This window comes from Hevea brasiliensis, chromosome 3 (assembly GCF_030052815.1).
Source record: "Hevea brasiliensis isolate MT/VB/25A 57/8 chromosome 3, ASM3005281v1, whole genome shotgun sequence".
NCBI lineage: Eukaryota > Viridiplantae > Streptophyta > Magnoliopsida > Malpighiales > Euphorbiaceae > Hevea > Hevea brasiliensis.
The window spans coordinates 100,317,038-100,389,126 of NC_079495.1; the positions used below are offsets into that span (position 1 = coordinate 100,317,038).

The 72,089-nt window shown below is 32.5% G+C and overlaps 7 protein-coding genes and 1 pseudogene across 13 annotated transcripts in view; 2 read left to right on the plus strand and 6 right to left on the minus strand.

Annotated features, from left to right (window-relative positions):
- Positions 1–5,043: 5,043 nt before the first annotated feature.
- Positions 5,044–7,009, minus strand: LOC110633712 (uncharacterized). Its single transcript, XM_021782434.2, has one exon. It carries the CDS (start codon positions 6,628–6,630, stop codon positions 5,254–5,256), a length of 1,377 nt encoding a protein of 458 aa, XP_021638126.1. The 5' UTR covers positions 6,631–7,009; the 3' UTR covers positions 5,044–5,253.
- Positions 7,010–8,670: 1,661 nt separating this feature from the next.
- LOC110633734 (uncharacterized) lies at positions 8,671–12,259 on the minus strand. Its single transcript, XM_058144182.1, has 3 exons — positions 11,151–12,259; positions 10,611–10,702; positions 8,671–8,923 (listed from the first exon to the last, which is right to left on the minus strand). Exons 1-2 carry the CDS (start codon positions 12,036–12,038, stop codon positions 10,649–10,651), a joined length of 942 nt encoding a protein of 313 aa, XP_058000165.1. The 5' UTR covers positions 12,039–12,259; the 3' UTR covers positions 8,671–8,923; positions 10,611–10,648.
- A 916-nt stretch (positions 12,260–13,175) lies between these two features.
- LOC110633715 (probably inactive leucine-rich repeat receptor-like protein kinase IMK2) lies at positions 13,176–15,172 on the minus strand (annotated as a pseudogene).
- A 125-nt stretch (positions 15,173–15,297) lies between these two features.
- LOC110633740 (uncharacterized) lies at positions 15,298–17,785 on the minus strand. The gene is made up of 2 exons (XM_058144184.1): positions 17,543–17,785; positions 15,298–16,113 (listed from the first exon to the last, which is right to left on the minus strand). Exons 1-2 carry the CDS (start codon positions 17,651–17,653, stop codon positions 15,892–15,894), a joined length of 333 nt encoding a protein of 110 aa, XP_058000167.1. The 5' UTR covers positions 17,654–17,785; the 3' UTR covers positions 15,298–15,891.
- Positions 17,786–32,872: 15,087 nt separating this feature from the next.
- On the minus strand, positions 32,873–34,350 carry LOC110633729 (uncharacterized). Its single transcript, XM_021782455.2, is given in 3 exon segments — positions 32,873–33,102; positions 33,105–33,279; positions 34,046–34,350. Coding segments are annotated over 3 exon segments (336 nt in total). The 5' UTR covers positions 34,157–34,350; the 3' UTR covers positions 32,873–33,052.
- An 18,091-nt stretch (positions 34,351–52,441) lies between these two features.
- On the plus strand, positions 52,442–53,686 carry LOC110633730 (uncharacterized). Its single transcript, XM_021782456.2, has 5 exons — positions 52,442–52,836; positions 52,907–52,971; positions 53,067–53,127; positions 53,194–53,340; positions 53,428–53,686. Exons 1-5 carry the CDS (start codon positions 52,575–52,577, stop codon positions 53,550–53,552), a joined length of 660 nt encoding a protein of 219 aa, XP_021638148.2. The 5' UTR covers positions 52,442–52,574; the 3' UTR covers positions 53,553–53,686.
- Positions 53,687–57,033: 3,347 nt separating this feature from the next.
- Positions 57,034–64,133, plus strand: LOC110633731 (protein SIEL). 3 transcript variants are annotated; one of them, XR_002490881.2, is made up of 9 exons: positions 57,034–57,796; positions 58,086–58,166; positions 58,823–59,056; positions 59,463–59,654; positions 60,388–60,528; positions 60,736–60,825; positions 61,986–62,524; positions 62,610–63,710; positions 63,811–64,133. XR_002490881.2 is itself a non-coding variant. In XM_021782457.2 (8 exons), the coding sequence occupies exons 1-8, from the start codon at positions 57,143–57,145 to the stop codon at positions 63,514–63,516; spliced, it is 2,838 nt and encodes a 945-aa protein (XP_021638149.2). In that variant the 5' UTR covers positions 57,034–57,142; the 3' UTR covers positions 63,517–64,133. The 3 variants fall into 3 exon arrangements, 2 of the variants coding, with proteins under 2 accessions (XP_021638149.2, XP_021638150.2); XM_021782457.2 differs by having other exon boundaries at positions 62,610–64,133; XM_021782458.2 differs by lacking the exon at positions 60,388–60,528 and having other exon boundaries at positions 62,610–64,133.
- Positions 64,134–66,876: 2,743 nt separating this feature from the next.
- LOC110633732 (uncharacterized) overlaps positions 66,877–72,089 on the minus strand; it is a 10,126-nt gene continuing 4,913 nt past the window's right edge. For all 5 annotated transcript variants that reach the window (XM_058144186.1, XM_021782459.2, XM_058144185.1 and 2 more), the window contains 4 exons: positions 71,500–71,576; positions 68,305–68,406; positions 67,424–67,610; positions 66,877–67,335 (listed from right to left, as the gene is read on the minus strand). In XM_058144186.1, the coding sequence (XP_058000169.1) occupies positions 67,246–67,335; positions 67,424–67,610; positions 68,305–68,406; positions 71,500–71,576 (456 nt within the window). In that variant the 3' untranslated portion in view covers positions 66,877–67,245. The remainder of the gene's footprint in view (positions 67,336–67,423; positions 67,611–68,304; positions 68,407–71,499; positions 71,577–72,089) is intronic.

Consider the following 72,089-nt stretch of genomic DNA (forward strand, 5'->3'; position numbering starts at 1 on the left):
GTGGCCTTATGAGAAGGTAACGTTCATCATAGAAATATGGAAAAGAAGAAAAAGGAAAACAACAACCTTCCTGAATAAAATCAGCAACCGGGATGATGGCTATCCTGGAGCTCCCTAAATAAAGTGCTCCTCAACCCCCCACCCCTACGCCAACAAGCACCACCACGTGCATACACAACCTTTGGCCGACCACTATGTACTGAAAAGTCAACAATGGTAAGTTGCACGAATACAAAAATACTTGCACCTCATGGCACTTGATATTGGAAGTTCAATGTTTGTCGTGAATGCACATGCTTTTTTTTTTTTTTTTTGTCGAAGTGAATGCACATGCTTGAGGTTATGTTTCTCGTGCTTAATATTTAGTGTCTTAAGGTCAGTCATGGCATTGCCTTAAGATGCCTTATAAACTACTTTTTTATCCATGATTGAGATACTCTGTAGAATCTATAGGAACCTCAGGTCCGATAAAGAATGGGTTAGGACCCTCTTTAAAAACTTTGTAGTTATCACTTCGTAATCAGGCCAGAGATTGGGTTTAAAACACAAATGCTTGACATATCTCATTTGAATTCCAGGGGTTGCATGGTTTTCTCTTGGCTTGTGGAAGCTAAAAGTCTGCTTGCATTTAATTTGTAAATTTTAAAATCAGTATATGGGGCAGAGGACAAATGTGTAGCTTTAGTCCCAAAATTTTTTAAGGAATGGATAGCTTCTGAAACAGAGAAAAAGATAAAATAAGGGGCGGACTGGTGGGGAGGGATGGGAAGGGGGTTCAGTTCTCCTAACCCTTCGCAGGATCCTTTATTTGCAATTTCTTTTTAATGTATTTTATGCCTACGATGTACAGCTATGGCATTTGTTATTTTTGACACTAAGTTCGTTTTATTTTTTTATTTACTGCTTTTATCTGCATGATGGCAACTAATTGGCATTTGCGGTTGTCAATGGTGGTTTAAAGAATGCTGCAAGATCTTTAAATTTAAAGTGGTATTTGGGCTCAAGGAAATTTCAATAATCAACTGGATCTGCTGATAAAGTTTTAAAGCATTAATCATGCATAACACAGTGTTTGTTACTTTCATTTTACTTATGCTCTATCTGGGAGTCTGTTTCAGGCTAGGAAATTCCTAAGAATTTTTCCGAGTATTTTCATTGTCCAAATTTATGGCCTATTTCATGATTTCACCATTGTAATTGACCACTCTTGTTGCTTAGCTGAATGATGGCCTGTTCACTTATACTGAATTTGATTTAAGTTTTTGTATATTCCTCATGCACTCTAGATTGGCAAATGCTCCAGTATGAAAGGTTGAGCATATGAAAGTGGTAGGAAATAAGGAAGGGAGGAGCAAATTTAAGATGTTATGGAGGAAAGTAGTTTTTAATGACTTGGCAGCCCTATACCTTTTTGAATATGTTACACTAAACTGGCTGGAATGGAGGAAATAGGTAGCTGATACCAACTACTTTGGGATTAAGGTTCAGTCGAGTAGTTTTGGTACCTTTCCCTCCACATTGTTTTTCTTCCATTTAGTGTCATTAATTTGAGAAATCTTTTTGAGTTGAGGAAAGTGATACAATTAGAAGAATGCGTAACTTTGTCCCAATTGAGTTGATTTTCTATTATAGGTTCCGAGTTGGGATCAAGTAATTAATTTTTGGATTTTGTTTTTTTTTTTGGATGTGTCCTTTATGCCATCTTGCAAAATGTGATCTCAAAGCATAATGTTGCTATGTTCATTAAAAGTTGACACTATTTTTGCAGTTTGTTGCTTGGTCTCAAACAATAAATGCTCTTGTATTTTCTCAAGAAAATGGACAATCTAATCCCTTCCAAAAGTTAGTTCAGGGGGAGAGGACATAAGAGGCACATTACTCCTATCCCAAATCAACATGAGAACTTAACACCCCTCTCACACCCAAGACTGAACATTTGGAGAATTATGAGTTAGGCCTAACTTATCCTCAAAAGCTAGTGAGAAGTGAGAAGACTGTATAAAGAGTACATTATCCCTACCCCAAATCAATGTGAAATTTTAACACATTTGTTCTTGATGGGCTCTACTATGGCCTTTCAGACTTCAGATATGCTGCCTACTCGATGGTCTGCTTTTGGTTTTGTTATAGTAATTTTGATAATGTGATCCTATTTGATAATGGTATTAGTAGGACTTATCTCTTCTGTGTTCATACGTGCCGCCACTCCTGTATTTGGCCTTATTGGAGTCTGGACAGAGTTGTTTCTCTTCATGACCTTGATGGTGGTGGCTGGAATATGGAGTGGAGGTAATATATTATGGTTCTGTAGGATGATATCTATTAATAACTTCATTATTATTATCAATTAATTGCCATGAGCTAGGATCTGTCTACGGAGACTCGGTCCAATTCTTCACAAGTGCACATGAAATGAACTGACCAGTCACCACTATGAACAAATATATCCATTTTAACATGGCATGATAGGCACCGTTGAGTTTGACAAGCTGCTGTACCTCAAATGCAGCATGTTATCACCTACTATATTTTGTTTCTTCCCCCTTCATACATGACATTGATGATTTCTAAGCGAGAGACAGACGGGATGGGTTAAAGTGGTATGCGTGTGTTTTGAGATGGTGATTGCAGATCTCTTCTTATCTTTTAACCTTTCTTTTGGTTCCAAGATGGGCTTATTTGGGTATAATGGGAGGAAAGTGAAGGGCGTATCTAAAGTTTGAGAGTTGATTAGGTATCCAATAACATAATGATCTAACCTGAAGAATAACAAATGATGATGTTGCTAGTTACAAGCATGTGTAATGCAATAATTATTGATCATGCCTGCAAGATTTTAATTCTGCGAAATTGATTTGATACACTATAGCCGAGTCCATGTCATTCGAACTTGAGCCAATGCTGAAGTTCTATTCCTTTGCATCTCACAAAACTGACACACTATTGTAGCCATTGAACTTTACCTTTGTTCCGCACTCGCACAAGTTTCTGCTTAATGTTTAGCTTCTTCCGGGTTGGGCACAAAGATTGGCCCATGGAGACTGGTTTGGGCCGAAACGGAGCAGGAAAGAAATCTGAGTAAAAGGGTGTTTGGTTCACCTGTTGAGTGCAGCTGATAGTTGATAGACACCAAAATAGGTGAACTAGAGTGTTTGGTAAGTTTTAAAAAGTAAAGTAGATAGATAGCTGATAGGTAGCTGATATGGTACCCACCAGTTACAGTTTGTATCAGTTATATTTTTAGAACCGTTTCTCATTAGCTGATAGCTGAATTGATTTTATTTTTTATTTTGACTATATTATTATTTTTTTATTTAACTTAAAAATTAATATTATTAATACTTTTATATTTTTTATTTATAATTTTAACATTTTAATTAATATATTTTTTATTAATAACATAAAATGTAAAATATTTATTTATATTTAAAAACTTAAAATTAATTATAAATTTTTTCTTTATTAACAATAATAATTATTTTATTATTTTATCTATATTTTTAAAATTATTTAATTATTTTTTAAAAAATTTAATTATTTTAATAATAAAATAAATAATATAATATAATAAATTAATAATTATATTTTTATTTTAATAATATAATAAATGATATAATATATTAATTTCATAATTGTATATTTAATTTTAATAATAAAATAAATAATATAATATAATAAATTTATAATTTTATATTTATTTCAATAATAAAATAAATTATATAATATATACACGTGTCAACAACAATGGCTAAATATAGTTTTACCAAACACTTAACATAAATTAGCTATCATCAGCTATCAGCTAACAGTAACAGCTAACAGTTATCAGCAATATTCAACAGTTAAATCAAACAGGCCCTAAGTGATTTTCTTAAGAACTTTAATAATTTTAATTAATTGTGGAAAGTTTTCGAACATGTTATTGGCATATTGCTGCTTTAATCATTTGTATGCGCTACTTTCTTTGAAAATTTCTTAAAATAAAATAAAACTGATATTGTATCTCTAAAAAAAAAAAAAATTAGGTAGAGCCATATATATATATATATATATATATATTTGTTAAATAGTTTTTACTTTCTTCCTTTTATGTTTTAATGGTGACTGTAACGCCGATTGAAATTTACCTCTGGTTATCAGCTAGAGCTCTCATCCTAATCCTAATTACAAGAAATATGTACGTATGTGAAAAATAAAAATAAAAATTTAAAATGGGGTTACATTTTTTTGAAATTGAAATCTAATTTAATTAATTTTAAGAGGAATATAGGAGGTGGGCTATAGAGCCCAAGTCCAGACAAACAGAGACCAAAGTCTAGCTTAGAAGCCCAGCTCATTGGAAGGAAATCTCCAAAAACCTTCTCTGGAAAGGCTCTAGATCCCTCTGCCCAAGATCACCGCCGAGCACCACTGGCGAACGCGAAGGAAACGCCCAAAGCACAAACCGCTACCATGGCACTTTAAGACGGTAGAAACAAGGGACAAAACCACCATAGCCCCAGCTGCAAGCGCAACCAAAGCACAGAGGAGCAAGTGAAAAACAAATCGGAGGGAGGCACCCTAGTTGCCAAGTCGCCACCTCCTCTGCTACCTAAGAAGAAGATGAGCCAATCTCTAGATTGAGCACACTATGTTGCGATTTCACATAGGCCACCACCAGAAAGAGGATAGCAGAGTTGAACTTCAAATGGGGGCGTTGGACAACATTGAGACCTACCACTTTCAACATGATTAACCCTCGCCGAATGCCTTCCTTGGAAACAACAAAGCCCTCACCTCTTTGCTTCGGTCATTGCCAACCTCAAAGCACACAAACATTGATTCAATTTTTGGTTTGTTCATGTATACGTGTGTGGATTGAACTATTTTCTACATGGTCACATAGCTTTTTTCTGTGATTTATATTTGTAGAAACAAACTATTGGATTTATTAATGTATCAATATAGATCATGTATATATACATGTAACTGTATTACATTAAAAATGGCTATTTAATGCATGTGTATATAATCATGTGACTTGTAATAATAAGAAGTGCATAATGAACAATACAAGAGGTTGTTTCTCAAAGATTAACGAAGAATCCACAAATAATATGACATTGACTAATTAAGCAGAGATATGAGCAAAATTACTTTGGAGAAAAGATGATAGTATGAGTAGCAGTTAGATATGACTAATATTTCTTCTGCTTCTGATCATGTTCCTCACTCCTCAACAAAATGAACACCAATGTCAAGCCTCTAGAATTACTACAATCCAAAATCCCATAGTTCAATCAATCCAGGCTCTTCCATTGAACCCCAGTTAAAGTCAGGCTCCAACAAATTGAAATTGCAATCCAAGTGTCTGTTTGCTTCTTCTGTATGATTGGAGCTTTCTTGTAGATTGGTTCTTGGGTTCTGCAAGTGAGAAGAAAGATTAGATGGCCAAGTGCTCTGCTGGCAATTCGTAGAGCCTAATTCAAAGTGATCATGGTCCAAAATCTTCTCTCCTTTCAGTGCAGAGTTCTCAGTGCCATCCATGTGCTTAGACAGCTTAAGATCAATTCCTGTATAGCAGTTCATATCTATAAAATCATTGCTCATATTGTCATGTCTAACCTCAAAGCGATTACAGTAACCGGACTCCATTCCTGGAAATTCTCTCTCCATTACTTTCCTCATCATCAGCTTCTCAACATCATTTAAGGGCATATGCATACTATTGAACCCATCATATTGATTTGATTCAATACTTCTCCCAAGCTCTTCTTCTATTTCTTCAATTGTGGGCGTAAGGACATCGATTTCATTGGAACACTCATGATCAGTGCTTAATTCAGCTTTCACATTTTTGGACTTACTCTGCAAGAAGTCAAATTTATGATTGATGCTGTAATGTCCAGGGTATTCCATAACTTGTGCAAACTCTGCTTTCATTTCTTTCACCGGCATCATTGGTTTAGCTTTAACATCTTTAAAAGATCTGCAATCAGTTCTTGAAATACATTCCTCATCTTTCAACTCTATTGAATTACTCTCTGCCACTTGTGATTTATCAAGTTTCTCATTTGATTCGTCAACAACAAAAATCCCACAAGAACCTAATTTTTCATTTCGTTCTTTAAATCCATCAACTCCTGAGCAATGGGTTTTTGATTTCTCAACAGGGAAATCATCACAGCCATTCAATGTTGCTCTAGACTCAGTTTCCAAAGAGTAGCCAGGGAAATTAAGGATAGCATTAGAACCATACATAGCCTTTGCCGCATAGTCATAAGCTCTAGCTGCTTCAATGGCAGTAGCAAATGTACCCAACCAGTGCCTATGCCCTGGTGCAGCATTCAATAAGCTAGTCTTTCCAGCAGGTTCTCGAATTTCTGCAACCCATTTGCCCCAGATTCTTTGTCTAACACCTCTATATGAGCAAGTCTGGTTCTCTGGCCCACCTTTTCCTTGCATACAACCTTTTCGGGAGCCCTTGGATGGAGGCTTGCGAATTTCAACAAATTTATTTCGCTTCTTCCAGTTATCAAGTTTATCCGCCAGCGATTCACAGCCATTGCGTCCCCTCCGCAATTTCTTCTTGCTTTTGCTGCTATCCCCTGAACAAGAACTCTTCTTGTTTGCATCCCCCATATCACTCATTAAAGATGTTCAAGATTTTTCTATTTCAAGATTGTTCTGAAACCACCAAAATAATCAAATCAATGTTAAATAATCCTCAAGCCTCTGAAAACTGAAGAGAAACTCACTCTTCAAAGTTCAAACCTTCATATCTTCTCCCTCTCTCTCTCTCTCTCTCTCTCTCTCACTTTTGAACTTCTAGAACACCTTCCAGGATTTTGTATGCTATGGATTGGTTGCAACTTGCAAAGTGGGAATTTATGAAGAAGTTACTCAAATTCTTCGTAAGTTGTCAACTTTGTTTTTGTTTTTGGTAGTTCTTATCTTAGGGACGAAGGAAACCAGCCTACGTGACAAAGACCAACTGCTCTCTTTTAATTTTATTCCCCGTAAAGGATAGGGATGTATTAAATATAAGTTTGATATTACATAACAATCAATTTAATAATCTCTTCGTGTGCTCATCCCGATACACGTGGCAGAACCTATTACCTCCTTCACATCATTTTTCTTGGTGATGACTGATGAAGACGTAATATTTTTCTAGCAGAGAAAAGAAAATTTCAATCTCAGCCAAATTGCGGCTCCTGTATATATCCAAGGAAACGAAGCCAGTGATCTTTTTTCTCATTTGTTTATTTGAAAGAGTATAAAAGATTATAATTAAAAATTAAAAACCAGTTTACTGCATCAACAACAATTTAATTTAGTTTACATTCATAAATTTAAATTAGACTCTAAGCACTATCCTCATTGTAATTGGCTTAATCTCCATTGATGGTTCCACACTTCCTTTATATTTTTGGACTTCAGCCATCAAATTCTTATATTAGTCATCAGCAACCTCCAACTCACGTAGAGCCCAATTGGAGAAATGTCCACCCACAGATGTAGATATACATAGAGTGATAGAGGGAAGTTCATCATTGCATGTGGGTTGCTGCGATTGAGAGGTCGTACGTGTTTAGTTAAAGTATTGGTTTCTTGTTTAGTTAAAGTAAGTTGGCAAAAAAATAATTTATAAGTATTTTTTATTAAAATTATTAAAAAAAAATATTAAATAAAATATAATAAAATTTTAAAAATTAAATAAAAATATATAATAAATATTTAATTAAAATAAATGAAAAGATGATTCTTAATTCCAAGCCTGACGTTCTTCCCCACATTATTATTAACAAAGATAGAATTTATGACATATGTAATGCAAGAATGTTTTTATTATTTTTAATATGTGATTTTTTTTTTCATTTTAAATTTATAATATTTTTATTTAAAATTTTGTTATCTTTAATTTTTTTTACTTTATGATATAATTATGAAATAAAAATACTAGCTTTTTTAATAAAATTTATATTCTATATTACTCATTAATCTCATAAAAATAGAATTACATCTATTTTCACATAGTTTAAGAAAATATAATTAATATAGTTAAAATAATAAATTTTATTTAGTCTTTTTTAATATACTATCCATTTATATTATTTTATTAAAAATTAAAAAAACTCATATTATTACATATTAAATAATTACATCAATAAATAAATTATTAATTCAAGACATTTTTTTATAATATTATAAAAAAATAACATAATTTAAGATAAAAAAAGGAAAATAAACAACCTTTATGAATGCGTAAAAAAATTAAATTATATTAGAATGCTATTAAAAAAATAAATTTTTAAAATTATAAATAACAATACCAATAATAATAATAATAATAATAATAATAATAATAATAATAATAATACTACTAAAAATAAGAAAAAAAAATTATTAACTTTCAATGTAACTAACACATCTATTATGGTTAAGCAGCCAAATTGCTCTGGTCATTTTTAAATAAAACTAATTTTCTAGTTCTAATTAATTTGGACACTGAACCTGCTAGATGAGCCTACTCAAATTCAACTTGTTTATTTAACTAAACTAAAAATTAGGCTCACACTTGACTCATCTAGAAACAAGACAATTTATCGAACCAAACCTCTAGTAACTTGTAAGCAACTTGAATTATTTACAGCAATAATGATAGAATTATAATTTCACACACGCATATACATTATTGACAGAGAAATAGATATATGATATAATGAGAAATTTCAAGTGCAGAAGGAGCACAAAGCAAATGAATTAATACATAAGAGGTGTACAGGGTACCCCTTATAACCCACCTAAATGCCCAGAGTTCCAATACAATCAACCTATTTTACATCCAATGTAGTCATGAATATCCAACTACAAGAATCATCAACAAAAGCTCCTTGATTACTGGATCTTCGTCGCAGCAACTACAGGATGAGGCTCATCCCTGTTCTCCAAGATTCCGACACAAAACCAACAAGAGAAAAGTGAGACAGCTGTAATAAAATGGATCAAATTCCTCCAATTTCTACGTGTAAAATCCAACTTATATTTGAATGCAGGGTCAGGCGTTCCCAATAGGTATCATAAATGCATAAAGAACTATAGAAACATGTATATCAGTGACTACTTTGTTGTCAGCTTTCTTAATTTGTTCAAATATATTATAGAATGAGAAACACTAACATTCCACACCATGAATGACTATGTTGTGATAGCTTTCATTTTGGCTGTGATAAGCCATAAAATTTTTGCATTAAAATTACAACTTACAATAATGTGGCTTCGAATCGCACTTTTTCAAGGAATCTTCTTGCTTGACTTGTACAATTCAGTTACTGCTTTTAATGTTAAATATCTCCTCAATAATATTTAATGATGGGATGGCTTCTCTCTCTCTCTCTCTCTCTCTCTCTATTTGCTCTTCTTAACATTCCTAAATAAATTGGAGTACATATCCTGTGACGTTCTTTCAGCATAATGCACAAATTGTTTATCCTTTTCCTCTCATAAATCCTAGGTAATTTATTCTCATTATTTTGATAATGAATTATTATATAATTTATCTACTAGTAGTTTCACTTTTCACAGCTATTATAGTACAGTCATTCAGTTTCCAATTTGACCAACAGACCCATAAACCACTAAGTTCAAGGATAGTAACAGTTTCCAGTATTTTGCATCTTTGCATTGTCATCAACACTCACATACCATGCAATGCAAACGATAACTAGTTCCTTATTCAAACATGTAAAAACCATTTGAAGATCAACAAATTCAACCACTTTAACAACCTGAAACACCTATCTGATCAACTAATTGGCACTCTCATAATTTTTTACAGTAACCACACTTCTCCATGTTTAAGCAAAAATTTGCATTCATCTTAGCAGAACTTGCCTCTTTAAAGATATATGCATTACTTAAACCTTTCAACAGACTCATTGAATGGTGATAAGCGTTACACCTATTTTTTGTCTGAGGTGGTCCTACACTACCCTCTGGACATGTGTCTACCTTTATAATCTCTTCTGCTAAGCCTTTTTATGTCACCTGCAGAGTAATGTGTATAGCTACATTACACTGTTCAACCTTATGGCATCCTTAAGATTATACATGTCACTACTCTAGTTTGAACAATCACACAAACACCCCCAGAATAGATATTCTAGTGTGCAATTAATTTTTTTGCTCAACAGTGTTACTGTTTGTTTTGCCATTCTAGTATTAGCTGAGCATATTATGAATCCGAGCTTGCAAAATTTGGGAAGCTTTTATAGTCCCAAAAGTGCATATACTCAAATTGAGTATCTAACTCAGATACACAACCATGGTTAACCGTCATGAATGCTGACAGCACTAGTATTATTACAAAAAGCAAACCAATATTTTGCAAACTGAAGAGTTTATGCTCTTATTAAATTCAATGTCAAACTTGAACTCAAAAGTTATCAACTTGATGAATAAACAATTTATTTGTCATGAAATTTGTTCTCATTACATCAGGTTTTCTAGAAACATCTCATTCGTTTTCCTATTGCCTAACTTTCTGATAAAAGAGATACCTACATGAGAATTATCCCTTTATGAAACATCAAGAATGAGCTTCAGCAGGAGGAATGGAAAACATTTACCTGACACAACCTAAAAAATACAAGCAGGAATGAAACGTTTAGTCTGGTCCAGTCCGGGCAACTTTGTGCCTTAACTTCCTATTATGAGTTTCCTGCCAACAGTTCAAAAGGAGCATTAATTTCATATACTTATCCCACTTTTCCCCTGAATAAAGATAAAGCAGCATTAATTGAATTTTACAATGTTCTAGCATCCAAGGAAAGCACTAGCAAACCAAGAGAATGAGGAAAGAGAAACTTAAGCTACTTGAAAGTTCAAATCCAATGCTATACTGAGTTATTGATAAATAGCCATCGGAAATAACAACTAAAAGAACACATTTGAAGAATGTGATCATCATTTAAAACAAATCAACCAATGATGCCAAAAATCAACATAAGATTGTTCAAATTAGCAGCTGAATATGCCCCTAAAATGAAACCTGTCCAATTCACAAACATCCTGTCTAAATTCATTAAACTTAGCTTCTTCGTCTTTTCTTTCAAGCATTAAAAGCAGAGGCTGAATATGACCAGAATGCAATCATATTATATGCTCACCTGCTCAAGAACCTTAGCATTGCTCTTCTCCACCTGTCTGGCTAAGCTGTCAATTTTGGCCAACATCTTCTCATACAAATATTCCAAACCTGCAGTATAATTCGAAGCCTCCGATCCCATTAACTGGCTCAAATTCGAAACCGGAAAATCCTCTGCGCACATATCCAGCTCCCTCTGGTCCTTGGAAACCTGCTTATTTTCACTCAAATTCTCTTCATGTCTATCCTCATTCATAGCCGATAAGCAACTTAACTCACAATTCAACATCGGGAAGGGCGAATTAGGGCTAAACGATCCATAATGCCCCCGGAACGCCGGCCCTATATTCACAATATCAATCGACTTGGGATCAAACGAGTGCGTCGATACACGGAACTGGTAAGCGCGGTACTCGTGCGTATGAATTAATTGGTCTTGTAAAGGAGTAGCGAATAAGAGAAAAATGCAAGGAGCAAACTTTATTGGATTTTCGGAGTTTTTGATGGGGAAAGAGAACTGAGAGTTGGTGGAGAGAGAACGCGAGACGGAAAATTCGCGCATTGAAGGGCGAATAGGGGTTTTGCGGCGGGCGGAGAACCAGCCAATGAACTGGTGGTGAGTTTGAGAGGGCAGGAATCGATGGAGAGAAGAAGAGTCGACTCGGCCAAATGAATCGTAAAAGGAGAGAGGTGAGCTGGGGCAAAGGAAGGAAGTGACGTTGGCCACGAGTTGAGAGGGATCGGAGTCGGAGCGGGTTTGCGGTGAGTCGTCGGAGAGAGTGGAGGGCATGTGGGTGACGTGGCCGAATAGGATGCCGTCTACGTCACCGAGAGAGGAGGAGAAGCGCTGTATCATGGAGGTTAACGTGGGACCTGATATTGCCACCTTCTGTAAAGGAAGATCCTCCATGGCACCGGCGAGAGAGAGGGTAGAAAGCGAGCTCAGTTGGCTGATATGAGAAGAAATGGAAATCTGGATTCTGTTTGATTTTGTTGGTTCCTAGAAACGACAGCATCTCGACTTGGTTCTCTATTTTAGGTAGAAGAGCCAAAATCAAGGATTGGGCCTGCTTCAAAAAGAAGAGTGAAATTGTGAGAGCTGCGTAAAGCTGTCACCAATTTGTCGGAACTAGAAAGACACGTTTGGCATTATTGTATTTTTTTTAATTTTATTTTATTTTATTTTAATAAATCACAAGTGTTTTCTAATTCACATTGAAGAGATTTATTACGAGGTAAATCGCTCCTAATGGACAAAAGTTTTAAATTTTTATGATCCATTATTAAAGCTATTGTGTTAAAGTTCAAAGAACTAAATTGCTAAAATGTTTCTCAGCTGAAAGGTGAGGCATTTTAATCTCGCCAACTTGATGTCATGCATGAAATAACAAATAAACAACTTCTTAGTTCAATAGGCAATTGCACAAGGTTGAACCAGGATGATACAATCTACATATCATTTTTTTTTGTCCAATGTTTCGTTCACATCATCATTTTGATCTAAACATGAGCTTAATTGAATGCCTTCTTTTTGTGTTGGGAAATTTTATAGTTTAAATCTTAAATTTTATCGAGAAAATAGATCAAATTTAATTCATTTTAAAAAAATAATACAAGGAAAAATGATGATTAAAATTTTTATATTTAATTTGCTTGTGAAATTTATAAAATTGAATATTTATAGGTGAGGTAACATTAGACATTTTCACTAAACGTTAACTTTAGATGGGGTACAACAACATGTTCCCTCTTTTTTTTATTAAAAAAATATGGGTTGATGACATGCATCAACAAAAATCGCAACTTAATTTAAGTAGATGGGAAGCTGCTGAGAATGGTTATGTTGGGCCTATGGTTCTGTAGAAGTTTTGTAGCCATTTTTGATAATCTTGCTTTGCGTGTAGCAGGCAAGGAGCAAGCATAAATAAATGCAATTTTATAATTTACTTTTCTTTTTTACAGAACAATAAACGAAAGTACATAAAAACATACGAAATTTTATCTTATACTTAAATTTTTGTAACAATTCAATTTAATTAATTTATTTTTATGAATTTTTACTTTTAGAAACGTAATAATTAAAAGAATTAAATTCTTTAAACTTGAAAAAAAAATTTATATTTCTAGACAAAAAGAAGACTCTAAACGACCAACAGTAACTTATATTTCCATGCACTAACAAATAAAATGAATTAAAGAATAAGAAGCATGGTAAAAAAAAAAAAAAATTAAAGAATAAGAAGTCCCCCATAAAATTATGAAACTAATAATAGAACTTTATTCTGGCGATGGGACTTTGGCTCCATCATCAACAAAACTGGCTGTCGGCTTGATTTCCTCTAGTTGCTGAAGAATTTTTTGAACTGCAGGGACGAGCTGATGGTGAGGGATCGACGCAATGCAGAGCTAATTTCAATGTGTTTAAGCAACTCACCACCCATGGCGGGTGCATCCTCACAAGCTCCAAATCAAAGACTTCATTAGTCCACTCCTTCACTATGGATGCCACCCAATACCATTTGCTGGTTCACCAGGTGATTTTCCTGTCAAGAGCTCCAGAATGATCACCCCAAGGTTGTATGCGTCACTCTTTGTGCTGGCATTCTTGAGCTTTGAGAGTTCTGGTGCACTAAGTGATCCAGCAGTAGCAATTATATTGGTACTTGCAGCAGTAGTCATGAGCCTGGAGAGGCCAAAGACTGCAATATCAGCATTGGTTTGCTCATCAATTAGTATTTTGCTTGATGTCAGATTCCCATTGATTATTTTTTCCTGGGTCGAGACAGGAGAGGTAGCTCAGTTCCTCGTACAACACCAATGGATATGGTCATCCTTGTTGGCCAGCTGATAGTAGTCTCTGGCCCCCGAGCTGCATTAAAAAGATTACAAGTAACAAATAATTGATTTGGTGATTAGGCATTATTCCGAAATTAATATGGATTTGAGCAAAATAATGATTAGGCCCCCAAGTTGTATTAAAAAGATTTTGGATATGGGGTTATGTAAATCCGATCTTACTAGAAATCGATTTTTTATCACTTACCATCGAGGAAAGACGCAAGGCTTCCTTTAGGCATGTAGTAAAAACTAGAAGCTTCAAGTAATAGGTTCTTGGTGCTAAGAGATTTGCATGACGAGCAGCCTCGATTTCAAATCCCCGCTGCCCCTTCGTACCCTTCTCTCTCAACCTTGTCTCAACAACTTAATTGTCAATTTTCTTACTTCTTAACTAACAAATCATGTGACTCTATCATATTCAATAATCATCACAACAATAAAATTTAAATAACTTAAGTAAACAATTATATATAAAATATATAATATGATAAAACATATGATAACTTTTTAATTTCCCTTAAAAAAAGTTGCCAACCTGTAGAGCTTTTCTTTCACATCAAGTTTTGGAGAAAAAACAATATAGAAGTTATTGCTAAAACGGATATTTTAGCTTCTGGATCTTTTTAGTTTTCATTGAGATTCATTATATCAGGAATTTCTGAGCTTGAATTGAAAGTTTTTGCGACCAGACACGATAGAGATTGTTGTAAGAAACATTGAAATAAGTGAGGTTGGACAGGCAGCAAGCGAAGGTGGAATTTCTCCAGCAAAATTATTTTGTGATTAATCTAGTCGATTGATACTAGAGATACTTCCAATAGTTGATGGGGTACGGCCTCTGAATTGATTGATTTTCAGGTTGAGCACTGAGAGGTCCTTCAATCTGTCTACAACTTCTGGGAACTGGCTGTCGAGGCGATTGCCCTCTAAATTCTACGAGACTAGAGACGAGAGGTGGAAAAAGCTAGGTGGACCCTTTCAGAGCATTATTTGAAAAATCAAGCTTTTGTAGTCCTGACAGCCTCCACAGTTCATTAGGCGTGCTCCCCGAAATCTGATTATGACTGAGAAATCTCTTGAAGCAAAGCCAAATTGCTAAGGGTCACCGGAATCTTTCCAGACATAAGATTATGATCAAGGATCAAGAACTTAAGTTGGTAAGATTTGTTCCCAAGATAAAGAGGCAAGCAAAATTATTTTGGCATTGAAAATTTAAATGTTGGACTTCCCTCACAAACTGCTATGGGACCTGGAAAATGTCGAGGAATTCAACAAGAATCCTAGCCGGTTCACATCAGATGCATGCCAGTTCTCACAAAGCAACACAACAGTTATTCAAAATGCATAGCTAGAGAAGAGAGTGAGTTCACTCGTAAATATCCGAGTACCTAACAGCATTGGCTAATGCCAAGTGAAAATAAAGGTTTTTCTTTTTCCCAAAAGAAGCATACAGTTGAACCATCTAGTATTCCACATATCATGTGTCTAAGGAGAAACAGAAACAATGTAACATACTACAATAGCCAAGTTTTATTATACCAAATCACCATGGGGATATTGCTGTCTAAATGCATGATATTGAGCTTGTGGGCAACCAAGACAAGATGCAGGCCTTAGAAGGTGGTACCATTCCATCCAAAGTTGTAACCCTGTTAATAATACAAAAACAAAAGCATTATTACCTAATATGAGGAAGCAAGTAATATAAATTGCTGCTGTGAACATTATTGGACAATAAACAAAATTTGGATCCTAAAAAAATTAATAACTATACAATTTCAAAACAGTAAAGATTTATTTACATGATCTAGTGCTGGTGTAAAGCATGCAAACACTGTGCATATTCTTGACTTTGATGGGCCTAAACAAACAGGAAGAGTGCAGTGAGATGAAATGTGTGTGGCAATGACCCATCTTGTTGATAATTACAGGTTGAGATTGCTTGCCTTAGTGTCATAAAATTTGAGGAAGAATCGTGACTTGGACACTGACAACTTTGCTTCGAGGATTGCCGAAATTGCAGCACTCAGTTTCTTGTTCACATCAGGGCCAAGGCCTCCAATGGACACCAACTCACCATAAGCTGCTGGCTGCTCAGTTCCACCAAATGCTATGGGTACTGATCCCTTTAACACAATCATCACATACTGCATAAAAACAAATATAATATGTTTAAATGCCTATTTTGACAATTTAATCAATAAAATACAATATCAAGCAAATGCAACCTTCTTTTCACTTGTAAAGAGAAAAATTAAAACATCGCGTGAGAGAGAGAGAGAGAGAGAGAGAGAGAGAGAGAGAGAGAGAGAGAGAGAGAGAGTTACAATCATGAAACCAAGATCACCATCCTTTCATGTCAAATAGCAATTGTAAGTTTTAATGTTACAAGAGTCAAGTTGGGGGGTTTGTGGAGTGGGATCCACTGTAAAGGACAAAATTCTTCTATCATATAGAAATATGCCACTGAAGAACTTCTGCTTAACCATTATTCAGATTTCAATTTTCATGTAAAACAAGCCCCAAAAACAACATTTATCCAAGTTAATATTAACTTATTAACATAACTTACTTCAAGCCAAAGCATTCTACCAAGTGATTTTAACACCAGACATAAACTCAAAATTCTTAAACATCACCAAGAAATCACTACTGAGCTAGCCTAAATTTTAAGACACAATGTGTTACTGTTATCAAAAATCGTTTTTTTTTTTATATATATATATTTTTAAATGTGATAATTATTCCAATGAAATTTAGTGGGAAAAAAAGGCCTTTTTAGACAAGGAAGCATAAATTATACTCCTGGCATAGCTGCCATGAGACTACTACAGCATTTATCAAGATGATTCCAGGAAATACTTCATCCTTCCTACATAAACGTTTCTAGTTTTCCTGTGCCTGGAGCACTGATTAAACACAGTAAACCAATTTTGATAATCGCTGTAACACTCTTATTATGCAATCAGACAATTAATGAACATGGCCTAGAACATCTATAAAACAAAATATTAGCATGGTGCAAAACCTTTCATATGTCAAGTTATCTACAAAAATAAGCTAATAGACGAGAACATGTTGATAACGTACATTTCAAGCTACCCATCATTTCCAAGTTCAAACAGCATCTGTTACAAAATTAACAAGTAGATACCCTCTACCCAGGAAGAGAAGGAAAATCAGCAGGAGTTCACAGTAACAAAGTAGCATCGGCATTCCTAATCAATCATCACTCCAATAATTCAGCCACAAAAGGCCCAAAGGTATGATCAGAAGTTCAAATTATACATTTAAACAAACAAATTGATAAATGATAAATGATAAATAATCAATCTGCAATCTTACTAACCAAAAATCAAACAGCTCACAAAGAGGGGAAATAATCTCACCAACCTTTTTCGCATTAGTTTCCGAGCAAGGGATTTCAAATTAAGACTGCTAAAATGCTTTAAAAACTGAGAAAATTTCCCTCGAATTAGAGACAAAAAAAAGTGATTCCATCTTAATTCAACCATTTATCGCCGTCAAAATAAAACGAAAACCATAAGACGCATAAAGAGCGCAAGAGGATCTTACGGCCTCGGGCTTGCCGATGATCTTGGCGACGGTGGACGTGGCTTCAGAGAGGATGGCGGAAGTGTCAACGCCGTCAAGGCTAACGTTGGTCGAAAGGTTCAGGCAAGGCATCTTCTCGTTTTCACTTGAATTTCACTCTCTCAGACAGTAGCTTGAAAGTAATACCAATGAAAACCCTCACCTACGGACCTACCTATTCTGGCTATTGTCCATCCAGAATCTACCCTTCCCTACGTGGTAGGCCAAAAAGCTGACGGTGGAAATGCATTTTTGTGGCCTTTAATTTCTGAATATGGTTAGTTTCGGCCCATGGCCCATTTTCCAAAATTGAAAAAATTAATTGAACAAATAAGATATTTTCCTTTTATTGGAAATTAAAATTCGTTAATTTTTGTTTGAATGAACTTTTTACTGGGTTATCTGAAAGTTGTTCAGCTGCTGCAATATCATAAGAAAATAGAAATGCTTTATTTATAATTTATTATAATATTTATTTAGATAAATAATTATAGATAAAGATAATTCATAAATAAATAAGATGGTAATCTTTTAATTAATAAATTAAATTAAAAATTAATTTTATTTATAATTTATTTAATTTATAAATAAGTTTAATAATTTATTAATCAAACCAAAAGGAGAAATAAATCATGTGTCAACAAAAAAATACTCATATTGAAAAATGTGAAAAATTAATGTTTATTATAATATCATCTTTATAAATGAGTAATAACTTCTCATTAGTATAACTTTACTGTTAATTGTATTTAAAAATTATTTTCCAATAAATTTTCATATGTTAGAAATCTTTTCTTAATTATTTTTTAATATATTAATATTCCTTTTGTTCATTTTATTTATTATTTAAAGTTTTTATATGGAGCTTAATAAAATAAATAATTGTTTAAATTATAATAAAATATTTATTAATTTAATTAAATTATCTTATCTTGCTTAATTAAAAAGGATGTGATAAGATAGGTTTTAGGAAATTTATCTATCTATGTAAAGTGGACAATTTATTTTTTTATGGTATTGCTATGTAGACTTTTTTTTTTTTCGTGTTGCCACATGAGGGTTAATATATAAATATTGTTATTGTATTTATTATTTTTTATGCTAAATATTTAATTCTCATTTTATTTTTTTTAAATATCTTTATTTCAATTTTACGTTATTTAATTGATAAATTTTTATAAAATTTCTTTTCATGTCTCTTAGATTTTTATACATTTCATTTTATTATAAAAATTTTGTTATAACCCAAATTCTGAGCTGGATTGGCACTAGGATTTGAGTTAGTATAAAACTCCCAAAGTAATAGTGAGCTTAACTATTTCTTGCCCAACAATAAGGCCCATAACTGTAGTCCAATTTCAAGAAATCAAATGGACAGAGTCGGATAATAAATTGGACTACCAATGGAGAGTATTAACTCATTCGATCTGTAAACACAAAAATAACTTAATTTGGAAAGCTTAGCTCACTCTCATAATCCTCAAAACAATAAATAATCATATGGGAGGTTAGCTCCCTCATCCAAGTAAATACTCATCTTAAACATTTCAACATACCCATATAATATATTTACAACTTCAAAGAAATAAATTATTACAATCCCAATCAAGATTAGAACATTACTAACACATACGGAGTTCTTGATTATAAATTAAGGAAATGAAATATAACTAAGCTGCTGCTAGTAAACTTACAAGAAATGAAGCAGGTTATTCACAAAAAGAGTCCACCTGTCACCTGAGAAAAAAATGGTTGAACCAGGATGAGCGTTCGACTCATAAAGTAAGATATTCATTTTAAATATAATTTCTATAACTATCTAAGCCTAATACATTCCTATGTATGAAATGCAATATATTCACATAGTTTCAAATAATTCAAATAATATTCGCACTAAAGATAATTTGGAGTACTCACACACTCATGTATCACATCAATAAATATATATGGGAGCTAATCTCTCATACAGTTCTCTTAATTCTAATATTTACTAGTGAGGTCAACTGAAGTAAGACTTTTTCTTAATAATCCAAGTGCAAGGATCAGCGAGATCGACTCAAAGTCATACTTACCCAACTTATCAATATATAAGGATCATGTCTCAGTAAGTGAAGCTCCAGCCGAGATTACCTCTCCTACCTATATCCATAATCACACTACACACACGCCGACACGCACACAGCTCCAAATTACCCTAAGACGACATCCATAATAATTTCACTAAATAAAGATGCAGTACAAGGTGTGCCTAGTATTTAACTACATACATACATCTATAACTGAATGCATGGGCATGCCTTGAATATATAATAACATTGAAATTATAAATAAAATCAATATCTACTCACAGATTATCTAAATATCACTAGGGCGGCTGAAAATATGAGGAAGATTGACTTGAATCACCTAAACAATCATATTCAAGAAATTTATTAATATTAACTCAAAATAAAGAATTAAAGAGCCTAAGATACCTTAGGTTTATGCCAGAAATCTGACAGAGTTTTTCCTGTACCTAGGACCTATCCAATCTGCAAAATAACTCAAAACACTTCTCAATCAAAAAGGCCTCAGGCCCATAACACAACAACTATAAAATACCCCTCTTGGTCCTGCCAAACCAATCAATTTTCATATAAAATAATTATTTAAAAATTCAGGATGTTACATTCTTTCCTTCTTACAGAAAATTTGTCATCGAATTTTTATACGAGGCAGAACAAATACACTAAGTTACATACTAAACAAGTATGGATACTTGTTATGCATATCTCACTCTGACTCCTAGGTGCATTCCTCTATAGGTTGACTTCTCCATAGGACTTTGACCATAGAGATCTGTTTTGAACGAAGCTGCCTTATCTTATAATCCACTATGGCCACTAGTTGTTCCTCAAAAGTCAAGTTCTCATTTAATTCCACTGTGTCTAGTTACAGCACATGAGAAGGGTTGGGAATATATTTCCTAAATATGGAAATATGGAACAATGGGTGGACATAACAAAGGTTTGATGGTAACTCCAATCGATAAGCAACTATTTTCACTCTGTCCGTGATCTCAAAAGGTCCTTTGTAATGGGGAACCAACTTGCCTTTCTTTTCAAATCTCATAACTCTTTTCATAGGAGAGACCTTTAAGAACACATAATTACCCACTACGAATTCTATATCTTTCCTCTTTTTATCTGCATAACTCTTTTGCCTGTTGAAAATTGTCTTTAAACGTTCCCTAATTAAATGAACCATCTCTAAAGTGTACTATACTAGATCTAAATCATATACTCTCGCCTCTCCAATTTTTGTCTAACACAGAAAGGACCTACACTTTCTGCCATATAATGTAATGGCCCGGCCCACTAGTGATATTATCCGCTCTGGGCCGAAGCCCTCACGGTTTTAAAATGTGTCACTAAGGGTTACGAACTACCAACTTATAAATCCAACATCTCTCTCGTGTTTTGCTGATATGGGATTTGCCTAGGGTGTTACAATCCATCCCCCTTATGGGACTCAGCGTCCTTGCTGAGGTTGGCCCCACCATCGCCCAAGGTTGCACGCGGAGCGACTCTGATACCAAAAATGTAATGGCTCGGCCCACTAGTGATATTGTTCGCTTTGAGCCGAAGCCCTCACGGTTTTAAAACGCGTCACTAAGGGTTACGAACCACCAACTTATAAACCCAGCATCTCTCCCGTGTTTTGTCGATGTGGGATTTGCCCAGGGTGTTACATATAATGCCTCATAGGGTGTCATTCCAATACTTGAATGATAGCTATTATTATAGGCAAACACCACTAATGGTAGCTAATCATCCCATTGATCTCCAAAATCCATAATACACATGCGAAACATATCCTCTAATGTCTGAATTGTCCTTTCAGACTGTCCATCTATCTATGGGTGAAAAGCCATACTAAAATTCAGCTGTGTGCTATGCTTTCTGAAGTTTCCTTTAGAATCGAGATGTGAACTAGGGCTCTCTGTCAGATATTATGAAAGCAAGAAATCCCATGCAATCTAACTATCTCATGAATGTACAACCTTGCATATTGAGCAACAGAATAGGTGGTCTGTACACATAAAAAGCGAGCTGACTTGGTCAGACAATCCTCAATCACTCATATAGAATCATACTCTCGGGTAGTATAAGGCAACTTAGTCACGAAGTCCATGGTGATCATTTCTCACATTCACTATGGGATGGGGATCTCTTGCAACTTTCCCGATGGCCTTTGCACTCAAACTTTACTTTTTGATAAGCTAGGCACTTAGACACAATGTCTGCTATGTCTCCCTTTATACCATTCCACCAGTACCTATCCTTCACATTATTTTACATCTTTGTACATCCTGGGTGAACACTGTAAGGTATATAGTGTGCCTCTTGCATAACTTCATTTCTTAGGTTGTCCACATTTGGCACACATACCTTGGAGCTTTGCATAAAGGTACCATCTCCAGTAAACCCAAATTCACAATCTTTTCCTTACTGCACCCTTTCCACAATCCACATTAATTGTGGGTTCCTGTGATAGAAAACTTTAATTTTATCTTACAGATCTGACCATACTCTAAAATGTGCTAAAAGTGCACCCAAAGCAGTTCTATCCAACATCAAACCTTTATCCATTTGATGTGCCTACAAGGGGTTCAAGAATTTTCATCAATTTTAGAACTTTGATTCATGTTCATCATAAGCATGTAAGGTGGAAAGAACATGGGAAACTCTTTCATTATGATTGCACAAGCTTAATGAAAGCAAAAGAGTTAAGCCTATTTGGAGTTAAGAAAATGAGGCACAAACGGAGCACACTAATAAGGCATGTATTGGGCTGCCTTATAGTGGGCCTTTATTCTTTAAATTCGTGGGTCCATAATATGCTATTATTTATTCACTTTTGGAAGCCCATATTGAGGAGATTTTAGTGTTTCTGATGCCTTTTATGTTCCTATATAGGTTGGGAGTCAATTTAGCATATTTGACCACTAAATATTTTCCAAGATCTTCAAAGATTATGGCCAGCAACAATAGGAATGAATTTTAACTTGTCAACTCAGAATACAATCCTGGGAGATTATTACTATTTTGGAAGATCTTGGCTAACACTTTATTAATTAAGAACCTTTTACTATTTCTATTAGGATTTATTCCAGATCTATATTTCTTTATTTTCTAATTAGTTTCTTTATAATTTTCTTCTTTAGTTTCTTATCCTTGCCTATAATAGGCTCATATATGTAATGCTTAAACACAATTGAGAGATTTCAGACACTTCAGAGAATGAAGAGAAAAGCTTAGCATAAGTGCTACCAAATCTCAATTCTTATTAATCTAGTTTGATTGTGGTAAATTGCTTGACTTATCATAAGGTTTCTTGTGTGGCATCTACCTTTAAAGATTGGGTTCTTTATGGTGTTCTGAACTTATCAAAAAAAATTTTTCTTTTACTTATTCTTTTATCTTTCTTGTTTTATTCTTAGTTTCAATTCCTAAACATCAAAACTATAAAAAGATTTTCTTTTATCCTTTCTTTTTTACTTTGTTACAAGTTAAAACCAGAACATATGAAAAAGAGTTAAAATCTAATAGAATTCAATCCTTGTGTTTTGAGTGTTCTTGCTTGATTTTTACTTATTTCCTATTTGTTTCAGTTTAGTTTACTTGTTTTCTTTCTCTTAATTCGAATTTCCTTTTTGTTTAATTCAATTGAGTTATTTCTTCCCTCACTCAGGTACATCACCATCAGTTCATGCAACTCCTGTATCAATGGTCTCCTCTCTGTTGTTATATGTGCTAAGCTACCAGAAGACTTCATGCTTAAAGCATCTGCCACCACATTACCATGCTGTATCAAAATATACCCTAGTTCAACTCTAGAAGCATCACAATATATCATATATCCTTCTCCACTCACAGGCAAAGTTAACACCGGAGCTAGAATTAAACAGTCCTTAAGCTTCTGAAAGCTTTTCTCACACTCATCTTACTAGAAAAATAGGACATTCTTTCGAGTTAACCATATCAGAGGAGCTACTATCCTAGAGAAAATCTATACAAAATGCCTGTAATAACCTGCTAGGCCTAGAAAATATCACACCTCGGTAATTATAGTAGGCCTAAGCTAATTAGTTACTACTTCAATTTTTTTGGAATCCACTTGAATGCCTTTACTAGAGACCACATATCACAAGAATGAAATACTTTTCAACCAGAACTCACACTTCAAAAACTTAGCATACAGCTGATGCTTCCTCAAGGTTTGCAACACCATCCTTAAATGCTAAGCATTTTTTTCCTTGGTCTAGGAATATACTAAAATTCCATCTATGAAAACAATGATAAAGCGATCTAGGAATGGTCTAAATACCTTGTTCATTAGATCCATAAAGGTTGTTGATGTATTAATGAGTCCAAACGACATCATTAAGAACTCATGATGACCATACTTAGTCCTTAATACTGTTTTTAGCATATCCTCACTCCTTATTCTCAGCTAATGATAGCCCGATCGTAGGTTTATCTTAAAGAAGTATCTTGCTTCTTGTAGCTGGTCAAATAAGTCATCAATCTGAGGGAATAGATACTTATTCTTAATTGTCACCTTGTTCAGCTTATCTGTAGTCAATGCACAATCTTATTGACCCATCCTTCTTCCTTATAAACAAAACAGGAGCACCCCAAGGGGATGTGCTTGGCAGAATATAACCCTTTTCTAGAAGCTCTTGTAGCTGTTCTTTCAATTCTTTTAACTCTGCTGGTACCATCCTGTAGGGTAGTACAGAAATGGGGTTTGTACCTGGCACAGTATCTATGCATAATTTAATCTCCCTATTAAGTGGCTTCCTAGGAAGCTCATTAGGAAAAACAATCATAAATTCCATAATAATAGGTACATTTTCCACATAAGTACCTTTAATAGGTGTGTCCCTCACTAATACCACATAACCTTGACAGCCATGCCTTAACATCTTTCTGGCACTTATGGCTGATACTAGATTGTATGGAGTTACACTCCTATCATCATCAAAGCTAAAATCTTCCACTCTACGAATATGTAAATACACCTTTTTATTATTTCTTAATCCTAACTTGATTGCTAACTCAATTACTTCCAAAATTCTAACTCTACGATTGGTTTTCACCAGCACATCCCTCATATAGTATTATACTATAGTATTAACCCACTACTCATTTTATGGAATATGGACCATTCACCATGGATGATTCTTCTTATATCTCCTTTTAACATGACCATTAAACCATTATCATTCCCTACAATCCTTTGTAGGGAATTGCTCTTCATGGTTGGATTAGTATCCTTGAACCTATAATTTACCCCTGAACAATCATAGTAGTGAGAAATGGATGTTGTACTACAATCCTAGGCAAGATACTTTACGCATTCATTTTTCTTAATATAGCCACAACCATTGCTTATAGCTTTCCAGACTTCAGCCTCTAATTTATCCATATCTTTTGATCCTCCTCTTCAATTTTCATAATCTCTTTGCAATTATTATGCTCTACCTATAGGATTTCACTATAAGAACTCCTTATTGTACCACTGCTCTGCCTAGCATATAATCTCATAATTTACTATATTTGTTTATACTCAATTTTTATTTCATACCTATCATCATTATCTTATGTCCTTGTCTTCTGCGGTATTCTGGAAGGTACCTCTTGCTATTAAATCCTTCTAAAACTATCTCTAGTCTTACATTCATTACTTTGATCTTTGTACTTCTTAATAACTTGTGAGTAACATTTATACTTGTCCTATCCTCTACTATTGTTCTGTTACCTATTATCAGACTGTCACTCATGTTTCTTCATAAAGTTACCCAGTTGGTCACACTGAAAACACTTGCCTAACCTGATTACAGACTCTATGTCTCACCATTTTGAATTCTAACATCAAATCTCTGTGCTATTATCCCTCATTATTTTCTCTCATCAAGCATATTTGAATCCATTAGGTTGAGTTATATTCAACTTACTATCTACTGACTTCATTTTTTTATTTGATAAGACAGTTCAAGCTACCATTGCACACCCTGTGATTACTATTTATTTTGGTTGCATACCTCACATAACTTTCTTCATACTATTAACAATCTAAAGGGCCCTTGTTGCATTACCCCTTATTCTACCTTAGGGACAAAAAATAAACAAAGTCTATCCCAAATCCTTCTCTGAGCTTCATGTTTTAGCTTCTAATACTGCACCAACTATGACCTACTTTGAGTTTTGCATTTTTAGATTCTATACCATATGTTCTCCTCTGTATCCTGACTCTACTCTTCTTAATCTTATCCTAATTTGGGCCTTTCAGTTTTTTCTTTAGCCAACTTCTTTTATCTTACCCAAATATGAACTTTGACTATTTTATTCTTTTGCTCTATTCTCTTTCTTGACCTAACTGTCATGTCAAAAACTTATACCTTTTCATTGTCTCTACCAAGTCATCTACACCTCGATGTTACTCAAAATTCGTCCTTTGATTACTCTAGCTAGTACTTTCACTAGCATTCGGGTTATGCTGCATTTGCAATTAACTATCAAAATTTTCATTTCTACACTTCCTATATTTACTGGCATTCTATAATTTACTTTTGCTGACTTACTGCCCTTAACATTATTTTGTTTAGAGTATACTCTTTTCTTGAGTAATAAGAAGTTAAAAAGGAACTCAAAGAATTGCAGACATATATTTAATGTGTGATCTCTGTCTCTATCCTTTAGACTACATACTACTCCTACTACCTTAAGGAGGAGATCTGCAGGGATTATATTTTCACATATCCACTTAATTAGCCTAAACTTAAGATATTGGGTACCCAAACCCGCCTTTCAATTCAAAGGCTTTACATCCATTATGATCTGATCACTTATGATTTCTACAATGAAACTTGTACCCTCTCTAGGATACTTGACCTAACAACTCTCTACCTCACTCTACAGTCCCATTTGGGACACTATTCTGTAGGTCACTATTACTAGTAGTAACCTTTTATCCCTCCTAAAAGCATAAGACCATATCTTATATCACAACTAACTGCAAAGGAGGTACTGCATCTGTCACCTTGCAAGTGACAAACTCCTTTGCAAAAACAGAACTCTATTTTGGTATATCCATACCAAAATAAAAGCTAGCTACAAACATCTGCATATAACGCATTAGGGATGCACGTAGTTCTATGATGCATGTGAATCGCAAGTATACGGGTCGTATCAAGTAATAAAGTGATAAGTCAAGTATCGTTCCCACGAGAATTTGCCGTTTGAGTACCAAACTATGAATGAAGTGATTATTTAGGCTAATGATTGATTAATAAATGGTAAATATAAATGAGCAAAGTAAAATTAATAAATCTAACTAAAATGGGTAAAGGACAAGCAAATAAATTCTAAATCTAGTTACAAATGAACTAAATCAATAACGGATAATTTAAATGAAAGTCTAATTATAATAATAATGATTCCAGAGTTTGGGGTTTATGCATAAATTAATTTTGATTTATCTTGGTTATTCCAATTTTAAGGGAAAATAGAGTTTGAAGGTGATTGATTCTAAATTCCTTTGATATCTTTTTCAAGCAAATGAACGTGTGTTTTAAAATAACCAAACATACTTTTGTACGATATTTGATTAATTTAAAACCCATTAAGTTTTGTAACCAATCATTAATTCCTCTTAAAACCCTAGTTTATTTCTAAATCTATGTGATTTTAAGTTCTAATCCTTGATTATCTATCAATGATTTTCACCTTTCGGTCCTTCAATAAAATATTAACATAATACCCAATGGGTACCAACATTAGGCAAGTAAATCAAGCACACAAGGAAAGAATCAAAACTCATATTTATATAAAATATGGAAATAACCAGTCTAAATCCACAAATTAATCTAAAATATATTTTTCAACTCTGAAATCTAGAGAATCTACTCACTCATACTGGTGTTTACAAGAGAATTTGATGAAAAAGTAAAGAAAAACATGATAAGAGGACTAAAAATAGAAAAATTCAGGCAGAAGAACCCAAAACTCTAAGTCCAGGAGCTTCTAGAAATGGCAGCAGCAGCTTCTTTTCTTTAGAATTGATGGCATTCTCGTCCCTTCTATCCTTGTAATTTTTCTTTTCTTTTTTTTCTTATTGTTTCTCCTTCTTACTTCTTGTGGTAAAAACTAGAAAATGATGCTTTTATACGATCCCAAAAGTTGCCCTAAAAATAGATAAGAGCTAAGGAGTGGATAGAAAATGAGGTGAAAAAATATCCAGGTCAGCAGAGTTATTCATGTTTTGGGCAGTCTGCTTAGGATACTGCTTACCCTAAGCAACATCTTTAGCAATTTTCGGCCTCTTCATGCACTGTCTGCTTAAGGTTAAGCAGACCCTCAATAAATCTCAGCAGGTTTAGGATAAAAAGGAGTTTTTTTGCTCATGCTTGACTTCCAGTTTGACCTGAGTTGCACCTTAAGCACTGCCGCTTACCCTAAGCAAGATCTCAAGCAGGACCTTAAGTAAATCTCGACAGGTTTTGGGAAGAATGCTTGAATGTGTTGGATTTAAGCTGTGCTTAAATTGCAGCTTGCCCAGGCTTAAGGTTAAGCAATATGACATACCCTGAGCAACATCATAAGCAAAGTCTCAAGCAAATTTCGGCCAACTTGATCTTTCAAGGCTTAATTTTTTCAACTTTTCTCCATGCTTAAGGGACTCCAAATTTCTTCAAATCACTTTCTAATGCACTCATTGACCTTCAATTTATCACAAAAACCTATTAGAAACAACAAAATTATAAAAATCAAATATAAAGTAACTGAAGTTAACAAACAAGCTAAAATAAAGCTTAAAGCATAAAATATACTAAAATATAAGGGCAAAATATATGCAAAACTATCATAAAATGCCTATATGAAATGAGTGTAACATTTTGCACAATAATCCCATATTGATACTATAATCTACAACTTACCACATAAACAATGAGAGCGTTACGGTACGCCCCAACAGATCAGGTTTCTAACCTCTTATCTCTCTTTAACCCATTAATATCATAAACTTGCCCTGACTGAGCTGTTCACTGATAACTGCCAGTAGTGGTACCCTTACTTTTATCTACGGCAGCTATACTTTCATAACTCACATTTATATACTCGCGCCTTGCACTAAATAGGCACACTAATTAACCATATTTTGACAGAAATATGACATTTCTTAGAGTACATATCCCCCTGCCAGACCTCAATATATCTGCTAGCTTAAGTTCACTTCACCATGTACTCCATAAAAACTGAGACACTAAATTGAAGCACTATTACGCTACCTAAAGAATAATGTAAAATCTAAAAGTAAGGAGTTACAGAAAAAGATGAAACAAGAACCTATACTCCACATGTGACAACTCCAGGTATACACTTTCCCATGAATCTAGAGCCTAAGCTCTGATACCAACTTTATCATGACCAAAATTCTAGGCCAGATCGGTACTATAACTGGGGTTAGCATAAAGCTCCCAAAATCTGTAGTAAGCCTAACTCTCCCTAACCCAACCATAAGGCCCATAATTGTAGTCCAAATTCAAGAAATCAAATGAACAGAGTCCACCATAAAATTGGACTACCCAACGAGGAGTTTTAACTCACCTAACCTGTAAACACAAAAATAACATAATTTGGGGAGCTCAGCTCATCTTCACAATCCTCAAAATAATAAATAATCAAATGGGAGCTCAGCTCCGTCATCTAAGTAAATACTCATCTCCAACATTCCAACATACCCATATAATATGTTTACAACTTTAAAGAAATAAATTATTACAGTCCCAATCAAGATTAGAATAATACTAACACATACGAAGTTTTGGATTATAAATCAAGGAAATGAAATATAACTAAGCTGTTGGTGGTAAACCTGCGAGAAAAGAAGTAGGTTATTCACAAAAAGAGTCCACCTATCACCTAAGGATAAATGATTGAACGGGGATGAGCGTTTGACTTATAGAGTAAGATATTGATTTTAAATATAATTTTTAGAACTATCTAAGCCTAATGCATTTCTATGTATGAAATGCAACATATTCACACAGTTTCAAATAATTCAAATAATATTCGCATAAAAAATAATTTGGAGCACTCACACACCCGTGTATCATATCAATAAATATATATGGGAGCTGATCCTCTATACAGCTCTCTTAATTTAAATACCTGCCAACGAGGTCAGTTTAAGTCGGACTTTCTCTTAATAATCTAAGTGTGGGGTTCAGTGAGATCAACTTAAAGCCGTACTCACCTCGACTTATCCACATATAAGGATCGAGTCTTAGTAAGTCAAGCTTCAACCGTGACTATTCGTCCTACCCATATCCATAATCACACCACACATATGTCGACACACGCACACAGCTCTAAATTACCCTAAGGCGATATCCATAATAATTTCACTAAATAAAAATGCAGTACAAGACGTGCCTAATATTTAACTACATATATATATTTATAAGTAAATATATGGGCATGCATTGAATATATAATAATATTAAAATTATAAATAAAATTAATATCTATTTACAGATTATTCAAATGTCACTGGAGCGGCTGAGAAGATGAGAAATGTTAACTCGAATCACCTAAACAATCATATTCAAAAAATTTATCAATATTAACTCAAAACAAAGAATTAAAGAGCCTAAGACACCTAGGTTAATACTGGAAATCCAGCAGAGTTTTTCCTGTAACTAGAACCTACCACACCTGCAAAATAACTCAATTAACACTTTTCAATCCAAAATGTCTCAGGCCCACAACACAACAACTACACAATGCCCCTCCTGAGCTGGCCAAACCAATTAATTCTCATATAAAATAATTATTTAAAAATTTAGGACGTTACAAATTTAAAAATTATATATCTTAAAATTAATTAAAAAAATTATCTTTATTTATTTATTTATTTTTATATTGAAAATTTTCAGTGATATGCATATGCCTAGCATTTTGATTTATGAATCTTCGAGGATTATATTATCAATAAGAATTTGATTCTATTGGGAATCACTCTAAATTTATTTATAACTTATGAATATACCAAGTTAACATGTGGAAGTGTACCCTTAAGATTTCAGTTTGCTGTTCAGATTCTCTGTAATTAGGAAGCAGTTAGAGACAGGGACGTAGCCGGGCCAAGGGGCACTGGACCCTTCGGATTTTAAAAATTTTTAAGGGTGTAATAATAATTTTTTTTTAAAAAAAATTATTGTTACCCACTAAACTTGGATGGGTACTGGATCCCTGAAATTTTAAAATTTTTTAGGAGTGTCATAATTTTGAAAAAATTAGTATGTTTTTACAATTATTTACCAAATTTTGATAGAGCAATGACCTGATATTTTAAAAATTTTTAGTAGTTTATTAGTAATTTAAAAAAAAATCTTTAAATCTTTTGTTGTTTTATTGAAAAAATGCTACAAATATTTTTGCTAAAAAAAAAAATCTCCAAACATCATTGCCTTTTAATATATTTTTCTGTATTAATTATTATATTTTATCATTTTACTTTTTCAATAAATTTACAAACACTAAGAGTGGCCGCGGTCTGGTTTTGAACTGGAGCTGAATTGGAATCGGTTCGATTAAAATCAGACCAAAATCGGTTAAAATTGAAACCGATTTCGAACCAGATCAAAACCGACCTTCTGCAGTTTGATTCAGGTTCATATTTTTTAGGAACTGTGAACTGACGGTTCCGAACCGGATTGAACCGACGATTTCGAACCGGATTAAATCGACAATTTAAATATAAAAAAATTCAATAAATATGTTACCTCACTCATAATTCATTTATATATATCATTAATTTTCTACACAATTATTCTCTGCATTCTCTTCAATTCTTAATATTTTTTCAATTTTTCTCAAATTCTCTAAATAATTATTTTCTACATTCATTTTAATTTCCAGTACTCTCTCAATTTTCCTACTTTATTATTTTATATACTTACTAAAATTTTTAATACTAGCTCAATTACTTTGTTATTAATTTAAATTCTCAATAAAATTTCCAATACCCTCTACTTTAATTTTTTTTCTCTTTTATACTTTTTTAATTATCAATTATTATATAATTTTTAAAAAAATGCAAGTAATAGAACTATAAATTTTTATTCTTCTAAATCCTAAAAGGATACATGAGTAAAATTAAATTCATACACTTTTCACTAATTTCTTTAAAAAAAATTAATTTCATCTCTAGTTTTTCAATCAGGTTCAATTCTTTACTTATTAAATTTTTCTTGAAGATAAATTATTTTCTTTCTTTTTTTTTTCTTATTTTATTTTAATTATAAGATTTCTAAGAAAAATTAAAATATTTTTACAAATATAACTTAAATTTTGAATCAATAAAATTTTTCTCTAATTTTTTTTTGTCTAAGCTACTATTGAACCATCCGTAAACCGCTTTCAAACTGTCTTCCAAACTGTCTTGAACCGTTTTTTTTCGAACCACCCTTCAAATCATTTTAAACCAGAGCTCAAACCGAAATCGGCGGTTCAGGAACCATCTTTCAAACCGAAACCGACGGTTCACTTTAGCAGTTTGATTCAGGTTTATGATTTCATTAAACCTAAACCTGCGGTTCAAGAACCGTAATCGGCGATTCCTTAACCGTGGCGACCCCTAACAAACACTAACTTCTGTACTTTAAAATTTAAATTATTAGACAATATCATTAAATTTTTTAACAAGTCAAATTTATTTAAATAAATTTTACTATCAACTTTTATTTATTTTATATATATTAATTTTATAAATTATATATTTTAATTAGACTCTCTATTTAATAAAAAAATTGGACCCCAAATTTGAATTCCTGCAGTTGGAGAACAGTCTACTGGGGTTCTTTTTTTTTTTTTTTTAAAGTGTTGGTCTGCTGACGGATTGCATAAGTTGATCAAAGCCACCTCAAGGTCATTTCAAATGCAATGTTGACACAGCATGTCGGATGGGGGAGAGCTTTTTGTGGTTTTGAGGCTGTCATACGAGATGAGCGCGGCTCTTTTGTTGTGGCAGTTTCAGGCATGTTGCACGGGATTCAGTCTGCTTGGATGGCAGAGGCAGCCTCACTGAGCGAGACGCTGGACTGGTTGCTTCCATCCAATATGGCTGCAAATTGAAATTGATTCACAAGAAACTTTTCATGGCTGTGAGCGGTGAAACAGAAGACATGTCTGAAGGGGGTACTCGAATCAATGATTGTAGATGGCAGCTCAGGCAGATATTAGATTTCTCAACATGATCATATGAAGTGATCAAAAAGGGTATTTGCATTTTATATTTGATTTGTACGTTAAATACAAATCCAACTCCAATCAGATACATCATTGACAAATGCAGACATAATAAAAGCATTATTAATCGTGCTTAAATTTAAAAGGATACACGGAGAAATTGTTTATTCAACTATTAGCAAATAAAAATCCATTATAATTTGGAAGAGGAGTTACGCCCACCAGTGGTGTCAAAAACTTTAAGAAACGGGTCCTGGGGATAGATAATTTGCTCTCAAGAATAGTGCCTAAACTAGCAATCAGATTTCTCTTCACCTCTCTGTTAATCCCACCCATAGACACTATCTCAGCATATGCAGCTGGTTCTTTGTTCCCATTAAAAGATATTGCCAGCGATCCCTTCAGTATCACCATCACAAACTGCACAACCACATAATGATCAACAAATTAAGCGGCTTAATCATGTTTCAGTTTTCACACTATGGCTGATCATGGCCAAAATATCTGGACCTGAGACCAGCCGACATGATCATCTCCCAACTACAAATGGGACCTTCACAAATGGAAATGAGCCATCAAATCTTTTTGTAAACTCGGTTCATAAAAAACTTATAAACTTAAAGATATAAATATGTGAAATTAATATATTTAATAAGTGAATCTCATTATATCTCTGTAATAGAATCTTACAAGAAAAATGATTTGAGGTCGTGGGACCTCTTTTTTTTAATGTTTCTACAATTCCATGAAAATGATTTATGAAATTCGGGTTGTGGGACCTCTAGACCACCTAATCAAATTCCTTCACTGTTATTGGTGGCTAGCTAGATGTCATTTAAGATAAAGTCATTTATATCAATTAAAAGTTCCTGCCATAGCCAACTATTATCGTCAAGAAACAGGCCTTTTTGTCCCTGCAACTAGTTTATTCATTTATCATCATTTTTCATTACCTAATTCCAGAATTGTATGATCCATTGGAAAATCAAACTCGTTAGAAAACCCTTCACTTCTAGAAATAATATTTATATACAGTTCAACTAAACGTTATTCCTCTTGCACTTCAGTGCCATGAAAGAACAATCCAAATACTATCGAATTCTACTCAGATAATATTATACCAAGATCGTTTGTTTTTTTCTTTAACAATCAATAAAAAAGCTAAGAAAGAGAGTAGAGGATTTACATGTTCAGGTTTTCCGATGATGGTAGCTACAGCTTTGGTGGCCTCGGAGAAGATGGGATCGGCATCAACACCGGCGAGGTTGACGTTGGTAGAGATGTAAAGGCAAGGCATCTTAGCTTATTAATTTGCTTCTGGACGTAGCTTCTTCTTCTTCTTCTTATTCGCCTAGCTGCTTTGTTATAGAGAGGGAAAGAATAGAAATTAAAGTTTAGCTGCCGGCAATCGAGGGCAAGGCAAGGTTATGGTGTTGTAGTTGAGTAGAATGATTGGTGTGGTTTATATAATATAATGGAGTAATTGTGGCATTGGGAAAAAAAAAAATTGTTTTCCTTGGGTTTAGTCTAGTATGGCTGCCGGTTCGATTCTAATCGATTTTAGTGATTTCAATTCATTGATTTAAGAGAATCGGACCTAATTTAGTCTACTTTCACCAACTGGGACCAACTCTTGAAGCTGGATTGGCAATTGGCGGTTGGCAACAATTGTAAGAGGAAAAGCTTATACAGACAAATATATAAAAAGGCTGTAGGCCTATGTCTTGATTTTTTTTTAATTGCAAAAAAATAGGGCTCTTTAGATATGATGGTGGCAACACCTTTCGACTTGAGGTCGGGATTACCAATTAACATTCTCGATTTAATCCAATTTTATAGGAAATGACCTACCATCGAGACTGAGATAGCATCTAATGAGATACACCATTAAAAAATTCACTGCCGACTTGCATCACACCCATGAGTAAAGACAATATTTAATTATCATATTAGTATGATAAGTTAAACCAACTTGGGATAATATATAGAGGTTTTATTTATTTAATGATAAAATAATTTATGTATGAAAATTATTTTTTATATAAATTGTTTTTAAAAAAAATGTTTTTCACGAAAATATTTTTAATTGTTTAGTTGTGATATTAGATTAATAGTATGTATTTATCTAATATATGTATAAATATTTTTATATTTTAATAAAATTATCAAAATCTAAAAAATAATTTTCTCTTTAAAAAAATTTATTTTCTTTAAAAATAACTTAATTTTTTCTTTTTCTAGGAAAACATTTTCTATTTATTATTTTCATAAGTATCATAAATATTTAAAATATTTTTTGCAAAATAAAAGTCTAAGTGTTTCATAATAATTTTTTTAAGATCCTAATTGTTTCAATTAGATAGTAGAATTTATTTCATTTGCAAATGAATTTTATGATAGAATTCGTTTATAAGTGAATTTCTTTATTTAATATAGTTTATATTAAATATGAAATTCATTTCAAATAAAATAAATTTTATATTTAAAATAAATAAAATAAAATAAAATAAAATGATATATAATAATAGAATAATTTTATTATTTAAATGTATATAATTTTAAGTTTAAATTTTATTTATAAATTCTATCAATTTTGATAAAATTTAATTTAATTATAATAAATTTCATAAAATTAATTATGAATAATTCTAAATGAACTTCTATTAAAAAATTATTAAAATTTTAAATTTATAAATAAATTTTATAAAATTTTATAAAATTTATTTATACTACGTCATCCTAACGGTAGAGAGGCACCAGGCTTTGCCCTTTTGGTGTGCAAAGTTCTGGATTGGACCTTGATGATGACGACGATGGAGTTATTGAATCAGACTATGATATATATTCCAATTCTAAATACTAATATAATTCCCATTCCTCGTTTTTAATTGCAATTATTTATATTATTTATAATAAATATATATAAAAAAATAAATTACTTATGTATTATTATTTAATTTGCACTTCTACTTTCAAAATAATACATTAATATTTTTTTTAATATTTTTTGCATATAATTAAAATTGAATAAATATAATATTTTAAAAATATGAAAATAGAAATCTCCGTGAGGTCTTGGATTCCTGGGGACAAAAAAAAAATAAAATGAAAAAAAAAAAATAGTCCATTAAGGTCGCATGGCGAGGATAAAAAAAGCTCCCGCGGCTGCGGCTGCGGCTGCGGCTTGCTCCCTGGGTCGGCCACTTCATATTAGCTTCTCCTTAAAAAAACTAAAGGCATAATATGATCTAGTAGATCCTCGATTATCTTGCTATTGATGCTCAACACAAAATTTTGGCGGGTTTGCATTACACAAATTTTAATATAATTAAATAATTTTTATTAAAAAAAAAAAGAGAGAGATTTGAAACTCAGTCCTCATTACTATTCGGAACTGCAAACACAACGCCCCTCAACCGAGTCGCAGAGTGCCAAAGTCGCCAACCCTTTTATCTTCTTCTTCTTTATTTCCTCATTGCCATCGCCATGGTGTTTTGTTTCAGTGTAGCTTTGGGTGTGTGTTTGTACAACACAAAAGTCAAAATGAGATCTTGAGTTTGCACTGTAAATATGAGTTTTTAACAAAAGTGAAAGTGAGATCTTTGTATTATATTGCTAATTTGTGGATGAAATTTTAATTTTAATTTTTTTTTCTCTAGAAATTATAGATCAGTGAAGGAAATGGATGGATTGAATTAAATTGATTTTAAAAGTGTGCGCGTAGCTCTTATATAAAATGAGAGATCTTGATAAAATTGATATGGTTTTATCAAGATATCGGTGCACTTTCTAAGTGTTAACTGTGTGCGTTCTACCTATTGACAAAAAAAAAAAGAAACTTGGAATGAAAACAAAAAGTGAGCTGAGAGTCCTAACGTGATCCTAGTTGAGGTTCGCAAGTGAGTGGAGTGTGCTCAAGCGCTGGTTCTTTGAGATCTCATATCGGATATAGCACTTATATAAAATAAGAATTGATAAAATTACCATAATTTTATCAAGATGTCAAATTTTGTCTCGAAACATTAGGCATGTGCATTCTATCTATTAAAAAAAATAAACTGATTTTATTTCAGTTGAATTCAATTTTATTAATTCCTTTAATCGATTCTCTCTACTATAAAATAAATAATTGAATGTGTTTTATCTATAACAACATATCAAACTATAACATATTAATAGTGCACCAACAAGGGATTGAATTTTTAATCGTCCAAAATACTCTCAATTTAATTATTAAATTTTTAACTACTTAATTATTTATAATTATTTTTATTTTTGTTATTTTAATTAAATTTAAATTCTATATGCTTGAATTCCATTATACAGTAGAAAGTAAAATTCTAATTCTATTTGAATTGAAATTAAATTAATGTATTTATAAAATGATATTAGAATAAATATATATATTTTTATTTCAATTTGAATTTTAAGTATAATACTATTTCTATTTGGTTTACTAATTTTGTGTTTAACTGTTTATTATTGATATTATACTGTAAAATAATTATTAAATCACAACCAAATTATTTGTTTAAATATTTTTAATTATTTATATCATATTATAAATTAAATTTTAATTATAAATATTTACCATAAACATAAACTTTTTTACTTGAATTGCATTATATGGTGGAAAGCAAATTCCAAATCTATTTGAATTGAAATTAAACAATTGTGTTTATAAGTATGATATTTAATTAAATATATTATATTTTAACTTGAATTTATTATTATTTATAGTTTTTACTTTAACAGTTTAACCCATAAAAAGATAATATGCATGGAAATAAGTACAGTAAATAATACAGTAAATTTAAATATATTTAAATTCGGATTAAATTAATGTGTTTAAGAAAAAGTTAATTATCAGGAAGGAGAAAAAAAAAATTGACTTAAAGTTTAAATAATTATAAATATAAATTATTTGATATACATTAAGTACTTCAAAGAATAATTATTATTTAAGTGTATGCTTTGATAAGTTACATCATGATTTATAGCTACGTACATTTTAAATTTTCTTGATAATCTTGTAGCACTTTCTGATTCTGATTAGACATTGGATCTACTTTATTTGATTTTCTTTGCTTTTTTTCTTGGACCTACTCTTATCTTTTCATCATTAGCAACGAAGCAAAATAATATTAATTTCATGGTTTATAGGTTTATTTCTGAACCATATCTCATGCTCTCACACATCAATCAACTAATATTGTTCTTTTTTATTTTTACAGTGAAGTTTATTTTTTAATTAATTTTTGTGTATCAAAATTAAATCTCTTTTGAGGGATTTTAAAAATAAAATAATACACTTTCCCGTATTATCTTAATGCATTTAAGATAAATAATTCTAATGCGTTAATTGATAAAAATGAAAGCTCTTGTTCTTGTCACTAATCTTATCAGGTGTCCACTAATGCTATTGTTATATTTTGTGTGAGACGTCTATCTTATAGATGTTGTTAGGAATGGTAATAGGTCGAGTTTCTGGTACTTGACTTGATCGAATTCTAATTCGACGGATTTAGATAATATATAATTAAATTTATGAAGAGTTTGAATTTGAAGAATAATATCAATGATGAATTCTGTTATGGATTTTGCATTTAGATATTCATTACCCAAATTTATTTATATAAATATTTAATTAAATATAAAATATTCTTTTAATAGTATTTATAAATTTTTATATTTGTTATTTTAAATAAAATATAATTTAAATATTTATAAAATTATTAAGTTTTTAAAATACAAATTATTGATTTTTATGTAGATTATTAATTAAAATATATAAAATTAAATGAGTTAGGGTATTCTTAGCAATCAAAATATATATGATGGGGCATGTTTACATTTTAGTTCCTTTCATCGATTCAATTCGGTTCTCCTCCATGATCTAAATAATAAATATTTATTGTAAAAATTATGCAGGTAATAATAAGGAGAATATGTTAACAAATTTAATCAACGTAAAATTAAAAATAATTTTTATACTCATAAGATTTTAATATCATTCTATTAGTATATGATTATTTGTATTATTATGATAAAAAAATAATAATTTAATTTAAATAATCATGAGTATATAATAAAATAATTATAAATATAAATTATTTGATACACATTGCGTGCTTCACAGAATTATTATTATTATTATTATTATTATTATTATTATTATTTAAGTGTATTCTTTAGTAACTTGTGTCATGATTTATTATAGAAAACCAATAATCAAAGCCTGAGTGTTCTCTCTGTGTTGAGTAGAACTAAAAGTCTTCTCTTGGAGTTGTTTCAACAGTTTTTGATTTCTCTGCTATCCGTTTGTCCGCTGTTGGAATCTTTAAGTCGTGCGTTTCAAGTAGTTTTCTTGAGTTTACTTTATGGAGCTTTTAAACTAATCCATTAATGACCTATGTGATAAAACGAGTCAATTGACATGGGAGGAAGTTACTTTGGAATTAAAGGCCGATGATCAGACTGCCCAATGCTTTTCAGATCTTATTATGGTTGGTAAAGTTATTTCTGCAAAAATGCTAACTATTGTGCACTTGAGAAATGTGCTAATGCAGGTATGGAATCTAGCCTTTAGTTTCGACATTCAACCTCTGTCTGATATGAAGAACTGTTTTCTTATTACTTTTAATCATGAGAGGGATAAAAGAAAGGTTATAGATGGTGTTCCCTGGTCTGTTAATGATTCTCTTATGGCGTTGAAACCATGGCCTCCCCACTTAAAAGCAGAGGAACTTGAATTTTTAACTACTCCATTTGGGATTCAGGTGCATGGGTTACTATTACATCGAATGACTAAAAGCAACGCTCAATTAATTGGGAATCTGTTTGCTGGTTTGATTGAAGTTGATTTTGCATCTACTCCAGATGCTTCTGTTGGTAGTTGTATGAGATTGAGGGTTGAAGTGAACATCAACAAGCCTCTTTTGGAAAGATTTACTAGTAAGAAAGAGAATGGTCAATTAGAAAGGATTCGGTTCAAATTTGAGAGGTTGCTAGAATTCTGCTATATGGGTGGACTTGTGGGTCATCAGATCAATGTTTGTCCAAATATTTCTCAAGTCACTGGAGAGGCAAATCGGTGTAAGAGGCAGGAGTTCGAGCCTTGCTTTTTTATATCAGCCCAGTTTTGCTTTCTTGTCGGAGACTGAAAAGAAATCCTCTTTTTTAGAAAAGTGGAAGCTTCGGTTGGGTTTTCAACATTCTTGCTATGTGGAGCCAGTGGGTAGATCATGGGGTTTGGCTTTATGGTGGAGGGATGAATGCCATATTCAAGTCTTGCAAACTTCCAAGCAATGGATAAATGTTCTGGTTATACAAACTTTCATAAAGCATATCTCTTTTGTTTATGGGCATCCACATATCCCGGGACGTATTCCTTTCCTTCAATCTTTGAAGCTCTTGAATGTGTATAATGGAGTGCCGTGGCCTATAATTGGTGACACTAATTTTTGTAGTAATATGGGAGATAAATGGGGAGCTCACAACATAAATGCTAGGATTGCAAATGCATACAATGATTTTCTCTTTCATGTTGCTTTAGAGGATTACCTTTATGCGGTCCTCGCTTTTCCTGGTCTAATAAACAGGATGGGAATGCTAGAATTATGGAAAGGCTAGATAAAGCTATTGTCAAATACTCAGTTCAATCAGAGTTTGTTGGTTTATGAGAAGATGATTGCTTCTGATATTGGCCTATTATTTTATTTCTTCATCCAATGTGTAAGAAGGCTGGGAAGTTGTTCAAGTTTGACATCAGGTGGGCTTATTTTCCTGAGTGTAATGAGTTGATTCAGGAATTTTGGATGTCTGCTTTAGATCTGGTAGCTAGAAAATTGGAAGGTTGTGCTCCATTGCTCCAAAAGTGGAGTCGAGTTAGTTTGGGTAATACTCACCAGCGTATAAAGGATCCCTCCAAGAAACTAGATGCACTCCATTCCTCCACATCCCTAGCCATGTTACATGATGAAATTGAATCTACAAAATCTCAGCTCCATCAATTATGGCAACTGGAGGAGACGTTTTGGTTTCAGAAATAAAGAATCAACTGGACCACTCATAGGGATAGAAATACTCACTTTTTTCTTGCATCTACAAACCAGAGGAGGCAGAGGAATCGAATTGTTAAAAATCAGAGAGAATTGTATTCAAGATGATAGGTTGATAAAGCATAAAGCTTTTTAGTTCTTTGAGACATTATATGCAGAGAGGGAGAGCATGATTGAGGATGATATTTTGCAAGCTATTTCGAGAGTTATTACAGAATCAATGAATGAAGTTTTGCGTGGTCCTATATCAGAAGATGAGGTTAAGGCTATAAAGTTTGGGTTGGGAGCATATAAAGCCCCTGAACCATATGGGTATTAGGGTTTTTTGTATTAGAAGTATTGGGAGTTGGTTAAATCTGATTTACTTACAATGGTAAGGGACTTTTTCCCTTTTGGAGTTATGCCTACCCATATCAATTCTTCAAGTATTGCTCTTATTCCAAAGGATAAGAGTCCTCAGTCTTTTTCGGATTACGGGCTTATCAGTTTATGTAATTACGTCTGCAAGGTTATTTCTAAAATATTAGCTAACAATCTGAAACCTTGGTTGCAAGAGATTATCTCTCCTAATCAAGTGGCTTTTGTTCCAGGGAGAAATATTCAAGACAATATTTGTATGGCTCATGAACAGTTCCATGGATTAAGGAATATAAAGAAGGGCAGTACATGAGCAATGGCGACAAAGTTAGATATCCATAAAGTTTATAATTCTGTTAATTGTCATTTTCTTATTGCTGTCATGAGACGAATGGGTTTTTCTGATATTTGGGTAAATTGGGCGTGTCAGTGCATTTCCACAGTGGAGTATACGATTGTTATTAATGGTGAAAGGTCTAAATTTTTTCATCCATCTAGAGGGATTCTCTAAGGAGACTCGATTTCTCCTTATCTTTTCCTACTCATCTCTGATGTTATTTCTCATTTAATTGAACAGGCTCTAAAGCTGTAGTAGACTTCAAGCATATAAGATCAATCGTCACTGTCCATCTATGACCCATTTACTGTTTGCAGACGATACTTTACTATTTAGGGTGGCATCTATTGAAGAAGCAGGTCAGATTCGAATCTTCTTGAAAAATTCAGTGCTGCTTCAGGTCAATGTATTAATAAGCAAAAATCAGAAGTTACATTCAACTCAAATACGCCTACTCTCATGCAACATGAGATTTCACAGCTGTTGCAAATTCCTATCTCTTCAGCCCTTTCTAAGTACTTGGGGCTGCCTGTAATGTGGGGTAGATCAAAACGGTAGGCCTTATTTTTCATGAAAGAGTGGATTATTGGAACGCTTAAGGGGTGGAAATGTAAATTTTTATCCCAAGCCGATGGGGAAATTCTTATTAAAGTTGTTATTCAGGCGATCCCTTCTTATGTTATGGGTGTGTTTAAGCTTCCTCTAGGATTCATAAAGGAAATTGACCAACTCTCTGCTCAATTTTGGTGGAGACATTCATGGGCATCTTCCAATATTCATTGGCAACACTGATCTAAGCTTTCTTGGAGCAAAAAGGAAGAGGGAAATGGGATTTAAAGATCTCAATCTATTTAATGCTGCAATTTTGGCAAAGCAAGCATGGAGGATATTGCAATCTCCTTACTCTCTGTGTGCTAGGTTGTTGAAGGGAATTTATTTTCCTTATGCTTATTTCTTGAATGCCTGGGTCCCTTCTAATTCATCATGGGCGTGGCGTTGTCTTTTGAATGGGAGGGAAGTTCTCAAGTTAGGGCTGAGATGGAATATCACTGGTAGATCTTTTGTTAATGTATGGACTGAACCTTGGGTTTCTAGTCTTCCTCAGTTTAAGATTTCTTCTATGCAGCCACAGAATAGTCCAATCATGTATATGTCCGATCTCATAGCCTTCTATTATGACTTGGGACCCTTGTACTGTACATGCATGATTTTCTCCTATGGAATGTAAGGAGATAATGAAGATTCCCCTGTCTAGGTAACTAATGATGATAGAAGAGTATGGCATTATACTGAAAATGGAGTTCCAACAGTGAAATCAATTTACTTAATTCTTAAATCTAGACAGCGCTTGGTGAACACTCAAATGTAACAGTACCTTGTCTAGTTCTTTGGGTCAAAAACAATGAATGAAGATTTGGCAACTCCCAGTGGCTCCAAAAATTCATAACTTTATTTGGAGAGATTGTAATGATGCGTTGGCTACAAAAGTTAATCTTGTTAAGCATCACTGCTCTACTTCTACAATTTGTTAGGTATGTTTTCAAGCTAAGGAATATGTTGAACATCTGTTTTTCTTCTGTGAACATGCTCAGGCTACTTGGTTTGGATCGCCATTAGGGTATTGTCCTACTAATCGGCGAATTTCTTCATTTTGTGATTGGTGTTTTGGGTTACAAAGAAGTGTTGCTAGTCTAGATTTATGGGAATTTCGGTTTGCCAGTGTTCTATGCTAGTATATATGGACAGTGAGAAATGCGATGAAGTTTAATTCATAAGTGCCTAATCCTATCCTCACTATTTCAAAGGCTGAGAATGCTATTGAGGAGTTGCATTCCATAGCTCTTCCGCAACATTATTCTTTACTGGCTCCAGCAGGCCCTCCCACAAACAGGCCTTTATCTTGGTCTCCTCTAAATGCTGATTGTTTTAAAATTAACATTGATACTTCCTTTGATTATGGTTCAGGAAATGCAGGTATGGGTCTTATATGTCGCAATTCTGAGAGTAGGGTGGTTGATGGTGTTTCAACATCCTCTGTTAGCCTTTCTCCTTTGGCAGTAAAGGGTAAAGCCCTTAGTCAAGCTTGCATGTGGATTCACAATAGGAATTTCTTCCCATGTATCATTGAAACAGATTCGAAACAGCTAGCCAATCTGCTCTCTCCTCACCAATCTGTGTTTCCTTGAGAAGATCTTATATTTTGGACATTAAATCCTTTTTAGTTGAGTGCCCTCTAACACAAGTAGCTCTTGTTAGTAGGCTAGCAAATAAATGTGTAAATTGGCTAGCTAACCAGGCACGAGTGGGCAATATTGGTGTAGGATGGAGCTCGAATCCTCTCTATGATGTGAGTGTTCTTTATCAGGGGATGTGTCCCTGCATGAATGAAATTTCTCTATTTTCTTAAACAAAATCATGATTTATTATAGCTGCATACGTTTTGATTTTTCTTGATAATCTTTTAACACTTCCTGATTCTGATTAGACATTAGATCTGCTTTATTTGATTTTCTTTGCCTTTTTCTTGGACCTAATCTTATCTTTTCATTATTAGCAACGAAGCAAAATAATATTAATTTCATGGTTTATAGATTTATTTATGAACCATATCTCATGCTCTCACACATATCGAGGTTAACGTCTCATATCAAGACTTCTCGTGACAATTTTTTTAGTTTACTAATTTAATTAGAATTCAAATTTATCTTAAATTCTTGTAATCCTTCAATATCATTCAACTAATATTTTTCATTTTTATATTAATTTATAGTGAAGTTTATTTTTTAATCAGTTTTTCGTATCAAAATTAAATATCCTTTTGAGGAATTTTAAAAATAAAATAATACACTTTCCCATATTATGTTAATATATTTAAAATAAATAATTCTAAAGTATTAATTGATAAAAAAAAAAATGAAAGTTCTAATTTTAGTTGAATGTGCTGTAAATCTCTTCAGCCGTCTTAGCATAAAACTGTCTGTGTTATCAATTAATATTATAATCTTCTTTGATTGAATTTTATATGATTAAATGGACTTCATATGACATGTTTAAAATTCTAAATTGAGTTTTGTCCATGCTTTTATTCTTGGAAATCAGAAAATATATGATGGAGGCATGTTTTAAAATTGCTTCATTATTTGTCCTATATAATCAGAGGTTTTATTAGGTGCTTTAAAAGCACATGTTTCTTCTTTAATAATGAGATGAGCCACGTCTTATAATTCATAGAATAACTGAATTTTTTTAATATACGATGTACTAAAAATTAATTTACATATGGTATCTTATAATTTTCTATGTAATATAATTTGCTTCTTTGTGTTTGTCAATAGACATTGGCCACATGTATGATAATTAGTTGCTTCTTCATATTAATCAAATAAATTATTTTTGCCACAAACATTAATTATTTTGCTACTATAATATAATACGAAAATTTTTTATCTAAATTTAATTTATTATGTAATAAAAACACAAAACATGTGAAATTCATATATTTAATAAGAAAACTTATTATATAATTTCTTTTAAGTTCATAATAAGCTGAGTTTAGGCAAGAAAATTCCTATAATATTATATATTCCTAAATTTTTGCCTCATTAATAGTTTCCTTTTCTTAGAATTGGAGCATGCATGAAAGATGATTGTTCTAAGAATATATAGATCATAAAAGTTATGTCAAGTTAGAGTGGCTTACCCTTGAATTTTTCAAATTTAATGAATTATCTTTTTTTTTTTTTAAATCCACTTGCCAAATTTGAGTTTAAGTAGAAATAATAGTGGCACAAATCTTATATGAACAATCCAAATTAAGAAGAGGGCAACATTTTACTGGGTTTCAAGTTGTAGTCCCAACTCAAAATTGAATTTTGCCTTTTCCCCTATTTTATTTTGCGGGTTTGGATTTATATTTGGGTTTTGATATAATCTCATGTTCAGAGTCGCATAAAACATTGTATAATTTTCTCTCATACTTGGATTTCCTTTGCTTTTTATGGGAAAAAACCATGGTCATGATATCACGACCATATCCGACAAGCATGAAATGTAAGAAAATGTAATGAAAAGCTATATATATATATACACATACACATGAAGATATGCAGTATACTAAATTTCTATGCATTATATAATATAATCTTCAAACCTTTTTGAAGGACCAGGTAAGTCATATTCTGCGAAAGCACATGATTCTCTCCTTCAATGAAGGGATGAGTATGGGTGCTGTCTTCTTCAATCCAAGCTCCACTTGGGCTGGGCTGCCAGAACAATTTTAATTGCTATGGATACATAGCACAGATGTTATGTTTGGGGAAGAAGAGAAATTGGCGTAGCATGAGAAACAAGAGACGGTCAGAACCAAGGATAAACTGCCCCGCAAAGCTTGGAAAAATTTCATAGGATTTGTGGGCAATTCATCCTTGGTGCCCACACAAGCCTCTGATATCCTCATGCTGTGCCTCTCTTTCTCTCTTATCAAATTCATTCAATGCCATTTCTATATCTTGAATTCCTTGTATTTATAGCCTCTCAAAGAATAAAAATCGCTACAGGTATGGTGATAATGGAACATATTCTTCCATATGAGTATGTGCATCTTTCTCCATCTCCAAGCTGGAAAGTGGAGACCGAATTCTCCGGACAAGGAGATAATTGAGCACGCCTAGTAACTCATGAAGTTGACCCCCAAAAGGAAACTAGTTGATTATATGATATTTAATTAGTCTATTGAACTAGAAAATTATCCTGCGTCTGCCTCATCCTATACTGGCTTTCAAGCCAAACTGAATTAAGTTATTTTTATGAAGATAACTCTAAATTTAACGTATAAATTTTTACCGTCTATTTATTATAAGAATTTATACTTTCTAGATATAGTTAAAATATATGTTATCCATAATTCATAAATTTACACTTACACGCACGAATTGAAATAATTGAGATTTAATATTTCTTTTTTCAAATAAAGACTTTATTCCACAATAAAATTTACAAAACCAGAGCAAGGCTTTATAAGAGGAGCTGATCTCGGAGCCAGGACATCCGGTAAACAAACGTGCGCAAAAACCAGAATTGAGGGCCTTTCTAGACAATCTATGGACTGCCCAAAGATTTAATATGGCTGTCAGAATTCGAATATACTGAAGAGTTGAAGAGTTGAAGTAGAGATGTTTTTACTTTAATTTAGCAAAGAAAATAAATGAAAGAAAGCTTATAATATTCCATCAATGAGTGTAAAGGTAGTGGGTACATGTGGATCCTAAATATTCATAGTTGACATAAGTCCTTTATACATAGATAGTGAATATGTAGTGAGATGCCCTATTGCATGCCACTAAGAAAGTGTTCAAGTTCTATTCAAGTTGTCACGATAAGTGTTTGAAAAGTAATTCTCTTTTTTTTTTTTTTTAATTCAATAGAGGTCTAATGAACTGAATAATAATTGATGGGTTATACAATAGAAGATAATCATCTCTTTTCTCACCATAAAGATGAATTATCTTAAAATAAATAGTTAATTTGAATTCTCTTTATTTTCTACACTTTAAAGATGAAGGAATACCAATCAGGTTACAGCGTGATTAACAAAAAGTAATTTTCTTTGTATAAATGGTTATAAGTTGAATTTATAAAGCAAAACACACAACATGATTAAAGACTAAACTATCATAAATAATTAAATTACAATTTTTATCAATTATGGGTAGTATACTTGATTTTCTCCAATTTTAAAGATATATAAAGTGAAAAAGCTTTTGATTTATTTTTACAGTAAAATTATTAAAAAATGAGTAATCTTTACGTGGATGGTACTATGTAGCCGCCAATTTTACCATCGACAAATGCTCCTTTCGTCCAATTTTATCTTTTATTTAAAATTTTTCACAATAATTAAGAAAGCATTTAAATTATTTAAATTATAATAAAATATTTCTTAATTTGATTAAATTATCCTTTTACTTAATCAATGGTGAGATAATAAAATAAGTTTTAAAAAATTATAAAAATATTTATTATATTTAATAGAAATAATAATAAAATTAGAAAAATTAATTAATATTTTATTATTCTATAATTTCAGATAAAACCATTTTTCAAAATTCACCGTAAAAATAGACGGGAGAGTTGTTGTTAAATTGACAAATTCTGTCACCAAAGCCAAGGTCTTTGGTGATGGAAAAAATCCTGTTGTCGCCCATTGTTATAGTATCTGACGTTAAAAATAAAAAAATGATGGGAATTTGCTCTCACTTCTCATTATTATTTTAAATAGTGGCGAATAAGATCCCTTAGCTAGCCTAGCTAGACATTACAATAGTCCATCGTCATAATAAAGAGACCCAGTCATTAAAAATGTATAAAGAGTAATTTTCTTTCGTTAATCTTGAATTGAAAAAGAATATCCTATTCAATCAGGACATCAAATCTTCTTTATTACTTCATCCTACGCAGGTTGACGTCACTTGGCTTAACATTCACCAAGCCCACCACGCTACGTTTGCGCACAGAGCAGAATTGAATTCGAGACCGCAGGAGCTTTCTGAAGCTCTAATACCACTTGAATTGAAAAAATATCCTATCTAGTCAGGACACTAAATCCTCTTTACCCATTAAATCTCTACATTAATGGCATGCAATCTTGTGACCGTTTTAAGTATACAAATAAATTTAATAGACATAACGATTTTAATAACTATAAAGATTTTTTTTAATAGTATAATATTATATTTATTAAGATATATTAAATATAATTATTTATTATTACTTTAATCGATAGTATAAGAAATTATATTCTCAACGTGATATTGTATTTTTTTTAATTTAATATTATATATTTTTATAGAATGCATTTAACATAAACTTGATCTCATGTGAAAATGAGTTTAACAATCATTAAATTAAATATTTTTATTAAGATTTGTATAATATTAATTACAGTGTGTATATAAAATACACAAATCTATATATTAATATTTAATCTAATAGTTGATAAGTTCATTTTTATATGAACTCAAGCTCTCTGTAGCCGTACCTATTTTTATATATTATTCTCTTTCATTTTTGTCTATTATTTAAGATTTTATATAGTAATTAAGGAAACAATTAAATTACTTAAATTATAACAAAATACTCTCTACTTTGACTAAAGTGTCATTTATCTCTCTTAATTAAGAAAGAGAGAGAAGTGAAAAGAAAATTGTAGAAATAGTTAGTGTTTGGTTTAAATAAGAGTAAAGTTAAAAAAAAAACAATTAATACTCTTTAATATTCTTAAAATAATAAATAATTATGGATAAAATAACTTTTAACAAGTGAAAAAAAAAAGTAGACGAAAATAATAATATTGATCATTTTTGTGTAAAATTAGTGGTGAATAATTATATTTAATAAATTCTAACAAGTGTAATGTTACATTTATTAAAAAGCCTTATGGAAAAAATGAATTTTGAAAGTGAATTCTATTAAAAAAGACAATTTTTTTTTTTTTATAAATAACTTGTAAAAATTGAGCAGACATAAATCAACTGTCAAATGATCCTTGCTACCCTTTTCATCTTACAAGTCATTTTACCAACTAGCTTTCTCATATTCAAATCTCTTTAAAATCATCTATGACCTATTCAAAAAACCAATATCCTGATAAGATTGTTTAAGGCCTTTCAGAGATGTTTATCGTCAAGCATGAACTTCAGCATCTTCTAATACTCGCGCAACATATCAATGGCATTGAGTGTCATTTGATAGATTTCCCTAAAAGAGATTTGAGGCATATCCTTGCGAGTGGTAATAATTGAACTTAGTAATTATTAAAAATTTAATATATTTAAATATTATTTTTATTTAATAATATTAAATAAAATAATATTATCTCAAACAACACAAAACTCAATTGTCTCATAAATTATTAACAGATTCTAAATTCATTAATAATTTACGGATGGTTTTTGATTCTTTTGATAATTTGAAAACTTTTTTTTTTTAAATTACCAATAATTTTGAGTTCATTGATACCAGTGAATTTATAAAAAACAAATTGGGATTTTTTTTTTCCCAAAAAACGACATGTTTCACATTAGTAAATCAAAACAAATCCCTAATTTTCTAAGTAAGAAAAACATAAAACCAAACTCACAAAATCCAATAGCATATTCAATGTCTAACTTTCTCGAATTGATAATCTCCAAAAATGCTTCGGACGCTTCATCATTTGCAGCTCCCAACTTCAAATCTGCTTCATTATTGTTGATGGCGAGTTTCATTCATAAGAAAAACGGTAAATTATTTTTTAGCCCCTATTGTTTATCATTTTTAATACTTCATTCCTTTTTTTTTTTTAAATTAATGAAAAAGTTTCTAAAATTTGATTTGCTCAAATATTTTAGTCATTTCATTTATTTTTTCATTAAACAAGTAACTATAAAAATATCATAATTTAATTTTTCAAAATAAGGAGATAAAAGTGTTTATAACAATAAACTTTAAAAATAAAACAATAATTTCCTTTTAAAAAAAAGAAAATAATAATTTACCTAAAATTTTATCTTTCATTTAACTTGTTTAATTCGCAGGAATATGTTACAATATATTTTAAAAAATATTTGAAATGACTAAAGTATTTGACAGGATTAAAGTGTTAATAATGATAAAATGTAGAAATAAAATATTAATTTAGCCAGAAAAACAAGATTGTAACACGTTATATATTTTAAAAATAATATAATTGTTTAGGTAATAATTTATTAGTTAATATATTTTGCAAATTAATATGATCATTAAAATAATATTGTTAGCATAATTATATCAATTAGCATAATTACAGTAATTAATATGATTATAGGAGATTTATAGCATAATTATAACAATTATTATTCTTGTCTAAATTAGCTCATATTCTCATGTATAAATAGATGTAATATCTCTGTAAATAAGGAACAGACAAATACACAATCATTTTCTTCATTACTTGTATTCTTTCTTCTAACATGGTATCAGAGCCGTAAAGCTTTTATTTATAGTTTCTGGGGTCTCTCCTCTCTCTCTACAACATGTTCTGGTTCATTCTTTTATTTCTGTTATTATACCAAAGAGCCGTTTCCAAATCCTGATCCAGGTGATTGTGATGTGCTCAATATTAGTCCAACTACACCTGCCTCTGTTGAATCTGCACTAGGTATTGATCCAAGACTGCGTGCTGCATCTGCTTAGCACTACTCTTCGTCGTTCTACCCGTCGGTTTAACTACCTCTGTTGAATCGCACGATTGTTGATCCAGATCGCTACTGCATCTCGCTCCTAGCACTACTCTTCGCCGTCGTTCTACGTCTAGTTTAATCGCCTCTGTTGAATGCACGATTGTTGATCCAAGCACTGCGCTGCATACGCTCCTAGCACTACTCTTCGTAGTTCTACCTGTCCAGCTTACCTGTCTCTGTTGAATCTGCACCAGTTGTTGATCCAGTACCTGCGCCTGCATCTGCTCCTAGCACTACTCTTCGTAGTTCTACCCGTCCAGTTTACCTGTCTCTGTTGAATCTGCACCAGTTGTTGATTCAATACCTGCCCCTGCATCTGCTCCTAGCACTACTCTTCGTCGTTCTACCTGTCCAATTTGATTCCTGTCTCCTCTGTCAGCCAAACCGCTGATATATTCACCAAATGCATCCTCCCGCTCGCTTTCAGGATCTCTTAAGCAAACTCAAGTTGGCACCTGTGTTACCACCTTGAGTTTGAGGGGGGGGTGTTAGCATAATTATAGCAATTAGCATAATTATAGCAATTAGCATAATTACAGTAATTAATATGATTATAGGAGATTTATAGCATAATTATAGCAATTATTATTCTTGTCTAAATTAGTTCATATTCTCATATATAAATAGATGTAATATCTCTGTAAATAAGGAACAGACAAAGACACAGACAAATACACAATCATTTTCTTCATTACTTGTATTCTTTCTTCTAATAAATATATTTAAAATAATTTTTTAAATTATAATATAATTTAATATAATTCAAAATTTAATAATTTTTTAAAATATATTATAATATTATATTTGTTTATTTTATAGATGGGGATTCAAAATTTTTTGAGGGTTGTGAGAGTGTTGTTGGGTTTTGAGTGTCAAGTGACAATAGGTTTCTCCCAATACCCGTATTCATACTACTGATTTTGTGTTTGACTTATCCTACTTGGATATTGGGCAAAATTTTCTCCCAAGACACATAAAACATAATTTTAGTAAAATGCTTGGAAAAGATACTAATAAATCCATGTACCATAGGTCAAGATAGATCATGGTACAGTTCGGATTCAAAAGGGGTTGAAATCAATCTAGTTTAACTTGATTTTAGAAGTGGATTGGAGCTTCATAGGTCCACACTGAAATTGGACCATTTTCTCTTCCCTTTAATTGGATCAGAATTGAATAATTTAAATCAACATTTTTCTTTAGAAAAAATTGAAAAACAATTTCAATCATAAATTGATTAAAATCAAAATGGAAATCCAAGAGATCCTACGGTCTGATTCTGACTTGAAACCGAGACGAGCCGAAGGTTCAATTGGAGTATTAAAAATTTTTTGGTCCAATTAACCCTTTGACTTTTAAAACTCAGCCACCATTCCCATAGCCACAAGTAACCAATCATGTGTGCATCTGTACATTAAATCTAATATTTTGCAGTACAGGGCATTTTTGTCCGTTCAAATTTTCCACAATTAATAGATCGATGGACATAGACATCACCAGAACAAAATAGGTAAAAAAAAAAAAAAAAAAAAAGCTAAAAATCAAGATTTCTTTATCCTATCCACATCCTTGTCGGGTCTTTAATTTATTGCCACATACTTGATACTTCTGCAATCATCGGCGAAAAGCTTTTTATCCAGACGACTTCATTCATCCTTACATAGTCTGTTTAGTGTCACAAATAGGAAGAAAATTTCTGGAAAAATGGATATAACTGCACAGTCTCTTTCCCATGCTAAGCTTCCCGCAGGCTGCTCCACCTCTGCATCACCACCCATCTGCCATTCTAAACCCTCTATTCTTGCTCATAATTCAATCGCTTTTCAGTCCCCAAAGAACCCTTTCGTACAGCTACAAGGTTTCAGAATTAAAGCCAGGAAGTACAGGATTCTTGGACCTGTACATGCTTCTGAGGCTGAAATTTCTTCCACTGATGCTCAGGAAAGATGGCTTCTCCAACCTGTTGGTCAGTGAACTCTTTCTTTCCAACTATTTACCTTTCCTTATTCTTTTTTTTTAACAGCAAAATATTATAGGCGATGGAGATTCAAGACACATAGGATATAAGGTGAAAATGCCAGATGCTTTTGAAATTGCTTCTGTGAGTATCTCTTGTATCTGCTAATTATACTAATTTTGTGTCAATCAGACTTAAACAGACCTTAATTAGGATTTTCTTGAACATTAATCATCTAGAATGAGGTGACCGTTGGCCGTCTTCCTGACAAGGCAAATGTGGTGATTCCAGTTGCAACAGGTAATTTGTTCTGCTAAAATATACAATGTCTCAATAGCTTTTAATATAGCTTTCCAATTTTGACAGTATCTGGAATCCATGCCCGGATTCAGAAGAAGGAAGGAAATCTCTTGGTTATAGATTTGGATAGTACTAATGGGACATTCATTGATGACAAGCGTCTGAGACCTGGAGTTGTAGCCAAGGCACCTCCTGGAAGCATTCTCACATTTGGTATACGTCTTTTTCTTTCCTATGTGCATCCAAATACAATTCCCACATCAAGAAACAGAGTTATTAGTTGCCTCCATTTTGTTCCAGGTGATATTCACCTTGCAAAGTTTCGTGTCTCAAAGCTTGAGAATGTGGAAAGTGCAAGCAAACCTGAAGAATCTGAAGATAAGGCAGAGACAAGTCCCCCAGTTGACAGCGGTGGAACGAGTTAAAAGCATCTTATTACATTTGTGAAACGAGTTAAACCAGCACAAAATAGTGAGCTTAATTATTTCTTCCCCCTCTTTTTTTCTCCAATTAATTTCTGTTTGAGAAATAAAGTATAATTTGCCCTTTTCTAGTTCAAGCAATTTCACACATTAATTTATATAATTATAAAAAAAATACAATTAATGCATAAATTAATTTATTAAAATATTAAATTTCAGTAAAATATGAACTAATTTATGAAACAAATATTAAGTTTATAAATAAGTTGAATTAAAGAGTTTGTAAAACTTTAAAATACTTTAATTTTTTTTTAGACTAAAATAAGAATTTCATTACTGAAGAAATGAAGGAACATCAGCATAAACAAAAGAAACAATAGATGGTGGGAGAATCAATTAACTCTAGACCCACCTGAGCCAAACCATGGACAAGTTTATTTCCATTTCCAGGAACAAAAGACCAGGAGCAACTTTTTCATCTGTTGCTGAAGACAATAACAATCTGAAAGCATGGTACCAAGAATGCCCCGGATAGAGGACCCTACTTGCAACAAATCAATTGGATTCTGCGACCACCCAGAAAAAATGAGAGATCAAGACCCAGCTGCTAACCTTATACTAATGCTGCTGTTTCAGCTACATACGAAGACCACTGACCAACTGTGCGCCGAGATGCACAAGTAAGAATACGACCTTCAAAATCTCTAAAAATGACCCCCAAACCAACAAAACCATCTCTTTGACAGGCCGCATCTGTATTCATTTTAACTATCCCCGCTGAAGGTGCACTCCAACCAACTGATGCCGAAGAGGAACCCATACTTGAGATGCAACTGGTGCAGATCATGCCCAGCTCGAAATTCAGCCATGCACCATGATAAACATTTGATGTACTAAATTGAATACCCTCGAAAACAACTTAATTGGGCATATACCAGATATGATAACAAATAATTGCAAACAAAGCAAGCTCAGACAGAGTAAGCATATCCATTAAATTCAAGAACCAAGCTTTGGAGAAATTATATTATAATCTTGCTATTCCACGTAGGATTAAAATATGGAATAGCAAACTAATCAAAATGTCACAATTAAATAAAAAAGTAGCTATAATTTTTTGAAAAAAAAAATTAATATATGAAAAAAAAACTTTTTATGGGACCTATCATTATTAATTTGTTATTGTATCATTGATTTGCCATTCTATATAGTCTATTCTACATGAAATTACGGTGATAGCATATAATTATTTTAAATTCTGTGGCAATTATAATATAATATAATGTGGTGATCCAAATTAGTTTATGTGGCGTGACTAGATTAAGATTTTATTTTTAATTTCATGTGACCCAAAATTGTTGATAAAATAATTTTTTAATGTAAAATAAAAAGATGAGTTAAAATTTTTTTTGTTGGGGTTTTTTTTTTTTTTTTCAATAATGGATTTTATTTAACAGAAACATCTCATGATTATGAGTATAAATGAAAAAAATACAAACCTAAATTCGCAAACCCAGATATGCAAGTTCAAGTATCTACCGTGTAGTATGAAAATTGCTTCCTGTAAACCTATTATTCCATTTTAACAATTGCATTGGAAGTCTCCATTGACAATGCCTTCGATCCATATTGAAGCCAATCGTTAGCACAAATAAGGGTTTCAAGAGTTACAGGTTGCAATGAACTCCGATAGCTATCTATCTTTCTACTTCCCGGATCAAATACAGAGTCCAGAGCAACAGTTGAAATTGGTAATCAATAGCCATCTGATTTCATGTGTTGGCTATTTACAAAAGAGACCCCTCCAGATACTGATCCAATTCTGATTTCATGTGTTGGCTCTTTGCAACCTCAGAGATGTACACATCAAAATCTAAAAGCCCATCTCCAATAGACAGCGGAGGTAAATCTTGATGGTGCCCTTCACAAGGCTGTATGCAAAGGGTTTTGCAACTTTTTTTTTTTTTTTTATAAAACTGTTAAAAACGTGTAATTTTGTCAAAATATATTAAATCTTATATTTCACACCACCCTAACTACAACTGATTTGCAATTTCAAAAAATTAGTCCAGCCATCTGAAAAGAGATAAATACCCATCATTGACACATACTCAAATACGTTTCAATAGAATTCAATTGAGTTAAGTACTGAATATGTCTGACTACCATTCCTTGTTGGATTATATTTTTTGAAAATGAAATATGAATAGGGGACTGTTACAAAACGTTATAATGCAAGATAATAAAAAAATTATATGGGATTTCGATTATTTCAAGTGTATTAATGGGAATTGCAATGGATTAAATATGCACCAAGTTTTCACATATCTTATCTAGCTTAGAAAGTTGTCATTGATATTTCCTTTTCCAATTAGATTTGAAACAAAATTTAAATAATTAATGGATTGATTTGTGTTAAAGTGTGTTAAATAAGTTATATTGTTCCATGTTAAATTAATATAATAACTTGTATGATAAATAATCATATTTTTATGTAAAGTTTTGATATGATTAATTAATTATAGTGTTCGTATCTACTATAATTATGTTTGTGTGGTACATTGACATGACGTGAACATGCTCCGCATATTTGAATTGCGACCCTTATCTTGACCCACCTCCACCTTTTCAAGCTTCGTCTAGGAAAATCTAGGACGGATTGCTTGAGGAATGGTGGTAATACTGGGTTTAGAGGGAGTAGAATTTTGGAGGTGAGACATATAAAGAGGGATTGAAAAAAAAGATAGTAGATTACGAAAAATTCATTAAATTTTTTTAAAAAATAAATATATATAATATTTTAATAATATAAAAAATATGAATGATAGATAACACTAATTATCTCATTTCTATGTCCAAGCAAAGATAAAAAAAAAAAACCCTTATAAAAAGGAAAATTGGAGCAATTATATAAGGTTATATTTAAGAGAGTATAATATAATAAAATATAATTAATTATGTAATAAAATTAAAATTATAATATAATATTACTATATTTAATTGTAAAATAAAATTATAAATAATATAATAATAATTTTTATTTTAATATTTAATTTATTTATAATACTAATAATAAATGATAATAGTTACAATGATTGATTGTCGGATAATATTGGAATTAAGTAATGACGATGGCCATAATAACAATAATGATATTAAATGATAATGGTAAAATGAAGTAATAAAATTATAATGATCAAGTAATAATAATAATGACAAGATGTTAATAACGATAATAAGGATGTTGGTTGCCATAACGATGATAATAAAGCATAATCGATAGTGAAAGTAATAATGATAATTAAATAATAATAATAATAATAATATTAATATATAAATTAAAAAAAATAATTATTATATTAATTTTATATGTAATAATTATTATATTTTTTAAATATAATTAATTATGTTATGTAGTTATTATTTTATTCTATTAAATTTTTTTATCGCCTAACCATGTCCATTGCCTAACATAAAACGGCGCGCTTTGGCCTCTATCTTCTTCAGTTCCCGCTACCAGCGAGCGGCGATTCCTCTTTCAAAACTTCGCACATGGTTAGTTGAGTAATAAAGGGAGAGCTCAGTGATCTTCAATGGAGCAGCGCGTGTGGAGCTCGTGCGAGCAGTCTCTGGACACCGATAAGCCTCTCTCTCTACAAGCCCTAGCTTCCATGAGGTCTCTTATCGTTAATCCTCACACTTCCAATTCCACTATTTCTTCAATACTCAAAACCCTAACTCGCTCTGTCCAGCAGACCGCTGATTCGCTCACTCGCCATCACACTCTCAAGCTGTTCACTGACCTCGCCTCATACCGCACTCATCTCTCCCCTCTTATATTCCACTCGCTCCATTCCAACTCGCTCGTCTCCACCGACTCAAGTCTCCTAGCTGCTGAGTCACTCGCTGCCCTCTCTTCCATCTCAAAGTGCAATCCAACTTTACCAATCGAGCTGGATGATCGACTCTTTGTATCGCTGTGTTTTGGTGCCTCGGTATCTGCACGATTGTGGCTTCTAAGAAATGCCGAGAAGTTTGGTATAAGGTTGAACGTGTTGTTCACTGTGTTTTTGGGTTTTACGAAGGATCCTTATCCCTATGTTAGGAAAGAGGCCTTGGATGGATTAGTTGGCTTGTGTAAATTCGGAGTTTTTGAAGATCGGAGTGTGATTGAAGGATGCTATTACCGTGGTGTTGAGCTTCTAAAAGATGCAGAAGATTGTGTACGGTGTGCTGCAGTTCGCGTGGTAAGAATATGATCATAGAACAATCTATATTTTATTTGTCTTTGGCCATTTTTTCTATTTGTTTTATTTACATGGTATTTTATTAAAATGTGAGTTAAGGGAGCTTTTGGATTTTTCATGAGAATGTGGTTAATGCTTGCATATCAATATAATCATTTTCCTTTAAATTAGTCTTCTACACATAATGGGTTCATCCCTTTGTGGCCAAAAAAAAGGTCCCCTGGGCCCAGGATGCATGTTAAGAGTAAATTACTGCTTCTTGATTTTGTTCTTCTCATTGTGAATCCAGGTCAAAGAATGGGGTCAAATGCTTATAGCATCCAGTCAAGAGGAAGATAAAAGAGATTGGTCAAATACAGTATTCATACAGGTACATTTGTAGCATTATCTGTGCTATCCAATTTTTTCTCTTGTACTTGTATTTTGATGGTTTCTACTGTATCCTTTATGTTAAATCGTGAAGAGCAAAATTATTTAAGTGGGTTTGCTACTTCCTCTGAACATATGATCAGCAATGCTGGGGCATGTTTTATCTATTTGATTTCTTTTTCTTTGGTAATTGGCATCTTTTGCTAATCATCTATGTACTCATGATTACTTTAGATGTTTTTGTAATATGCCAGGATGTGATTTTATCTTTTGTTCTTATCATTTACTTTCAGTATACTTATAAAACTGCTTGCTCTTTTTCATGGAGACAGGAAGTCGTTTAAACTAAGACTATCTAGTAGAATGCCTGGCTGTCTACTTGGATATCTTGTAGGTCAAATATTTTTGTAACTTGATTTTTTTTTTCTTGTTTATCATGGTGTCATAAAACTTCCAAATGTTATGCAATTCCAAGAAATTTTTATGATCAAGATCTGTCTCATTTGAGCGATCCATAAGCCATTCTCTGCTGTTATTCACAAACTTTATGTGATAAAATGCAGTATGTAGTGTTTTTGTCTGCAGGTGTTAGGATTTTGGAATTTGTAAGATTTAACAGGTTTCTGCCCTTAAATATATTTTCGTTTGTACTTGCAGCTCTGTTCTATGGTAAGGGATATGTGTGTGGGTGTCAGGATAGAAATTTTTAATGCCCTCGGGAACATACAAATGGTATCTGAGGACATTTTGTTACAAACCCTATCTAAGAAGGTCCTATCGATCATGAAAAAGAAGAGATCTCACAGCCTACACACTACAGAAAATTTTGAACTTTTGGCATCAAGTGCTGCTGGAGCTTTTATTCATGGGCTTGAAGATGAATTCTGTGAGGTAAATCAGCTTGAATGTGGTGATTTGCACCAAGTCTTAGTATTTTTTTGTTTGTACATTAAATATATCTTTGTGATAAGAGTGCCTTTCACTTTTTGGCTCACGTTAGTTGTTTATAACAGACCACATTGACAACAAATTATAGTTACCTTTGCTACAGTAGTCTTGTTTCGTGTTGACTATTGATGTAGGTCAAATGCCATGCCCTTTTACCACTCTCTTTCTACATTTATATGCATGTATATACAATTGTTGAATTCTAGAAACAAGTGATGGATTTACAAGTCTTATTGATTATTAACATAATGGAAATGTCTATGTTTTATCATATTTATTCTCATCTGTCCCAAGTGCATTTTCCAATAGTTGTTCATGCTGATTGCTGCACTGATGTGGTTGGTTGAAGGTGCAAAAGTCCGCTTGTTGCTCTTTGCGGAAGCTCATCACCCTTTCTTCTGAGTTTGCTGATCAGGCCTTAAGCCTGTTGATGGACATGCTGAATGCTAATTCAATGGTTATCAGGTTAGAAGCTCTGGAAACACTGCATCATATGGCAATCTCTGAGTGTCTAAATGTGCAAGAGATACACATGCATATGGTGAGGTTTTCTTTGTTTGCTTTTATCCAAACTAGATTTTGATCGTTTGAGAGAATATAGACCCTTGAGCCCTTAATTTAGTTATTCAATGAAACAATCCATTTTGACGAGAGTATGATGTTTCTGTCGTAATGTGGTGGGTGTAGACATTTAAATCCTAAGAGATTATTAGGTCCTCCCGATGCATATGCACTATCTCTCACAATCATTTGGGGCATACTCTCCATATTACAAGGAGAACCTATATTGTTGTGAAAGAGAGAGTACTATTTTTATGTGCACTGAAAGTATGCTATAATCTTCCCTGAATGCCTATCCCACCATATTGTAAAGACCCAATGTAAACTAATTAAAATGGATTAAGTGTGTGCGTATGCACGCGCACACGCGTGTGAGATATTATTTTCTGATATCATGTGAATAGTAAGTTTAGCCCCAAAAGGAGTTGGATGTAGGTGATGATTTTACATTGAGAACCCCAACTAGTTTAGAATTGAGGCTTTTTTGAGTTTATATCATGTTGCTCTTCGGTGGTTTAATTTATAATTGTTATTTGGTTGATTATGGGAAATTTGAATTGAATAGATTTTGTAATGAATCTGTAGCATTTTTTTTCTTGTGTGCCATTATAATCTTTGAAGATGATAATGACATGCTTAGATTTTATTTATTTATTTATTATTATCACAAGCTTAATCACTTATCAATGCAAGCATTGGTTTATTTTGGGCAGTTTCTTGGTTCTCTAATTGACAATAATGATCTAATAAGATCTGCAGCGAGAAAAATTTTTAAATTAGTGAAGCTGCCCAGTTTGGATTTATTTAGACTCTCAGTCGATGGCCTTCTCGAAAGTTTGGAGATATATCCTCAGGTCTTGAGCTTTTCCACCATAGTTCTTTATATAACATGTTGCATGATGCTCTCTAATGCTTCCCCCCACTGGGGAAAATTTGAAAAGAAAAGAATAGAAGTAATCTTGTGAGATATCTCTGGAAGAAATCATCTGATGCATGTCCTCATATGTGGTTGTAATTTTTCCTTATTTGCTTTAACTTGTTTAAATTTTATTGTGTCCTAGGATGAAGCAGGTGTCTTCTCAGTTTTGTTTTATATGGGTCAAAACCATGGGAATTTTACGGCCTGCATTATCAAGGAGGTTTCCCAAGAGGTTAGCATGGTTATATGTGTGCTATTCAATCTTGACCACTTATACTAACTAGTTCTCTAATAAATATCTGGCATTCATGGCACGTTCCAAAAGAAGTTTCACTTAGAAGAGCTTTTGTGGTAGTCTTTGGATTGTTGTTTCTATAGATGTCTGATGGTAGTCCAAATTTTGTTTCAATAGAGAAAAGAATTTGTGTGGATTAGCATGGGGCTGGAGAGACATTCAATAAATGCTTCATCAGCTGGCAATTTGGTTATTATGTTCAAAGAGTAATGACAAGTTTGACAACTAATATATCCATGTGTTGAAACTATAAAATCCTTGATTAAGTGCTTGATCTTCGTTTTCCCTTTTTTTTCCCTCACTCTTTCCCTTCTATCTCCCTCCCTCTTAACATCTTTGTATAAATAGAAAATCTGGAAAAAATGGCAGTAAGCAGTGTGGATGGATACCAGGTGTAAGGCATAGCCACAATACTGCTCTACTTCTGTAGTTCTACAGATTTCTGCATGATGAAAGTCATAAAACTATACCTTTTTTTTTTAACTGGTATTTATAATTGTACTTGATCATTGACTTCAAAACATGTTGAAACTGATGCTAAAAGCATTTTCTTAGGGTTTCTTAGATGTGCCAGTCATCAATGGGACAAGTGTATTACCATAACATATATAACTAGAGTGTACTCACTTCGGTAGCTATAAATCTTTTTCCTCATCTCTTTTATTTCTTTTTGTAATAATAGGAACAGAGTTATCTTTGTCCTTGTCTCTCTTACTTCTAATAGGAACAGAGTTATCTTTGTCCTTGTCTCTCTTACTTCTTTTTGTAATAATAAGAACAGAGTTTTCTCTTCTTCTCCGTGACTTCCTTCTTCCTCCCCTTGAATATCTGCAGACCATTTTTGGCAAATTTTAAATCTTTTTGCTGCATTGAAATATAAAATTCTCAATTTTGCTTATTATTGCAGATTATAGTTCCCCCTCCTCCTTCTCCACCACCCCCCCCCCCCCCCACCCAACCCCCCACCAACCAAAAAAAAAAAAAAGACTCCAGTATTATGTACTTCATTTTTTTCAACTTATTTTTTACAAGCATCATCATATATATTGCTATTCAATATTAACTATTCCATTCCTTTGCTTGTTCATTTCATTCAGATAGAGCCAGTTTCTAATGGAGATTTGGGCCTGGATAGTGCAAGAGTAGCTGCATTTCTTGTACTTTCCATCTCAGCTCCACTCTCTTGTGATCAGAATGGTCAAAGTATCCCACCCAGATTATTCTCTTATGCGGTTACCTTGCTAGGACGTATCACTTCTGCTTTGAATGACATTGTGGACCAAAATACTCTTTTGGCTTATTTGTCTCGGTGCAGTAGATCCTACATTTCCTCTGGCATGGAAGTTGAAGGGGAAGAATTTTCACTGCCTGTGGCTGATGTTGATGTTGCAACTACTACTGTCATCAATGATAGCAATCCCGTTGCAATGCCTTTGATGCAAATAGGCAATGAAAATTCTGAAATTCATTCTATGATATCTTGTGAATCCGGGAATGTAGGGACTTCAATTATAGAATGCCAGCTGGAAGAGCATGGTCAAATCAGGAAATCTGTGAATCTTATCCTTGCCCAGGTCAAAGATTTATGGCTGTTGGTACAATCAAGATGCATCAGTGAGGCATTAAAGATTTTGAGGTGATCATTTAGTTATTGGTTTCTTTTTCTGTGACTTCTGTTATGTCTTGTATGATTATCATATCAATTCGTTTTGTTCATATAGGGCTTGCAAGGAAGAGTTGGCAATTTTTACTCCTGCATTGCCTGAATCTGTGGGTGCATTGGCATTTACCTCGCAATACCTCCACGTAATTAAACTGCTTGTTAAGATATGGGGGCACATTGTGTGGAAGGTCCAATCTTGTGAAATTGGAGAACTAGAGATTCTCTTCGGGAAACTAGAAAGGAGACTCAGAGAAATGAGGTGTAGGTTTATAGGGTTTTCTAAAGAAGAGGAGTCGCTTATCTTGGAGCTTACACTTTTGGCATGTATTCTGAGGTTGTCCGAAGTTGAAATCTGCTGCTACCTTGCCACTTTGAAAAAGCTGTCTACTACAATTTCACATTTAGAGTTTCTTAACAAGGAAGGATCTATTGAATTGTCCAATTTTGTAATGGAAGTTAAGAAAACTTTGCATGAGATAGCCACTCCAATAGGATGTGTTTCCTGCAGTCCCTTCGTGTTTAAGAAGTTGATTAACCACTATTCAGCAAAGCAGTTCAGTTTAAGCAGAGTAACTCATTTATATGCTGCGTTGAGTGTTCATGGTAATGATTTTGAAAACCCTCTCCCTTTTATCTCAGGCCTACCTGTGGCTATACCTTTAGAGATTACCTTGCACAATGTATCAAGGGATGCTAGGTTGTGGGTAAGGATGGCAATGAGTGAAGAGTTGGTTCAGTTTTTCTTTTTAGATTTGAAGATTCTTGGAGGCTGTGATGAGGTCACAAAATTTACGCATGCTACACCCTTTTACAGAACTCCAAAAGCAGGTTCATTCACGTTAAGAGTTTGTGTAGTAATGGAATGCTTGTTTGAGGATGCACATTCGGTAAAAAGCTTTGTAGGTCCAAAGCGTTCATTAGTGTATCTTTGCCCTGAAAAGGAAGTTTATCTATACATGATTTAGGATTGACTGGTTTTGTAAGATTGTGTACAAAAATTATTCAGAAAGAGTGTGATTTTTGCATCCAAGGCAGCTGCAAGCTAAAAATTTGATACATCAGAGTACGACTGATGAATGGGAAATTTTTTTGTTCCTTTTGGTGGTCAGGGAACTGGCTCTATCCCAGTAGTGTCTAGACTCTAGATCAGCTTTTCCAGGTAATTTCCACAAAGATGATTGTCATCAGTTAGTAGATTGATTTATTTCTAGAAGATGCTTTTTGATGGCAGTTCTGAAAAACAAAATATTTGATGGCAGAAACCAGCTTATTCCCCTTCATGCCCAGTGATTCCAATTACCGGAATAACACTTCCAAAACTATCCCTGGGAATTTACTGAAGTCAATGCCTTGGGAAGCTTTTCGATCATATGCTTCCACCAGTTATTCTTTTAAGGTATATGTTGGATGAAATTTCCAATTCCATCATGATACCTCCATTCTTGATCATAATAAATGACTGTTTGTAATGATAGCTTACTTTTGTAAATATTTCATTTACAATTTTATTGAATATGCATGTATTATTTAATAATATTGTATAAGAATATAAATTTACTATTGAAAATCTTGTTTTTACAAAGATTAGAGTTTTAATTGGGGATCCTTGCATTCTCCTTGCTAGGTGTGGCAACTGGCAGTAGAGTAGTAAGGGAGCGTAGATTTCAGTTTTAATAGAAAAACTAAATCGATCTAATTCAGTTGTTCAGTGAAAATTTTTAGTATATTCAATTCAGTTAATTCAGTTAAAAAAAAAAAAAAAACACTAATCAAACTGAACCAAAGTTCTATACATATACAATGTCATTTTGATCCCTATGCATAAAAGCATACTTTTCTTTGCCCTCATATTTTGCCTCACTTGCATAGACAGACGCAATCACCCAAACCCTAAGCCACGCCCTTCCTCAATTTATCTAGATCTTTACTCCCCTCTTTCCCAGAGTTCGTCATTCTTCTTCACCACCTACTCTTCATCTCCCTCGCCAAATCTTGCAGCTTCATCTGGGACCTCTCTTTGGTCTCTGCAAATTGTGCCTTCTGCCAGTGCCTTGGCCATTGCATGCAGTCTCGGTTTCACATCTTCTCTTCTTGGCTTTAGGTGTTGTAATTTTTTGGGTAGTTACTATTTTCTGGATGTGTGAGTGTGTTATGGACTTTTTGCAGAAACAGAATCCAGAGAAAAATAGAGAGAATTCATGAGGGAGAAGAACACATTTCACAATATCATTCAAGATGAAAATCTGGATTACAACCATAGCTCATATAGCGAGCTCAAAATAAAAGACTGGTAACCATCTTTCCCAAACCCAAGTATGGCACGTGTACTAACTACTTCAGCAATTTCAGCTGGCATATTCTCGTATCAGAGTGTTTGGGTGTAATTTGTAGGAAATGCGAGGGAAGTTTCTCGCTGCGTGTTTCAATACCTTGGTGACCGTAAAACTATTCACCTTGTTCTAGAATCTTTCTCGGTTTCTCGTATCTGGGAAATTATTGATGAGAAGGTAAGCAAGAGATGATGATGATGTGTGAGAAAAAACAAAGGAGAATCGGATCTTTTTTTTTTTTTTTTTATCAGAAAGAATCTGATCTAATTTGTTCTTGCAATTTTTGTAATTTTTTCTCGGACAATTTGAGCAATATGTGTTTAGGATATGTGAAATGTGCATTTTTTAGAAATTTTTTTTTAACAAATTTTTCTTTCAAAACTGAATTAAATTAAAATTTTCAATTTAGTTTAACAAAGTTTTGTTCTTACGGTTTGGTATGGTTTGCACACTCTCGAAGAGGCCCTCGGTGACGAATTTCTTATTTTAGTTTTTATTATTTTATAAATTATTAAAATTATATTTTTTTAACATATTGTTAAATTATGTTGTTTATATATTGGATTTTGTAATTAAAATTTTTGAAATAGTTATAGATTATAACTTAGTTTATGAAATTTGATAAAAAAAATTATGAATTAATTATTATATTTTTAAAATTTATCTATTTAATCATTGACATTGAAAAAACTTGTATATTAATCCTTATCATTATTAAGTTAAAAACGACCATATTATATTTCAGTCTAAAATAACCTAAATCCCGTAGGTTTTATTTTATCAATAATAGTCTCTAAAATCGGCAATCTTAGTAAATTAAAAATATTAAATTTAAATTATAGTAAATAAAAATATAAATTAATTAATTTAAAGTTATTAAAAATTTTAATTAATTACAAAAACATCCCTCTAACCTCTCTCCCGCTTATACAAAGCTGTTTCCGTCATCGAAAAGAGTCATAGAATCCGATGCTACTTGTAGGAAATGAAAGCCGCCACTTGAGGAGTTGAACACCCCTTGTCCCAGTCCAAGTGGCCAATAGGGATCACAGGCAATCATCGGTAAGTTTCATGCAGTGCCTTCTCTCTCCTCGTTCTCATCGCTACCAGCTACCGTTCACTGTCGTTCTTCATGGTCCAAACTATTTTCTTTTTAATTATAAAATAAAATAATATAAAATATAAATACAATTTGAAATAATTAACAATTAGTTTCACCCTATTAATTAATTATTAGTTTTCATGAAATTAATTATTAATTATATTAAAAATTTTTAACATATAATTTATAAATTTTAATTTATAAAATTAAAAATATTAAAAATTTTAATTTTACCACCTTAAGAAATATTTTTATTAATAAATAAAAATTTTAAGAAGTATTTTATTTCATATTAAAATTAATAAATAAAAGATTTTAATATTTTTGTTAAAATTAATTATTGTTTAAATAGAAAATAAAACGAAAAGACCAATTTGTAAGTTTTTAAAATGTCAAAAATTAAATACATACATAGATTTTAAAAATATAAACATTAATTTATAAATTTTATTAAATCTCAAAAATTAAATTATAATTTACCTTTAAAATAACTATAAATTTTATTTTAAACAATAAAATAAGTACATCAGGATGTTGTCAATCAGGTTGATTTCCCACCGAGTTTGGTGGAAATTGCCGTCTTTGCTCCTTATAATTCCCGCCTTCATTTATTAATAGTACAAAGATGGAAAAATAAAATCTGCCCATTTCATCCATTCGCATTGTATTCTTATTTGCCGATTTGTATGCATGATGCAGCAAACACTCTGCTTTGGCAGAACAAGAACCTCAAGAACGTCGACTTTGATTTGGCCCCAATTTCTTAAGAATAAGACATGATATGGCAAGCATTAGGAATAGCAAAGGGAAAGGACAGAAATGGGTAACCATTCCCATCCGTCCCTAGCTCATTTCAGACTCGGTATGGTAGGATGAAATGACGAGGCAAATCATTGTTCATGGTAACAAAAAGATGACGATAGAATTATAATCTTGGCAGAATCCTTGCTGGCCAAATTTGAGTTGAGAGGCAGTACAAGAGATGGATGCTCCCAAAAGCTCAATACCATGCAGTATTCATCATCTTTGTTTCACTCATGCGTTAGTTATCTGTGAAGACCAATAAAGTCTATCCTCGCAAACAATAGCAACAAATTGAAGGCAAAATATTGATGGTGATTATAGATTGAAGAACCTTTGCTTACATCCCATGACTAGACCGAAAAAATAGGCTGGGATGAACCTCCTTCACCCTTATCCCCAATGTCAACCAAAATCAGTTTCCATGCTTCACTGTTAACAATTGTGCCGTTTCTATGACACTAGAGAACAATCGCTGACAAGAAGCACCTTTTACTAATGGTCCTTGTATAGCTTTCTTGCCATCCTTCCCCCTCCTTGAAATGTTCAACCTACCAAATAGGGGATTTAAATCAACTATAAAGATTGATGCACTCTCAATAGAACTACCCAAAGAATGTATAGTGCTTCAATACATACCGTGCCTACAATGTTTTCATCTGATCTGACCCCTCCAATTACATATATAGATTCATCAACAACCGCAGCAGCAGAATACCCTCTAGACTGGTCCATCGGCTCCCCATCGACCCACAAACCAAGACGTGGATCAAATATCTCAGTGCTTGGAACCATTTTAGTTCCATCAAAACCGCCCAAGGCATACCTATAGAAAGAAAAAAAGAAAAAAAAATCATACAAAACTCTGTTTGTTTTACGGAAAATAACTTATATATGGAAAATGTTTTCCATAAAAAATATTTTCCAAGAAAATATTCTCCGTTATTTGGTTACAATGTTAAATTAATAGTAAGTGTTTATATCATGTATGTGTAAGTGTTTTCACATTTTAATAAAATTATCAAAGTCTAGAAAATAAAAAATGACTTAGTTTTCTCTTTAATCAGTAAAATATTTTCCGTTGACTCATTTTCCTGAATGTTACAAACGCTAGAAAATACGTAAAATATTTTCCGTGAAACAAATGAAGCCTAAAATGCATAAAATATTGAGCTTGGAAGCCAAAACTCAAAAATCATAGCCTTAACACCATTCTCATACTCTTAAACCAATTTGCCAAGTTGTTAATTTGAAAAATGAAGAGACAAGACAGACAAATAAACAAAGACTTCCAAGGTAGATCCCAACCTCAGAGACATTAACCCTGATATTATGTGCTAAATAAACAAAGACTTCCAAGTAGATTTTAACCTTAGACACATTAATGCTAATAATATGTGCCAACCTGTAATCTAATTAGGAATAATATTGCCTTCTCCAGGACAACCATGTGTGCAGTCATTAATAGAGTTCAACACAAACTGCAGAGTGGAAAATACAAAAAAAGATTAAGAACTTACAATTTTTCATTCAAAACAGCCAATGAATGACAGCCCCTCTTTGTGTTCATACTCGCAATTCTTGTCCAAGAATGTTCTCTAGGGTCAAATCTTTCAGCAGAACTGAGAGCACAAAAAATTTCAATCAGATAATTAAAGGATTTTCTATGTCCAAACTTATCATCAAATGACTTTCCATATGGAAGCTTATAAGTTATAAGTATTACAAGTGATACCACAACTTTGTGGTATGTGATAGTAAGGTACTTCAATTTCAATTTACAAAACCCCTTAACCTTTAATTTAAGTAACATAAAACTCCCCAATGACCTTCGGTAGCCAGCTTTAATGTTATTTATATTGATGTGACATTTATCAAAAAAAAAAAAAAAACTATATTTTCATGAGTTGATAGCATCAGGTAAATAGGTTCTAGATTGTTGAAGTATCAACTTGTGCAATTTGGATCATTGAGGCTTATGAGTAGGGAGCGAAAAACTAGAGAGAAATTAATTATACAACATTATTTTTAATTAATTAAATTTTTCCTAACAAGTGTCAAAGTAATAGTGACAATATATAATTTTTTAGTTTAATACATCAGCAAAAATAACTTTCTAAACTGGCTATTGAAAGTCACAGAGAGTTTTATGTTATTTAAATTAAAGATATGGGGATTTTGTGTTACAATTAAAGTTTAGACACCATATTGTTACATATCCCAAAGTTGCGGTATACCCAAGCTATTCACGAATGTTTAAATCATCAGAAATCTTACAAATTTACAAGGTTTACTTCTATTTGAATGTATCTTGCAATAACCCTCTAAACATTATTACCTCCTAAACCGTCAAGAACAAAATACTACACCAATCAATAGGTTGTAAACCTATAGACAAGATACTAATATTCTATACCACAACATAACTGATCAGCAATTATTGTTTCAAGGCCAGAAAAAGAAACCAAGAATTTTTTCATGACTTGCTGATTCAAAACTGAAATATTCAAAATCCTATGACTCAAATGGAAATGCACCTCAACACCTCTGTATCGAGCTTGACCTCTTCATGATCTTAATTATAGTTTGAAGATTTTTAATGCAATAAATCTTAATTATAAGCCCAAACACAATAACTAAACCTTAATCCCAAACTAGTAAGGGTCAACTATATGAATCTTTTTTTGCTATTCAACTCTGTTGAACACCAAGTCCACATCAATATCCAAAATTTCTTAATCATTTGATACTACTTTCGTCCGCGCCATCTTAAGTCTCCCCCTTCTCCTTCTACCTCTTTCCCCCTACTAACTTATCACACTTTCGTACTAGGGCATTTGATTCTCTATGTTAGATATAACCAAACCATCTTATTGAAACTCTCTCATTTTATCTCCAAAATGTGCTACATGCATTCTCTTATGAATATGGTCATTCCTAATTTTATTCATTATTTTGTTACTTAACATCCACAATTCTGCCATATTCATCTTGTGGATATATTGTACCTTAAATGCCCAAAATTCACTATCATACAATATAACTGGTCAACCACAGTCCTATAAAATTTACCTTTCACTTTGTTAGAGATCTTGAATATGAAAGGCGTAGCAAGTAGTTCAAGTTAAATAGAAGTACAGTGCATCTTGCTTTAGTGGTTTTTAATTACTGGCCACTGCCAATTATTAGATACAAAGTCAATCTAAGCTCACACATGCATGTATCAGCATAATCAAAATGCATATAAGACCTATAATGTGACAACTTTTGCAAACAAATTGATGGAACTTAGAAATGAAGTTTCTTCGTTTCCAAACAATAAAAAAATGCATGAACAACTAAATAACAATGAGTCACCTGAATCTCTTTACAAAATCCTCTTATATATGTTAGTTTTATTAAATTAAAGCTATGAATTAATATGACCAAAAGTAAATTAAAATTTAGGCTTCTATCACCATTGGGTTAATCACTGCAAAGTGCATCTTCTAAAACGTATCAATAGACAAGGAAATAAATATTTTTCAGATTTCATAGGAACACATTCTATTAGACTTGGCAACACCGTCTATCCATACATGGAACCTGACAATAATGTCTATGTGTACAAAATATTATTGCAACACTTCTGCAGCAATGCACACTTCTATTAAGGGACTGTTTAGTTTAACTATTGGATACAACTGATATCTGATTGTAACTGATATATCCCAAGTGCTTGGTAAAAGTATGTCTAGATGTTACTATTGATATGTAAAATGACCAATAAGAATATATATCATATTATTTATTTTATTATTGAAATAGAAATATAATTATTAATTTATTAAACAACATATATAAGAATTAAAAATATATTTTTAAAAAAATATATAATTTTTTATTTATATACATATATATAAATATTTTTTATCGTAGAAGAATGAACAGTATAACTAATTTAATTATTATTTATATTATAATATTTCTATATTTATTTATTATTTCTTATAATTTTGAACAATTTATTCATATAGAAAAATTAATTTAAAGACAAATTTTGCAATTAATAAATTTTGAAAGGAAAATATAGTCTAAATAAAAAAAAAAAAAAACTAAATCAAAACAGCTATCGGCTGATGAGAAATAGCTCTAAAATGGAGCCGATACAAAGTATAGCTGATAGATAGTCTATCAGCTGTCAACTACATTTTTGATATGTTTTTTAAATAAGTTAGCTCACCTATTTGGATGTCTATCAGTTATCAGCTGCGTTTAAAAGTTAAACCAAACACTCAACCTCCAAATTGTTTTTAAACATCAAAACAAGTGACAAACATGAGTGGGTTGTATTGAGAAGTTTCTGGTTTTCAATAGGGAGAAGCATCTTAGAATCCATAATTAAACAGCCAGAAGTTCTTTCCTACACAGATTAAAAATGCATGCATTATGAATACTTGTACAAGATTGTTAAAAAGAAAAGAACAACTGGTAAACAAGATACTAATTCCAGGCACAGCTTCATCTTGATGCAAGTATAACTTGCGAAACCCTAATCAGAAACAAAACACCACCTTATGTTTAATCTCATCTTGAACTTTTTAAGTTCATGCATGCACGCCTGTTGTATATGCGTGTGCAATTAACGTCTGCTTAATAATTTCAGTATACCCGCATGCATATGAATAAATACTGGATCTAACAAGGAAAATATAATGAGTGGCAAAGAATCTTACTTCAAATAATCACTCCCATCAAATCCCCCCGTCACATAAAGTACACCATTAAGTTCCACAGCAGCAAGAGCAAATCGCTGGAATAAAAAAAAATAAAAAAAAATAAATAAATGTACTAGATGGCTTTACCAATAGATTAAGACATTCCTAGAGGACATGAAAAGCAGAAACTAGAAAACGATAAAAATAAGATGCAATTTCAAATAGGTATGACATAACCATAAAATCAATAGAAAATAAAAAGCTTAAGCAATGGAATCCAAAATGACAATTGTCCCACTACAAGATCTTTTCCCTTCTCAAAAATAATGTCAATTTACAATTGCAAAATTCTCAAGATTCCACAGGTACTTTTTAGTTTTCTTATCACTAGATATTGTATAACTTGATGCAAATGTTAACTTCCCCTTTTTGTTAAATCAATACATATAGAACATGAAGCATACATTTTTTCTACCTAATTGAAAAAGACTAGGTGCCTGCATGAGGATTAACTTTCTAAGAGATAACACACCTGCACTACAAACAAATTGCAGTCACAAATAGGAACTGAACATGTTATGATATGGTTATCTTGTCTAAAATCAGAT

Excerpts from the sequence above, each read along its gene's own strand:
- LOC110633712 (XM_021782434.2), bottom strand. The coding sequence starts at position 6,630 with ATGAGTGATATGGGGGATGCAAACAAGAAGAGTTCTTGTTCAGGGGAT.
- LOC110633734 (XM_058144182.1), bottom strand. The coding sequence starts at position 12,038 with ATGGAGGATCTTCCTTTACAGAAGGTGGCAATATCAGGTCCCACGTTA. Across the intron at positions 10,703-11,150 it reads ATGCTAAGGTTCTTGAGCAG|GAAACTCATAATAGGAAGTT; the intron begins GTGAGCATATAA and ends AACTGTTGGCAG.
- LOC110633740 (XM_058144184.1), bottom strand. The coding sequence starts at position 17,653 with ATGCCTTGCCTGAACCTTTCGACCAACGTTAGCCTTGACGGCGTTGAC. Across the intron at positions 16,114-17,542 it reads TCATCGGCAAGCCCGAGGCC|TATGTGATGATTGTGTTAAA; the intron begins GTAAGATCCTCT and ends GTTTTTATGCAG.
- LOC110633730 (XM_021782456.2), top strand. The coding sequence starts at position 52,575 with ATGGATATAACTGCACAGTCTCTTTCCCATGCTAAGCTTCCCGCAGGC. Across the intron at positions 52,972-53,066 it reads ATGCTTTTGAAATTGCTTCT|AATGAGGTGACCGTTGGCCG; the intron begins GTGAGTATCTCT and ends TTAATCATCTAG. Across the intron at positions 53,341-53,427 it reads TGGAAGCATTCTCACATTTG|GTGATATTCACCTTGCAAAG; the intron begins GTATACGTCTTT and ends ATTTTGTTCCAG.
- LOC110633731 (XM_021782457.2), top strand. The coding sequence starts at position 57,143 with ATGGAGCAGCGCGTGTGGAGCTCGTGCGAGCAGTCTCTGGACACCGAT. Across the intron at positions 57,797-58,085 it reads GGTGTGCTGCAGTTCGCGTG|GTCAAAGAATGGGGTCAAAT; the intron begins GTAAGAATATGA and ends TTGTGAATCCAG. Across the intron at positions 59,655-60,387 it reads AAGAGATACACATGCATATG|TTTCTTGGTTCTCTAATTGA; the intron begins GTGAGGTTTTCT and ends TATTTTGGGCAG.